Source organism: Xenopus tropicalis, chromosome 9 (assembly GCF_000004195.4).
Source record: "Xenopus tropicalis strain Nigerian chromosome 9, UCB_Xtro_10.0, whole genome shotgun sequence".
Taxonomy (NCBI): domain Eukaryota; kingdom Metazoa; phylum Chordata; class Amphibia; order Anura; family Pipidae; genus Xenopus; species Xenopus tropicalis.
This window is the reverse complement of record NC_030685.2, coordinates 13,974,081-14,042,077: the sequence shown is the minus strand read 5'-3', so window position 1 is coordinate 14,042,077 and position 67,997 is coordinate 13,974,081. Positions and strand designations below refer to the sequence as shown.

The 67,997-nt window shown below is 42.9% G+C and overlaps 2 protein-coding genes and 1 long non-coding RNA gene across 5 annotated transcripts; all 3 read right to left on the bottom strand.

The window, feature by feature from the left end:
* Nucleotides 1-9,924: 9,924 nt before the first annotated feature.
* On the bottom strand, nt 9,925-12,992 carry LOC101731516. The gene is made up of 2 exons (XR_004220476.1): nt 12,565-12,992; nt 9,925-12,462 (listed from the first exon to the last, which is right to left on the bottom strand). It is a non-coding gene; the product is annotated as an uncharacterized LOC101731516 (long non-coding RNA).
* Nucleotides 12,993-30,943: 17,951 nt separating this feature from the next.
* On the bottom strand, nt 30,944-53,253 carry tgfb1i1 (transforming growth factor beta 1 induced transcript 1). Of its 3 annotated transcripts, none has more exons than XM_012969937.3 (11): nt 53,056-53,253; nt 50,317-50,438; nt 50,174-50,238; nt 49,039-49,148; nt 47,932-48,007; nt 43,146-43,224; nt 36,355-36,729; nt 35,252-35,425; nt 34,446-34,527; nt 33,557-33,705; nt 30,944-32,919 (listed from the first exon to the last, which is right to left on the bottom strand). In XM_012969937.3, the coding sequence occupies exons 3-11, from the start codon at nt 50,230-50,232 to the stop codon at nt 32,653-32,655; spliced, it is 1,371 nt and encodes a 456-aa protein (XP_012825391.2). In that variant the 5' UTR covers nt 50,233-50,238; nt 50,317-50,438; nt 53,056-53,253; the 3' UTR covers nt 30,944-32,652.
* A 5,511-nt stretch (nt 53,254-58,764) lies between these two features.
* armc5 (armadillo repeat containing 5) lies at nt 58,765-66,535 on the bottom strand. The gene is made up of 7 exons (XM_002940597.5): nt 66,067-66,535; nt 64,420-64,450; nt 63,932-64,039; nt 62,188-63,007; nt 60,924-61,576; nt 60,032-60,164; nt 58,765-59,893 (listed from the first exon to the last, which is right to left on the bottom strand). The coding sequence occupies exons 1-7, from the start codon at nt 66,340-66,342 to the stop codon at nt 59,110-59,112; spliced, it is 2,805 nt and encodes a 934-aa protein (XP_002940643.2). The 5' UTR covers nt 66,343-66,535; the 3' UTR covers nt 58,765-59,109.
* Nucleotides 66,536-67,997: the final 1,462 nt, after the last annotated feature.

The window sequence follows — 67,997 nt, the reverse complement described above, 5'->3', positions numbered from 1 at the left end:
AGGCAATGTAATGAAGGAAGGAATGGCAGAAAGAAAGAACATAATGAAGGAAGGAAAGAAAGAAGTAAGAAAGGAAGGAATAGAAATAAATGAAAGAGAGAAAAAAAAGATAGGAAGGAAGGCAACAAAGGAAGGTAGAAAAAGAAAATGAAAAGAGGAGCAAAACAAATGTAAGAAAGAACAGAAGAAAAAACAGAAGGAAGGAAGAAAGACAGAATGAAAGAAAGAATGAAAGAAAGAATGAAAGAAAGAAAGAAAGAAAGAAAGAGGAAGGAAGAAAAAAAACAAATTGCAATGGAGAAAGGAAGGAACAAGGAAAGAAAGAAAGGAAGCAATGGCGGAAAGAAAGATAGAAAGAAAGAAAGGCAGACTAGGAAGGAAGAATGGAAGAAATGGCAGAAAAACCAGGGATGGAAGAAAAGAGAAAGAATGGAAATAAAGGAGAGAGAAGAAAAAAGAAGAAAAGGAAGGGAGGAAGGAAGGCAACTGGGGAAGGAAGAAAAAAAGAAGATGGAAATAAGGGCAAAAAAAGGAATGTAATAGAGAAAGGAAGGAAGAAAAAAAAGGAAAGAATGGAAGGAAGAAAGAAAATAAATGAGATAAAGGAAGAAGGAAGGATGAAAAAAAGATGGAAATAATGGTAAAAGAGAATGTAATGGAGAAAGGAAGGAGGGAAGAAAGATATGGCAGAAAAACCAAGGATGGAAGAAAAAAGAAAGAATGGAAAGAAGGAAGGAAGGAAGGAAGAGAGAAATGAAAGAAAAAAAATAAAACAAGGAAGGATAGAAGGAAGTAAGGGCAGATAAAAGGATAGAAATAAATGAGAGAAAAAAAGAAAGAGAAAGAAAAGGAAAGGCGGAAGGAAGGAAGGTAGCAGAGAAATGAAGAACAAAATGCAATGGAGAACGTAAGGAATAAACAAGGAGAGAAAGAAAGGAATGAAAGAAAAAGGAAAGAAAGAAAGAAGGGCAGACAAACCCAGAATGGAAGAAAAACAGAAAGAATGGAAATAAATGAAGAGAAAAAAAGAGAGAAAGAAAAGGAAGGAATGAAGGCAACAGAGGGGGAAAGAAAATGGAAAGAAGGGTAAAAAAAGGGAAAGACAAAGAAAAAAGGAAGAAAGATAGAACAGAAGAAAAAACAGAAAGAATGAAGAAAGAAAGAAAAAGAAAGAAAGAAAGACTGTAATGGCTAAAGGAAAGAAGGAATGGAGAGAGAGAGAGAAAGAAAGGAAGGAAGAATGGAAGAAATGGCAGAAAAACCAAGGATTGAAGAAAAAAGAAAGAATGGAAATAAATGAGAGAAAAGAAAGAGAAAGAAAAAGAAGGGAGAAAGTAAGGAAGGCAACTGAGGAAGGAAGAAAATGGAAGATGGAGAGAGAAAGAAAAAAGGGAAGAAAGAAAGACAGACAACAAGGAAGGATGGAAGTAAGGAATGGCAGATAAAAGGATGGAGAAAAAAAATAATGGAAATAAATGGGAGAAAAAAAAGAAAGATAAGGAAAGGAGGAAGGAAGGAAGGCAAGAGAGGAAGAAAAAACAAAATGCAAAGGGGGGCAAAGAAAGGTAGGATCAAGGAAAGGAAAAATGGAAGGAATGGAAGTAAGAAAGAAAGAATGGAAATAAATGCAAGAGAAAAAGAAAAGGAAGGAAGGCAACAGAGAATGGAACAAAGGAAAAAGGAAGGAAGGAAGGAAGGAAGGAAGGAAGGAAGGAAGGAAGGAAGGAAGGAAGGAAGGAAGGAAGGAAGGAAGGAAGGAAGGAAGGAAGGGAAAGACAACAAGAAAGGATGGACAGAAGGGCAGAAGAGAGAAAGAAAGAAGAGGAGACAAACCAAGGATGGAAGAAAAAAGAAAGAATGAAAATAAATGAAAGAGCAAAAGACAGAGAGAAAGAAAAGGAAGGAATGAAGGCAACAGAGAAAGAAAGAAAATGGAAAGAAGGGCAAAAAGGAATGTAATGGCTAAGAAACAAAGGAAGAAAGTAAGGAAGGAAGGGAGAGAGAAAGAAAAAAGGAAGAAACAAAGAAAGAAAGAATAGAAAAAAAACGTAAGAAAGAAAGGGAAGAAAGAAAGACTGTAAAGGCTAAAGGAAGGAATGGAGAGAGAAAGAAAGAAAAAGAAAGTAAGGAAGAATGGAAGAAGTGGCAGAAAAACCAAGGATGGAAGAAAAGAGAAAGAATGGAAATAAGAGAAAAAAAAGGAAGAAAAGGAAGGGAGGAAGGAAGGCAACTGAGGGAGGAAGAAAAAAAGAAGATGGAAATAATGGCAAAGGGAATGTAATAGAGAAAGGAAGGAAGAAAGAAACAAAAAAAGAAAGAAAGAAAGATATGCAGAAAAACCAAGAATGGGAAAAAAGAAAGAATGGAAGGAAGTAAGGGTAGATAAAAGGATGGAAATAAATGAGAGAAAAAAAGAAAGAGAAAGAAAAGGAAGGGAGGAAGGAAGGAAGGAACAAGGAAAGGAAGAAAGGAATGAATGAATGAAAAAAAGAAAGAAGGGCAGACACACCAAGTATGGAAGAAAAAAAAGAATGAAAATAAATGAAAGAGAAAAAGAGAGAAAAAGAAAAGGAAGGAAGGCAACAGAGGTAGGAAGAAAGTAAGGTAGGAAGGGAGTGAAAGAAAAAAAAGGGGGGAGACAAACCAAGGATGGAAGAAAAAAGAAAGAAAGAAAAACCAAGTATGAAAGAAAAAAGAAAGAATGGAAGGAAGGGCAGATAAAAGATGGAGGAAAAAAGAAAAAATGGAGGAAAAAAGAAAAAAATAGAAACAAATGAGAGAAAAAAAGAAAGAGAAAGAAAAAGAGGGGAGAAAGGATGGCAACAAAGGAAGGAAGAAAAATCTAAATCCAATGGAGAAAGGAATGAAGGAACAAGGAAAGGAAGAGGAAGAAAAAAGAAAGGAGAAAAAAAGAAAGGAGGAAAGAATAGAAGAAATGGCAGAAAAAGCAAGGATGGAAGAAAAGAGAAAGAATGGAAATACATGAGAGAAATGAAAAGGGAAGAAAAGGAAGGAAGAAAAAAAGAAGATGGAAATAAGGGGAAAAAAGGAATGGAATGGAGAAAGGAAGAAGGAGAAAAAGAAAAGAATAGAAGATAGAAAGAAAATAAATGAGAGAAAGGAAGAAGGAAAGAAGAAAAAAGAAGGTGGAAATAATGGTAAATGGGAATGTAATGGAGGAAGAAGGGAAGAAAGAACCAAAAAAAAGAAAGAAATGGCAGAAAAACAAAGAATGGAAGAAAAAAGAAAGAATGAAAGGAAGGAAGAGAGAGAGAGAAATGAAAGAAAGAAAACAAAGAAGGATGGGAGGAAATAAGGGTAGAAAAAAGTATGTAAATAAGAGAGAAAAAAAGAAAGAGAAAGAAAAGGAAGGGAGGAAGGAAGGAAGGCAACAGAGAAAGAGAGAACAAAAAGCAATGGAGAAAGGAAGGAAGGAACAAGGAAAGCAAGAATTAATGGAAAAAAGAAAGAAGGACAGACACACCAAGTATGGAAGAAAAAAGAAAGAATGAAAATAAACAAAAGAGAAAAAGAGAGAAAAAGAAAAGGAAGAAAGGAAGGCAGCAGATGAAGGAAGGAAGGGAGAGAGAGAAAGAAAGAAAGAAAGAAAGAAAGAAAGAAAGAAAGAAAGAAAGAAAGAAAGAAAGAAAGAAAGAAAGAAAGAAAGAAAGAAAGAAAGAAAGAAAGAAAGAAAGAGAAAGAAGAAAGAAAGAAAGAAAGAAAGGGGAGACAAACCAAGGATGCAAGAAAAACGAAAGAAAGGAAATAAATGAGAAAGAGAGGGAGAAAGAAAGAAAAGGAAGTAAGGCAACAGAGGAAGAAAGAAAGAAAGAAAGAAAGAAAGAAAGAAAGAAAGAAAGAAAGAAAGAAAGAAAGAAAGAAAGAAAGAAAGACCAAGTATGGAAGGAAGGAAGGGCTAAAGATAAAAGAATGGAAATAAATGAGAGAAAAAAAGAAAGAGAAAGAAAAGGAAGGGAGAAAGGAAGGCAACAGAGGAAGGAAGAAAATACAAAATCCAATGGAGAAAGGAATGAAGGAACAAGGAAGAAAAGAATGAAAGAAAGAAAGGCAGACAAGAATGGAAGAAAAAAAGAAAGAATGGAAATAAATTAAAGAGAAAAAAGAGAGAGAAAGAAAAGGAAGGAATGAAGGCAAAAGAGGAAGAAAGAAAATGGAAAGAAGGGTAAAAAAAGGGAGAGACAAAGAAAAAAAGGAAGAAAGAAAGTACAAAAGAAAAAACAGAAGGAAGGAAGAAAGATTCTAAAGGAAAGGGAAGGAAGGAATAGAGAGAGAAAGAAAGAAAGAAAGAAAGAAAGAAAGAAAGAAAGAAAGAAAGAAAGGGAGAAGGAAGAACGGAAGAAAAAAGAAAGGAGGGAAATAGATGAGAGAAAAGAAAGAGCAAGAAAAGGAAGGGAGGAAGGAAGGAAGGCAACTGAAGAAGGAAGAAAAAAAGAAGATGGAAATAAGGGCAATAAAGGAATGTAATGGAGAAAGGAAGGAAGAAAAAAAAGGCATGGAAGAAAAAAGAAAGAAAGAAAATAAATAAATGAGAGAAAGGAAGGAGGAAGGAAGAAAAATGAAGATGGAAATAAGGGCATAAAGGGAATGTAATGGAGGAAAGAGGAAAGAAAGACCAAGGATGGAAGTAAAAAAGAAAGAATGGAAGGAAGGAAGGAAGAGAGAGAGAAATGAAAGAAAGAAATCAAGGAAGGATGAAAGGAAGGTAGGAATGACAGATAAAAGGATGGAGGAACAAAAAGGATGGAAATAAATGAGAGAAAAAAAGAAATAAAGAAAAGGAAGGAAGGCAATAGAGGAAGGAAGAAAAAGCAAAATGCAATGGAGAAAGGAAGGAAAGAACAAGGAAAGAAAGAAAGAAAGAAAGAAAGAAAGAAAGAAAGAAAGAAAGAAAGAAAGAAAGAAAGAAAGAAAGAAAGAAAGAAAGAAAGAAAGAAAGAAATGGGAGATAAATCAAGGATGGAAGAGAAAAGAAAGAATGGAAATAAATGAAAGAAGAAAGAAAAATAGAGAAAAAGAAAAGGAAGGAAGGCAACAGAGGAAGGAACAAAAGAAGAAAGAAAGGAAGGACAGGAGAGAGAAAGAAAAAAAAGGAAGAAAGAAAGTGAGGAAGGACAGGCAGACAAACCGAGGATGAGGGAAAAACGAAAGAAAGAAAGAAGGAAAGGAATAGCAGAAAAACCAAAGAATGGAAATAAATGAGAGAAAAAAAGCAAGAGAAAGAGAAGGAAGGAATGCAACAGAGGAAGGTAGAAAAAACAAAACGCAAAGGAGAAAGAAAGGTAGAATCAGGGAAAGGAAGGAAGGACTGGAAAAAAGAAAGAAAAGAAAGAAAGAAAGAAATGAATAGCAGAAAAACCAAGGATGGAAGTAAAACCAAAGAATGGAAATAAATGAGAGAGGAAGAGAGAGAGAAAAAAATTAAGGAAGGAAGGCAACAAAGGGAGGAAGAAAAAAGAAAATGGAAAGAATGGCAAAAAAGGAATGTAATGGGAAAAAAACAAGGAGGAAGGAAGACACAGAGAGAAATTAAAGAAAGAAATGGGAGACAAATCAAGGATGGAAGAGAAAAGAAAGAATGGAAATAAATGAGAGAGGAAGAGAGTGAGAGAAAAAAAATGAAGGAATGAAGGAAAAGAAAATGGAAAGAAAGGTAAAAAAGGAATGTAATGGGTAAAAAAACAAGGAGGAAGAAAGAGAGAGATAAATTAAAGAAAGACTGTAAAGGCTAAAGGAAGGAAGGAAGGAATTGAGTGAGAAAGAAAGAAAAAGAAAGGAAGAATTGAAGAAATGGCAGAAACACCAAGGATGGAAAAAAAAGTATGAATGGAAATAAATAAGTGAAAAGAGATAGGAAGAAAAGGAAGGTAGGAAGGAGGATAAAAGAAGATGGAAATAAGGGCAAAAAAGGAAGGAAGGAATAGAGAGAGAAAGAAAGAATAAGAAAGGAAGGAAGAATGGAAGAAATGACAGAAAAACCAAGGATGGAAAAAAAGAAAAAATGGAAATAAATGAGAGAAAAGAAAGAGGAAGAAAAGGAAGGGAGGAAGGAAGGAAGAAAAAAAGAAGATGAAATTAGGGCAAAAAGGAATGTAATGGAGGAAGGAAGGAAGAAAGAAAGAGACAGAAAAGATGGAAAGGCAGTAGAGAGAAAGAAAGAATGGAAATAAATAAAAACAGATAGATAAAGAGAAAAATAGATAAAAAGAAAGGAAGGAAAAAGGCAACAGAGGAAGGAACAAAGGAAGGAAGGAAAGGAGAGAGAAAGAAAAAAGGAAGAAAGAGAGAAAGAACAGAAGAAAGAAAGAATAAAAGAGGAAGGGTGGGCAGACAAACCAAGGATGGAAGAAAAAAGAAAGAAAGAAAGATATAGCAGAAAAACCAAGATATATGGAAATAAATGAGAGAGGAATAGAGAGAGAATGAAAATGAAGGAAGGAAGACAACAAAGGAAGAAAGAAAAAGAAAATGGAAAGAAGGGCAAAAAAGAAATATAATGGATAAAAAAAACAAGGAGGAAGGAAGAGTGAGAGAGAAATGAAAGAAAGACTTTAAAGGCTAAAGGAAAGAAGGAATGGAGAGAGAAAGAAAGAAAAAAAGAAGAATGGAAGAAATGGCAGGAAAAAAAAAGAAAGAACTGAAATATATGAGAGAAAAGAAAGAGGAAAAAAAAGGAAAAGCAAGGAAGAAAAAAAAGAAGGAATGGAAGAAAGAAAAAAAGAAAGAAATGAGAGAAAGGAAGGAGGAAGAGAAAAGAAGATGGAAATAAGGGCAAAGAGGGAATGTAACGGAGGATGGAATAAAGAAATAAAGAAAAAAGGATGGAAGAAAAAAGAAAGAATGGAAGGATAGAAGAGAGAGAAATGAAAGAAAGAAAACAAGAAAGGATGGGAAGAAGGAATGGCAGATAAAAGGATGGAGGGAAAAAAAAAGAATGGAAATAAATGTGAGAAAAAAAAGATAGAGAAAGAAAAGGAAGGAAAGAAGGAAGGAAATAACAGAGGAATGAAGAAATAACAAAATGCAAAGGAGAAAGGAGAAAGGAAGGTAGGAACAAGGAAAGGAAGGAATGAATGAATGAAAGAAAGAGAGAAAGAAAGAAAGAGAGAAAGAAAGAAAGAAAGAAAGAAAGAAAGAAAGAAAGAAAGAAAGAAAGAAAGAAAGAAAGAAAGAAAGAAAGAAAGAAAGAAAGAAAAAGAAAAAAAGTAGACAAACTGTGGGAGAAAAAAGAAAGAATGGAAATAAATGAAAGAAAAGAAAGAAAGAAAGAAAGAAAAGGACGGAAGGCAACAGAGGAAGGAAGAAAAATTAAAATGTAATTGAGGAAGGAAGGAAGGAACAAGGAAAAGAAGGAATGGCAGAAAGAAGAAGGAAGGAATGGAAACAAATGATAGATAAAAAGAATAGGAAGAAAGGAAAAGAAAATGAAAGAAGGATGGAAGAAAAAAGAAAGAATAGAAATAAATGAGAAAAAAAAAGAAAGAAAAGGAAGGGAGGGTGGAAGGAAGCTAACAGAGGGAGGAAGGGTTTCATAATTGTGACCATCAGAATTAAATACAACATTAAGTAAAAACAGTTTGACCTTTGAGAAATTTGCCCTTAACATTTCACCATTTATTGCCTCCTCTACCCTCCCCCCACCCACAATGCAGTTAGTAGGGCAGTAAATGTGCCCCATTCCTGAAGCATTTACTCCCTCTGCCAGCAGCTTAGCTGAGTAATCCCAATATGGCAGAACCCAGCTTTATAGAAGAAAATAGTGCATGATTGTGCCCGTGCATGATAGCGCCCGTGCATGCTAGTGCCCGTGCATGCTAGTGCCAGTGCATGATTGTGCCCGTGCATGATTGTGCCCGTGCATGCTAGTGCCAGTGCATGATTGTGCCCGTGCATGATAGCGCCCGTGCATGCTAGTGCCAGTGCATGATTGTGCCCGTGCATGATAGTGCCCGTACATGATAGCGCCCGCGCATGATAGCACCAGTGCATGATAGTGCCAGTGCATGATAGCGCCCGCGCATGATAGCGCCAGTGCATGATAGCGCCAGTGCATGATAGCGCCCGTGCATGATAGCGCCAGTGCATGATAGCGCCAGTGCATGATAGCGCCAGTGCATGATAGCGCCCGCGCATGATAGCGCCAGTGCATGATAGCGCCAGTGCATGATAGCGCCCGCGCATGATAGCGCCAGTGCATGATAGCGCCCGCGCATGATAGCGCCCGTGCATGATAGCGCCCGTGCATGGTAGCGCCCGTGCATGATAGCGCCAGTGCATGATATCGCCCGTGCATGATAGCGCTGCGCATGATAGCGTCGGCATCTTTAAATGTATATAACCATGTAGATGACATTACTGGCCATTTCCTTATTCTACATAAATACATTATTGTCCTTTATTTCTGTGTGTGACCTTTGGATAAAATGTGCAGCCCAGAGCACACTGAGCATGTTCAGTGTCATTGACCCTCCCTTAAGATGATATAAGTCTCACTATAAAGCTGTGCTTGTAGCCTCCGTGCGGTGTAACTAAATAGCCACTGGGGGCTGTGTGATGTAAGTGCGAGACACTGCGAGATAACAACAGGCAACAAATAAACATAGAGCACAAATGTGCCCATCGGCCATTTAGGTTCTTTCTGTGCCCAGATGCAAAGTACTGATGTGCACCACTGCAGAGACTCAAATACTTTTTTGGATAAGAATTAAAAAGAAGGATGATCTCATCTTGGGAGCACCCCCATCAACAACTTGGCAGCTTGTATTTTATAGATGAGCCCAGCAGGGGGCAATGTCGCACTATGGTGGCACAGTATTATTAACACAGCACTTTTGCATTTAACCATATATTTTCTGAACTGAAATAATTTGTTCCAGCATAGAAAATAATTGTCATTCTCCCTACGTGTGATTTGTATTGGGGAGCAAGAATTCAGTGGGTGATAGTGCTCAGAGTTGCTAACGTACAGTGCCGAGCGCTATCACCCCATAGCTGATCAGAAAACCCTGCACTACACTGATGAGCCTCAAGAAAGGTGAAACCGGTCTGTAGTTGGGAATCTGATCAGTTATTATCCTGGCTTCAGCTTCAAACCCAGTGGGTGAGCTGAAGCCTATAGGATAAACCCATGTAAATGGGATTTTTTTAAGAATTTGGAATTCATTCCCAGAATTCCTTTTGTTTACCCCATAGAGTAGAATGACTTGTCTCTTGTGATAGTTACTCAGAGCAACCACTAGATGTCACTCTACTATTGGCACTTGAAGAATGGGTGCCAATGGGTTGTAGGTCATGCACTGCCTGATCCTACAGTATCTGACCAATAAGTCAAAGGCAGGTGAATAGCCATTCTTAGTACTGCCACTTTTCCATTGGTCCATTCATTCAGGCTAGGGTTGCCACCTGTCCAGTTATAACCCTGCCAGACCAGGTTTCTGAAGGGCTGTCTGAGGCAAAACTGCCTGCCAGGTTTTCCAATTTAGGATAACTGGACACCACGATCAGCCAATCACTACGTCATAGCCCTGCCCCATGATGTCATCACCCCATAATGTTACCGCCCCGCCCCATGTGACATCACTGCCTGCAGTTAGCAGCAGGGAAAGGTAGCAACCCTCAGGTCAATAGCCCAAATGATTGGAACAGCAATAGTAATATTTTATAACTTGCTAAAGAGGAAATAAATGCATTCTAAACCCTTTTATAAGGAAACAATATATGACCCACAGGAACTTTGGCTCAGAAGCATGATCAGAATACTCTGTGTGCCTTAGCCTACTGGATAGAATGTATTAAACCAAAAGGTTGAGAGGAGAAAGGGCAAAAAGAGTGAAATATCTGAGAGATGCAAGTGCCAGAGAGGGAAATGGGTTTTGCAGGTAGAAAACACAGAATATCAGCCAAGACTTGGTTTACAGAGAGAAATGAAAGATTTAATGGAGAAATAAAGGTTCACAAAGAGAAATATAGTCAGAAAACAGGTGTACACGGAGGAATGCAGAATGGAACAGGTGGGGGGCTTCGAGAGAAACCGAGTGGGAAACGGGATTCCGGAGAGGAATGCAGAATGGCTCAGAGCAGCACAGAGAGCAGTGCAGAATATATAGAGAGAAACGCAGAACATCATAGAGCATTGCAGAGGGACACGCAGAATATATTGTAGCATTACAGAGAGAAATGCAGAATATATCGGGAGTGAGAGAATCTCAGCTGGAAATGGATGAACAGATAGAGAGAGAAGATCCTCAGAGGAGAGCAGACATGAGGAAGGTTAGCGGTGATGATGGTAGGGCAGCGGCATGCTCAACTGGTACTCAGCATAGGGGGGAGTCCCCAATCTATATTTCAGATCATTTATATACAAACAAAATCATCCCCCTCCATTAAAAAGTCATGATAATACAACTAAGCCACAAACAGGGACTTCCTCATGTGTGTGGCACCTCAGCACCCCATTGGTGTGAATAGTTCCAGTAGGCAAACACCAGAGCTAAGGCAAGTGGCCATAACATCCGGTTTTAATCAGTATAGTATGCACTACCCATTTATGACCACCAGGGGTGTTATTAATATCACTGGGTATTGCATGGCTGAGGCAAGCAAAATGGCTGCTTCCAACCATATGAATAAATGCAACTACACAGAGAAATTATGTTGTGTTTCTATACTGTGTCCTCTGATAATGTATTGCCTGGATAAAGGTAAATAAATAAGGTAATACATTTTAAACCCTAGTTCCTTTAATGAGGGGGAGGGCAATTGGAGCTAAGCAATTACACATGTGACCCCTGTATGGTAAGTGACAGTACGTATAGTAATTATAAGGGTTTTATACAGGTAACGGAAATCTGAGGTGACTTCTAATATCATCATATTGTAATTTAGGGTCCCTGTTATGTTTAAAATTATATGTTATTGTAAGTCATTCATGGCCTTTGTGTATTATACTGGGATTCAAGAAAATGTTCTTTTTATAAAGTATATGTGTCTACAAGTAATGTCTTGCCCTACACTGGACCACCAGCTATGGGCTTAACTTTAGCACCTTCCCTCTACAAGGCATCTTGTGCTACACCGTATGATCTGCTATGGGCTGAACCTTAGAACTTTCCTTCTACAAAGCATCTTGTGCTACAATGTATGATCTGCTATGGGCTGAACCTTAGAACCTTCCTTCTACAAGGCATATTGTGCTACACCGTATGATCTTCTATGGGCTGAACCTTAGAACCTTCCTTCTACAAGGCATATTGTGCTACACCGTATGATCTTCTATGGGCTGAACCTTAGAACCTTCCTTCTACAAGGCATCTTGTGCTACACCGTATGATCTTCTATGGGCTGAACCTTAGAACCTTCCTTCTACAAGGCATCTTGTGCTACACTGTATGATCTTCTATGGGCTGAACCTTAGAACCTTCCTTCTACAAGGCATCTTGTGCTACACCGCATGATCTGCTATGGGCTGAACCTTAGCACCTTCCATCTACAAGGCATTCTGTACTACACTGTATGATCTGCTATGGGCTGAACCTTAGAAGCTTCCTTCTATAAGGCATTCTGTGCTACACTGTATGATCTGCTATGGGCTGAACCTTAGAACCTTCCTTCTACAAGGCATTCTGTGCTACACTGTATGATCTGCTATGGGCTGAACCTTAGAACCTTCCTTCTACAAGGCATCTTGTGCTACACCGTATGATCTGCTATGGGCTGAACCTTAGCACCTTCCATCTACAAGGCATTCTGTACTACACTGTATGATCTGCTATGGGCTGAACCTTAGAAGCTTCCTTCTACAAGGCATTCTGTGCTACACTGTATGATCTGCTATGGGCTGAACCTTAGAACCTTCCTTCTACAAGGCATTCTGTGCTACACTGTATGATCTGCTATGGGCTGAACCTTAGAACCTTCCATCTACAAGGCATCTTGTGCTATGTTGTATGATCTGCTATGGGCTGAAACTTAGAACCTTCCATCTACAAGGCATCTTGTGCTACACTGTATGATCTGCTATGGGCTGAACCTTAGCACCTTCCTTCTGCAAGGCATCTTGTGCTACACCATATGATCTGCTATGGGCTGAACCTTAGAACCTTCCTTCTACAAGGCATTCTGTGCTACACTGTATGATCTCCTATGGGCTGAACCTTAGAACCTTCCTTCTACAAGGCATTCTGTGCTACACTGTATGATCTGCTATGGGCTGAACCGTAGAACCTTCCTTCTACAAGGCATTCTGTGCTACACTGTATGATCTGCTATGGGCTGAACCTTAGAACCACAAAGTCTTGCTCTACATCATATGATCTGCTATGGGCTGAACCTTTGCACCTTCCTTAAGCCTTAGGCAAGAGAGTGCTTCTAATTACTGCACTAATTTTTCCCCCAGGAATTACACATTTACCAGAAATAAAATAGGCAAAGGCTTCTTTGCAGTACCTAGAAGAGAACAAAAAACACAAATTGAGCTTTATCTGGAATAACTAATCACCTATACATACAGTAGGATAGCTTATTTAATGCATCAAGCAGTGCCCTTACCAGTTCCCCAGAATCAAACAGCTGCTCACCCTGAGTCCTAGTTTGCAAAAAGAAACATGAAAAAAGGAGAAAATGAAAATCTAATATAACGTCATATAACCTTCATTTAGACTTACCAAGAAAAATGCATGATTAAATTTTCCCAGAATCCCAACCCAGTAACTGCTTCTGTGCCAATGCTTTGTAGACCTTACATGGGAAAGGGATATATTGAGGGTTTACATTGCATCCTCTTATCAGTATAAAGGGGATTAGATAAAGGAAAATGGAGCATTTATATACAACCATGCCTGGAATCTTCTGCCTCTTTCTACAGCTATTACCTACCTCCCTGCAATTGAAACTGATAAGACATTAAGGGTGAAGACACACGGAGCTACTAGTAGCAGCTACTTGTCACAGCTACAGGAATAGACAATGCTGATCATTTACTGATAATTGTCTCTACATGTGTTTTAGAAGAGGCAAATCTTCGTATTGTCTATGGCAGGGAATTTTCTGGCATTTAGTAGCCGTGACGTGAAGACACATGGAGCTACTTAATAGCAGCAACTTGTCACGGCTACTAAATGCTAGAAAATACCCTGCCATAGACAATATTATACATGTGTTTTGATTGCCTCTGCTAAAACACATGTATCAGTAAATACAGAAATCTATTTCTGTAGCTGGAAAAGTAACTTCTAGTAGTAGCTCCATGTGTCTTCACCCTAAAAAAACCTCCAATCTACCCAGCCACACACAGTTCTGCCTTGATCAACCTGAAAACCCGCCCACTTTCTTAAAAATGCCCACCCCTTCTGGAATGAACCATTCAAGGACTGCCTAAATCAAAACAGGACAGTTGAAGGGTACGTTCAGGAGCATTAGTTGAATGGCTTAAGTAGGACTTTGTGGGCCTTGCAGCACCTTTATTTTACAGTCCGATATTTGTAAACAAATGATTGTTCCCCAAATATATATTGAAATTACTTATTAATCAAGGCCCTGCTTAGCCTTTAATACTCCAACACACCTGTTGCTTGGTCCCCATCAACTTAGGCGACAGCTAGAGATTTGAAAGGGATATTGGGAATTGAAGTAAGTATATCAAGAACTGGAGAGCCTCAGGCTAAAATACACCATTTCATTGGAAATAAATAAGTAATACACACACAACTATCCTTTAGGGCAGGGATGGGCCTTGTATGGCCATCCAGATTTTAACTACATCTCCCAGCACTGATCCACATGAGACACATGAAGTGCAATTAGGCCTATTTACAGACAAACTGTCAATTGCAAACAGTTGCAGACGACTGCTAGCTCAATGTCTGGCAATGCTACTAATTTTGGTTATATGGTTTGAATCCAACTACATAACTACTAAACACGTGACCGAACCGTCTACCCTTTAACTTTGCCCCTATGACGGATGGGTTCTTGATTGTTTAGGAAATGAATTGATATAGTAAGGAGCAGTAGTAAGGTGTAAGAATGTACGAAAATAGGAACTAATGCAATCTATACTCTACATTGAGGCAGCCGTGGAGTAGAAAGGGAATTGTGCTCTCTAGCCATGGGATAATCATTGCGCCAGTGTAACAGCAGGCAGCGCTCGCCCCAGCCTTATACTGCCCGTATCTACCAGGGATGTGTCCCCTTTATCAGTGCTTCTCATCATATCTTGTCCCAGGACGCTAGCCTGTCGCTTATCAGCAGCTCAGGATCATGGGATCAGGGCAAGCTCTACTGGGATCTTTTTTTGAGATAAGTGTGATTGTTGCAGAGCATGCTTGCAGAATTCTGGTCCCTCCTTCTCACGCTCCTTCGCTCCCAGGATCTGTCTCCGACGGAATTAGGAGCTCTGAAGCACTGTTCCCCATTAACACCCGTTACATTATTTCGAATGTTGTCACTTGCTTCATATATAAATAAGTGTTACTGTGCTTTTCCGTTGCTTAATGTCCCTTGACCTTGGAGTAAGCTTCACATTCGCCGGCGATTCCAATGTGTGAATTCATTTGTGCTTGGATCCTGAATTTCATTAGCCATACTTGCTATATAGTAGTCCATAATGTCTGAGGGCGTTGGCTCTGACTGAGGCAACCTTTTCTGGTGTACGAAGGATAATCTGAAGGCTAATTTTCCTCCCTGTAGCGGTGGCACTTACTATAGGCGTTACCCTAATTTCTTCTCCTACTATTATTCTGCGCGCTTGTATCCGAAGTCCGCGCCATTTCCATTCTCAGAGCTATTTTATTCCCTGCCACTGCTCTTATAGGTCCATCTCTCCCTATATATGTCCTTGCTATCCCACATGCCCCTAGTCCCTTCCCAGAGGCCCTATAGTCCTCCCCACTGCTCTACTATAAGGCAGCCATTCTCTCCTCTACTCATCATGTTCCTGACGTAGTCTTGATCCGTACTGAGTTCCAGTCCTTCCCTAGAGGGCTATTATCCTTACTCTACTATAGACGCGCCACCCATGTCGTCTCCCTTATCTATTCACACACTGCTTATCTCCCAGTCCCAGTCCATTTCCCAAGGCATTTCCGCCCACTGCTCATACAGATCTCCCGGTTAATATAGGCTGGTTTATCTGTGTGAGTGGCCTATGAGGGTACTAGGAAAAAAAGTTATTTTGATGTTGTTTTTAAGAACTTATATATTTGTGTTGTATATGTTATCTCTAATTTGTGAGATGGTTATTGCTTGTTGGCTTCACTTTTTTTTTTTGGGCCGTATCGTTGTTTCCGTTACGCTTTCGGTTCTTTCTATTAATTTTATATATCTATTTATATTCTTGGCGTAGTTCCTGCTATCCATGCCTCAGTCCTTCCCACGAGGCTTATTCATCTCTCCACTTTGCATACTTGATACAGGCCAGCATCTCTATCCTTCTCTCTACGAATACATTGCTATCTTCTCACAATGCCCCGGAGTCCGTCCCTAGAAGGTCGATCGTTAAATATTATTGAATTTTCCATCTTCTTCTTTTCTGTCTTCAATTGTATTCTTTATTTGGCCCCAGACACTCAGGCTCCAACTGTGTGGCACGCTTTGTTTTCGCCATTACGAGGGGACTCTGGTAAGGGCATTGGACTTTGATGCAATCTAAAATCAGCATATCCTACCTGCTATGTCATAAGGTGAATTAGTTTATGCCCGATACAGCTCATTTCTGTGGTTTTTTTTTGTTATTTCCTTCTGGTAATGCAGGCGCCTTTGGGCTTAATTCTTTATTTCTGGGTAAAATGTGTATTCTGGGGGGCTGTGCGTAAATTTGCACAAGCACTCATCGCCCTCTAGTCTATTCTCTCACGGCAGATGGCATGAGAATTAGTGCACTGCTTTCAAAACCTCCTAAGCAGATTTGATTGATAATGACAAGACTTTTGGAGTTCTGAAGGTTCAGCCATTAAAGCAAGAATCAGAACAAGTTGTAGACAAGAATAGTCTCTTGAGTAGAAAGAGAAGGTTTAACGGTTTCTATGCACCATAGCAGATTATATACAGTTGATAGCCAGATATCGACTTGTAGAAGGAAGGTTAAAATACTACATAAAGGGAGTCAATTACAGTGTAAAGACACAGAATGCCTTAGGTAAGAAGGAAAGTTTCTAAGGTTCCTCGATTCATTAGGGTTCGACCACGCCTTTTAGACCTGTACGGGTCACATTGAGACATACGGTGTAGAAGATCGATGGTATAATGGAAGTTCTAAAGTTAGCTAGAGATAATAACAAAATGTCTAATAACTAGATTAGCGTAATTGGAGGAACGATTGAGTCACCGAGGAGTACTTAGGGAAAGGCCAAGGATTGCTTTGTTAGCAGGCGGCTTAAGGTGTTCAGCCCATAGGCCATATAACGTAGGTGACGCACGACGCTCTTTGTAGAAAGCGAGTAGCTAAGGTTCCCGCAGACATACAGATTAATAACAGGTAGGTAGTACAACGACTGACACTTGTAGATGAAGGTACTCACAAGGTTGGACACCATGAGATCAATACAGTGGCAATTACATTGTAGAAGGCAGGAGTTTAGGTTAAGCCAGAATATGCATAACAGTGGATCGACAGCATGATTATTGGTCGAAGCAAAAAGTTACTAAGAGTAAGCCGACAAATCGCGAGGCCATATCAGTGTACACAGAAAATACTTATGAAGGAGCTTAGAATGAGTCAGGCACAGAGATATAAACAAGTGTAGTACAGTGGGTACTTAGTTAAGGAATTGGAAAGTGCTAAGGTTCAATAGAAATAAGGTGTAGCACAGATGCCTTGTAAGGGAGGTATCTAGGTAGATCAGAGATAAATATTGAGCAACAACGTGCTATGTTAGAGGAAGTTCTAAGGTTGCCATAGAAGATCAATACGTGTTAGGAGCACCATACTTGTATGGAAAAGGAGTTAAGCACTTCCGTCTAGAGATAAGCTACTAGCGTGAGGATATGTTATAAGAGCCCATAGTATGGTTGAGATTTATTCGTAAAGTGAAGGTAGAGTTGCCATACTGTGATTCATACCGTAGACAAAAAGTCTTTAAGATCGGCAGAAAGTTTGCCAAGAAGATATAAACGGGTAGACAATGTTGTAAAGGGACCGAAAATTGCCCATATGTGGCAGGTAGGGCAAGGAAATAATGTAGAACATATTTAACATGAAAATTTATTATATATGTTATATTAACCAGGATATGAAAGTGAACATAGAATAAATTTAAAAATACAGGAACTAAATTAATATAATATTAAATATAGATTTCAGATATGATATTTATAATATATATAATGTACATCACTATCAACGGTATTTGTGTCCTTGTACACTACGGAACATACTCTTCCGATCGGGTTAAAACATGTAATCCTTTTTATTTACCTCTTTTGCGCAATATTCAAGTATGAACAGTTAAGACTATACTAATTAATTGCGCTTGAGTGATTATTCATATGTTTGAAGCCACATTTTTGCTGTAGCATGACACATACCAGTGATATTAATAAAACGCTGGTGGTCATAATGGTAGTGCATACTCCATCACCTGTAAACGATGTTAAGCACTTGCCATTAGCTCTGGGTATGCTACGGATGAATCACCAAAATGGTGCTAGAGAGATGCAACACATATGAGAGAGTCCCTAGTTGTGGACTAAGGTTTAATTATTCAAAGACTTGATTAAATGAGAGTGAAGATGATTTTGGTGTTGAATATGTATATAAATTATATGGAGAAAAATATGATAAGATAGGGATATACAATTATTATTGAAGCAAAGCAAAGTAATTAAAGATAGGAAAGAATGAGGTGGCTTCATCATAACACGCTAACTCTCTTGTCTGATCTTTCATCTGACGGCTCTCATTTTGTTCCATTTCGACGGTTTCAAATCCGACATTTGACATTTTAGTGTAACCCTACTAATGACGTCTCTGCCATGCATTCTACTCAATTATGCGTTTCATCTATTCCTAAATTTCCGCAAATGCTCTCTGTCAAGCCGAGAAAGCTTTGTACACGCCTCACGTTCCCTACAGGTTTACTCAATCGGACTGTATATTCTAGCTTCTACGAGTGTAACAAAGTACGCCCTCTTCTTTTGTGCAATTGAGTTTTATTCCATATATAAATATTTTATTCATCGTGTCACCGTTTCGGACTAGATCATTCAGTGTATTCTCCTGCAACCTTCCTCTCTGCTGCCTTCGATATTACTCTTTGCCTGTTCCCTTCCCTTTTGGTTTCTCTCTCTAGGCCGGCCCCGCGTATTGGCTCAGATTGAAGCCAGTTATCCTGTGGTCATATATGATCCTATTTAGGGAGGATTGCAGCCATTTTTATCCATCTATCGCAGTTCTACATTCCTCTTGCTGTTACCCATCATTGGGACTATTGAGATGAGGAGTTGCTAATTCCACTGATACGCATGGCAGAGACACAAGTATATCACCATGGGGCTGAGGCTGGTAACATTATGGGTCGATGACATCATGGGAGCAGGGCTATGACGTAGTGGCTTGGCTACTCTGGTCAGTTTCTATTGGACTATGGCAGAGGGCAGTATTATGCCATCCGATCAGAACTCGACTACTAGTCTGGCAAGGGTTAAATACTGGCACAAGGCTGGACCAAGCCTACTGAACTGAAAATAGGCAATTATAAGATATAGTGGTCCAAGCCATTGGCATTATAAACCCTATGACTTTGACGTATTGGATCGCCTGTAGAGACAGCCTGCAATACTACCCCTTGGACATTCATTCCAGTACGATAGGCAGAAGATGACCTACATAAGTGGTTGTTCTTGAGTCATTAACGAGCTCATCATTCTATCCGGGGACGGATTCTGGCATGAATTCCAAATTCTATAAAAAACCATTTAACAATAGGGTTATCATTATATACAAAGCTACGCACACTGGTGAGCAGAAAGACAGAATAAATAATGATGATTACACATTCAGGAGGTTTAACGCTTTACTGTATGAGGATAAATGAGAGGGTAGTAGGGAGGTATTCTGAGACCAGTATGGGGTGATATGAGCGGCACTGGAGAACGTATAAGAACTTGAGAGATATCAGGCACTGATATCTTGCTCTAAAATATACACGATGTAAGGAGATTAATTTTTCTAGTGAGAACAAAATATACAGTATAGAAAATATAGGATTACCTGAAAGTGAATGTGTATAATATGTGACAATTATGTGGCGACATGGCCCTACTGGGCTCATCTATAATCAAAGCACAATTGTATGATGGGGGTCCAAGATGAGATCATACCTTCTTTTTAAATTTTATCAAAAAATTTGAGTTGTGAATGTGAGTGCCATCATAAAATAGCGCATCTATGGGCACAGAGATAATAGGCATAGGAAATTTGTCTATGTTAATTATGTGCTAGTGTTATCTCAGCAGTGTTCGCACACTTCCATACAAGCCCAGTGGTAATTTAGTTTCGAGAGACGGAGGATACAACAGCTTTATAGTGAGACTTATATCATTAAAAGGGAGGGTCATGACCTGATTCCATTGACTCTTGGGTGAAGTCTATAAATCTAAATAAATTTGTGGGTACTTATTAAACTTATCAATACAATAAATAAAAAGGTTACAATGAATGGTACAATCTAAATGTAGAATAAGAGAAAATTGGCAGTTAACATATGTTTCATATTTCATAGTGGCTATCCACTAAATCACTTTTAAAAGGAAAATACTCGAGAGATTACGTCGTGACTCATGCGACACGCACGCTATCACTTCCCCCTTATGCATACAGGTGCTGCACTATCACTCCCATTGGCTGAGCTTCCTAAGCCCCCGCCGTTTACTTTCGCCCAACCGGGCAGCTCGCTCAATAAGGCTTCCCCCCCCACCTGTGTCTCCAGAGTCGATGCGTACTATGGCGCCCACCATTCGGCGCTACGTCACTGAGCTACTGATGCGTCCTTTCCTTATATAAGCTGGGATCAATACATCCTTAACAGTCTGCATGCGGCGGCATCGATGCCGCCCGAGAGGGGCGCACGCTAGCCTTCTGTACTCCGCGTCACGGAGCTAGGTCTAGCTATTCTTCCCCTTGGGCCACATGGTCATGTACTGAGCGTATAGGCATCCATCACTCTCGCCATACCGGTATAGCGCTAAATTACCTGTTTGATAGCCCTTCGTCTCACTGCATGGTGGTATCGTAACCATTGCACCGCAGGTTTCATGTAAACTGAACCTCACGATATATCATGTGCACTGGTGCTATGACATTGCTGCTGGATGGCGTCACTGCAGTCCGTGCGAAAATCAATCGGAATTAGATTATTAGGCTACAAGAACAAATATTGGGTGACATCGGTGTCGGCAGTTTGACGTTGTCTGCGCTGCTACCGGGCGTGTGGCGTCACTTGTACCATTTAGATTCGCTGGGTCCATTTGCTAACTTCGACAACCACTTGAGCGGAAAAGCTCCACGATAGTGGGGAGGACTCCACAATCAGTTGCAATGCACGAGGGATGTTGATCTGACAGTGGTATGCAGTCGGGTGCTAAGAACGTGGACATAAACTTTTGGGCCGTCCATCTGCTTTTTAGTGCGTGTTCGTAGGTGACGGGTGATAGAGTTCTGGTCCGCCGTCAGGCACCTAGAAGTGGGCAGGGTCGTTCCTATATTTACTGTTATTTAGTGATCTTTGGGTTGTAGTATCACAAAAGGTGTCTTCTTTAATCCTGCTGTAAATTAGGACCGTCAATGATGGTCGCTGGGGAGGTAGAGGTGAGCTTTAGGGATATAATTGATGGTCTGAGCCCGGAAAATGGCCATTATATTGACTCATCAATACGAGTACAGATTTATGGCTTACATAGTACTAGTTCGTCATAGTCCAAAATTATCTTGTGGACTTGCAATTTACCCATTCATAGACAACTTTATGTATGGTTTGCTTTACATATTCCAATATGTTTCTTGTATGTTTTTATTTCTCTAGCCATTCGAAATTCTGCTTTTTCTATTTTTTTATGATTGTATTCACCTGCAGTGTCGCACACTTTTTCATTTTCTTTTTTTTCCTGTTCTTTTATTAATTGCTTTTTTATATAACATACTTTTGTATTCCTTTGACTTTTCATGGTATCTTATTTGTCTTACTATACTTTTATTTTTTTTCACGCTACTCCCACTATAGCTCGGCTCCTTTGCGTTATGATCATCTCTTTCTTTCTACTCATTGTATGAGTTAATCATCAGTCTTCTCCGCAGTGATTGTTCCTTATTCCATTTTCTTCAATCTTCTCATTTTCATTTACAGGTCCTGTCACAACGGTCACATGTAGATCCTTAGCAAAAGGTATTTATTGTGGAATCTGATTAGTTTCTTTTCTGGAGTCGATTTGCTTTGCAATTATGTCTTATCAGGTATTGTGTATCTCCTTTATTTCTCGATAGGTATTCTCATATTATCTCTATTGTATTCCATGTCTCGACTTATTTTATTCTATATGATTATAGTTCGCTCATTTCTTTCTCTCCATTATTGACCTCCTATTTTTCTAGTAATATCAATCCATCTTCTTACACCTTTTTCTCTTTAGTAAATCTGTTTTCTATCTTTTCTCTCTCTTCTCCCTTCTCGCTAGTTTTATAGTTTATATTATCTATCGTACCTTCGCTTGGCTTTATTTTTTCTTTTTGCCTTCTCGATTCCTTAATCTATATTATGAAACATTACTCCTTTATTTGCGTGTGACAATGAATCAAGCTCCTACTTGGAGCTTTTTTTATCCCTTCACTAGCCTAGTCCTTTTAATACTGCACATTACCTTCTCGCATTCCCTTTCCTTGGTTTTTCTCTCTTTTCATTTCTCTCTCTTCTATCTCTTGCCATTCCTTATATCATTTATATATATAACTTCGCGTCATACCCTTAGTATCTTATCGATTCATATAAGTATATCTATTTTAGAACTCTCGAGCCTACCTTCATCTTGGCGCCTCGTAACCATGCTTCTTCTTCTATTCTTTGGCGTTCTCATTTTAACTAGTTAACTATCATTCGATTTTTCTCTTTGTTCTCTGTAATCACATATATACAGTTCTTACCTTCTTATCTTGCTTGATCTATTTAATTTTTTCCTACTATGTATTATATCTTAGATTACTACTTTCGTTCTTCTTTTTTATCACTTTTCCTCAGACCTTGGTGTGCTATCTTTTATATCCAGGGATGGGCCCTCCATCTTTTTTTTGCTGGTTAGGATTGTCATTGTCTTAATATGTTTGTTTTGCATCTGTCTGTTCCATTTCTGTATTTCTTTCCTTCCTTTGGTTGGGTTTTTTTATTTTCATTCTCACTCTACTTTCTACATCTAATCTTCATATTAGGTGTTTCTCTTTTTTTTTGGATGTATGTCGTGCTGTCTAGGCCTTACTATTTCTTTTTTCTTTTTTTAATCTCTTTCTTTTTTTCTTTTCTCTTTTTTTTCTTTGTTTTCTTGACATTTCCGGAGTTTTTTTCATTCTTATTCTTCTCTACTCTGTTCATTATCATTCTTCTTTTTTCTTACTGGCTTGTCCTCTTTTCTAGTAGCTTTTTACTTTCTTCTTTCTTTTCTTCTTTCTTTCTTTCTTTATTTCTTTTTTATCATACTTTCCTTTTTTTTTTTTTTTTTTCGTTCTTTTTATATTCTTTTCTTATTCTTTTTTTTTTTTTTTGTCTGGCGCGGGAATATAGTTTAGACTGAAACATGTGACGCGACTGGGTACCGCCAGATCGTATATATAATTATGCCCGGGAAGTGGGTGCAGATTATACAGCTCTCGTATGGTTGGTGGTGCTTGCTCACGGGCAGTGGTCGTATTAGGATGGCTCTCGGGTGCTGCGGTAAGTAATTAAAACAGTACCTGGTGTATCTGAGTATGTCTCCATGACTAGAGTATAGATTTAGGAAGCTCGGAGGGGATGTCCAAACATAGCCGATCTCGGGGGGATAGGTATCGGGGGATAGGATAGTTGTGGGGGAGCAGACTGGATAGGGAGGAGAGGCCACACAGTATGGGATTTATATGACTCTCGGTTAGAGGAAATTATTATCCTGCAGGGGTCCGAGCATGTATGTCTTTGGTGTATTATCTCACGGGTCATCATGGTAGCCGTGGGAATCATGTGTTGGCATGGAGTGAGTATTGGTAGTGTGCAGTACCAAGCAGTGTCAAAGAGGATATGCGTATATAGATGGGGGATGTATCGTGGTAGGGTGGTATAGTAGGTGACGATATCGTATGATATATGGAATCGGCGAATATATGCATATAGTTAATGGGTGTGTCTGGAATGTAAACGAGTGTGGCATAGGAGTAAGGTGGGTAGTGTAACGCAAATATGGTGGTATCTATGTTGTTGGATGTTTTTTAGTTTGTTATGATGATTCTTGTGCGTGGCGGTGTAGAGCTCCTGTGGCCAGTTGAGTGAGACAGGGAAGGATGAGTCGAGTCAGTGGGTGCAGACGTGGCAGGTGTTGGTGCACATGCGCAACGCGGACGTGTGTAATTGTAGGTGAGCACTTGCGGGCATCATGAATCTAATAGGAAGTTTACACGTAACTGTTCTGAATGCATTGAAATCAACATTTTCCCCATGCTCTGGACACCTAGTTAAACCTTAAGCAACAGTACACTACATTCTAAAAAATCCAATGGAGTAATAATGTAGAAACAAGATGGCTGCCTGCACTTCCTAGCAGCCCTTTTGACAGTGTAAACAATACAAATCACAGAGAGAAAACAAGCCTTGCAGTAATAAATCATTCTGATTTCTTCATTTGACTTCAGTTACCAAAATTGCTATATCATTAAGCTGAGGTTCTCTTTCAGGAGCTGTGACCTCTGTATCATAAATCAACAAGATGGAGGGACAGTAGTGGCAATGGTGTCACGGTACTTGAAAGTGATAAGATGATACTTTTCCTCTCAGGGTTACAGTGAGTGTGTGGGAACGGATCCTGTGTGCCCAATACAGAGGGCAGCATAGTTATGGCCATGTAGGGTAAGATATCCCACCTCACAGTTACCCACTTATCTCTCTGCTTGACAATAATCAGGCCTCAGTGAGGGATTGTGGGAAACAGCAGTCTTGTGACCACTTACATAGACATACTCAGCTACTTTACTAATGGTGTTTACTTTAGTGTGGCGGGGGAGGTGGGGGTCCATTTGTTACTGTACTACATCTCTTAGCACAGCTGTCAGGACATGCTGGGAGCTGTAGTTGAACAACAGCTGAGGGTTACCTCAGTGAAAACAACGCTGCTTGTTCAGAACCGAGCTGGGGATTTTACAAGGTGACATGTTTCAGTCAGCTGTCGGAAGGTGTGATATTGCAGAAAAGCCGCTGAACCCCCACCCCCCAGCCAGTTTGGATCCATCACAGGCTTGGGGGGGCTTCCCACAAGTTATTAATGGCACATTCCTGCCTGCCACTGCTGCACACAGAGTCAGGGGAAGACTTGACCATAAAGGGAAACAAAATGTTCCAGTTACTATTATCTGGCTGGGCCATGTGTGTGTCATGGGGGAGGAATGGGGGCTCCTTTGTATCGGCCTCACAGACACTATCATATTGGCTAACAATGCAGGAACTCCAAGTGAAATGGGTGATATATAAATATACAAACATACATACCGTGTGTATATATATATATATATATATATATATATATATATATATATATATATATATATATACATATATATATACTAAATAGTAATGTGCAACTGCAAAGGCACCAAGGCACCAAGAAGTAGTTTTATGTAAAGGTTAATCATTACGGGCTCATGTGGGAGTCATAGGGTTCCCCCCCTCCTCACTGCTCCCTCTTATTACGGGAAATTAGTAGGAAAATACCACAGATCTAATTCATTTATTTAACCATAGAAAGCATATACAGGTATGGGACCCGTTATCCAGAATGCTTTGGACCTGGGGTTTTCCGGATGAGGGGTCTTTACGCAATTCAGATCTCCTATCTTAATTCTGCTAATAAAATTATTTAAACAGTAATTAAACCCAATAGGATTGTTTTGGCTCCAATAAGGGGTAATTATATCTTAGTTCGGATCAAGTACAGGTACTGTTTTATTATTACAGAGAAAAGGGAATCATTTAACCATTAAATAAACCCAATAGGGCTGTTCTGCCCCAATAAGGGGTAATTATATCTTAGTTGGGATCAAGTACAGGTACTGTTTTATTATTACAGTGAAAAGGGAATCATTTAACCATTAAACCCAATAGGGCTGTTCTGCCCCCAATAAGGGGTAATTATATCTTAGTTGGGATCAAGTACAGGTACTGTTTTATTATTACAGTGAAAAGGGAATCATTTAACCATTAAACCCAATAGGGCTGTTCTGCCCCCAATAAGGGGTAATTATATCTTAGCTGGGATCAAGTACAGGTACTGTTTTATTATTACAGAGAAAAGGGAATCATTTAACCATTAAACCCAATAGGGCTGTTCTGCCCCAATAAGGGGTAATTATATCTTAGTTGGGATAAAGTACAGGTACTGTTTTATTATTACAGAGAAAAGGGAATCATTTACCATTAAATAAACCCAATAGGGCTGTTCTGCCCCAATAAGGGGTAATTATATCTTAGTTGGGATCAAGTACAGGTACTGTTTTATTATTACAGAGAAAATGGAATCATTTAACCATTAAATAAACCCAATAGGGCTGTTCTGCCCCCAATAAGGGGTAATTATATCTTAGTTGGGATCAAGTACAGGTACTGTTTTATTATTACAGAGAAAAGGGAATCATTTAACCATGAAATAAACCCAATAGGACTGTTCTTCCCCCAATAAGGGGTAATTATATCTTACTTGGGATCAAGTACAGGTACTGTTTTATTATTACAGAGAAAAGGGAATCATTTACCATGAAATAAACCCAATAGGACTGTTCTGCCCCCAATAAGGGGTAATTATATCTTAGTTGGGATAAAGTACAGGTACTGTTTTATTATTACAGAGAAAAGGGAATCATTTAACCATTAAATAAACCCAATAGGGCTGTTCTGCCCCAATAAGGGGTAATTATATCTTAGTTGGGATCAAGTACAGGTACTGTTTTATTATTACAGAGAAAAGGGAATCATTTAACCATGAAATAAACCCAATAGGGCTGTTCTGCCCCCAATAAGGGGTAATTATATCTTAGTTGGGATCAAGTACAGGTACTGTTTTATTATTACAGAGAAAAGGGAATCATTTAAACATTAAATAAACCCAATAGGACTGTTTTATTATTCCAGAGAAAAAGGAAATCATTTTTAAAAATGTGAATTATTTAAGTAAAATGGAGTCTATGGGAGATGGCCTTTCTGTAATTCAGAACTTTCTGGATAATGGGTTTCCGGATAAGGGGTCTGATACCTGTACAGGTATTTTATTTCTCTATAGTATAAAATATATTGGGATGGTGTCTTGAACTGAATGGAATAGCCCCTGTAACTGCCTTTCAAAACTCAGAACTGCTGAATGGAACCATATAGTTACTAGGGGTAGGCAAAAGGGGCGCACAATTGTGCCCTAGGCATTTACCTCTTCTGCCTGCCTACCTGCTCATCACCACCCCCAACCACCTTCTGTTAGTTCTCTAGATATCAACTCAGTAGGGAAAACTGGAGAAATGTATTGCAAAGGATTGGAATAGGAGTGATGTGTGATAAATGGTGGGGGGGGGGGGGGGGGGTGTTATGATTGGGAGTCCTGCCTTGGATGCATTCACTTTTGGGCCTACACTGCTCTATATTTTCTATATTTTGGGGGGGGGTAATTTTTGTGTCATTCTTCCACCAACATCTATTTTCTAATTATCTAATACAGTGTTAAATGTATGGTTTTACCCATAGCCACCAATCAGCTATTAGTGTTCATCAGTTTCCGGCAGGAAGAATGCTGAGTTCAATTCATTCAGAAATGTGTTGCTAAAGGCAGGGTTGCAACAAATAAACAGGTTTTAGTTGGCTGGGTATTTTGCCCTAAACCCCCTTGGTCCTGGTTAAAATATATTTTACATTGTATTATAAGTACAATATACAGTACTTACTGTCTTTCATTGAACTAAAACTCCCAGCACCCCTAAATGACCAAGGGAGCGCCCACTGTTTCCCTATTTAATTTCTAGACAGTGTACACATTTGTCTGGCTAATCTGTTGCCTGTCACTCAAACACACCCCGTGGGGTCTCGTCTTCTCAAGACAGGTGGTCTGGCACATGTTGTGTTTATTGTCGCTGCTTAACATTGATTGATGGAGAGTTCTGGGGCCATAGCTGAACAGTAAAAGTGTTTACCAGCAAGATCAGTAACACTCCGGTAGCCCAACATCATGTGCCACTTTATCCGAGATGCAGATAACAGATGGCAGGAGTCTGATCCTCATCAGAACTGTCACATAAAATTATTACTGTAACCTGGGCTATTTACATGCCTGTAGTCTAAATGAAGGTTTCTTTTTAAAGGGGAATCTCACCCAAACCCAAACTTTTGACTAATAAATGCAGGTGTCCTTTTAAGCAACTCTCCCATATACGTTAATTACAGTTTTTCTATGGATTTACTTGTAAATGGAATTGCTGTGAAAAGGATGGATGTTTATATTTTTTTGCACTGCTAGTTCTGACTCATGAAAAAATGTAGCAGAAGCTGACACATACAAGAAAAAAAACAGTTGTTGGTTGGAGATCCCCTTTACCATGCCATTTGCTACTGGCCCATCGAACGTGTCTGTGGGCAAAACACATGGGCCAACAGCTGTGATTTTACATAAAGAATACTCACCACAACCATATAAATGCCTTGCTATAAAGATATAGACCTGTGTTAGCAATCAGGAAATCAGGCCTAGAAGCAATGAACATCATTTAGTCACAATTATGTAATGATATCAGAAAGCCAAGTTTACCAATAAAACACCTTTAAAGGACACCAAAAATGATTATTATGTAGCACCGACCATATAATAACATCATTGGACTTGGGGCAGGAACCACTGCTATCACATATATATAGATATACTGTATATTCTCTGCAGAATAACCTATGTGAATCAGAACATAAAGTACATATCTTAGCAGTATTTTGCGACAATTTGCAGTTGGTCTTCATTTGTTATATTTTTTTGTCATTAATAATTGTCCCGCAGCTCCCCTGTTTCTAATTTGGACAGCTATCTGGTTGCTAGGATCTCCTATTTACCCTAGCAACTAGGCAACTGTTCGGTAGTCAGAACTAAATAGGACTATAGATGGGTCTGAAAAGAAATATAAGCAATAATAATAACAACAAAGCTGAAACCTCATAGTTCATCTATTTCATTTTGCCAGGGTGAGTGACATTGCAGGTTGGAAATTGGGAAAATAGGCCAATCATGTAAAAATCATGCAAAATATATAATGAAGACCAATTGAAAATTTGCTTAGAATGGGGCTTAAACTTAAAGTTTATTTAAAAATGTGATAGAGGGGCTTGAAGCAGACACAACAATAATGTTTTAAAAATATAATTTTAGCTATCTCACATGCCTGCTCAGTACTTTCCAGTACTTGTGCTTATCAGAGCTTATGCCCAAAGCATTCTGGGTAGAAATCAGATTTTGGTGACAATCTTTAGCTTTTCTATAAATAGACTGCGTCGCAGCCAGATCCCAATAATAATCTTGTCTCAGTCTGGGAGAAGGATAAAGTGTTTTTATTAGGGATTTTCTAAAAGAGCAAACCTATTGAGTAAGATAAGGATTGTGCGCAATAGACTGGCACCATTCCCCAGAGAGGGGGGCTCAGCGGGAGTTACCCTACTACATAAATGTTTTATTGCCTCTCCCACCCACAGTGATGTGAGTAAATCCTCAGTTATTTACATGGCAGCTCCAGTATAGCCATTTATGGTAGGAAGCCTGACCTCTGCACATTTCTGCATTTCTAAGGAATTTCCCCTGTGCTTGAATGAAAGCTGCAATGTTTGGGAATTTTTATTTCTTTTTTTTTCTTCCACGGTAAGAATCACTGGAACAGCGGATGGTAAAAGGGACTTAGGTAATGAACTGAAGGGGGACTTGGGCAATTCTGCCTCACAAGACAGGAGAACTATGCTGCCCCCTACCTGCCATACCTACCTATTCCCCATTGTGGACTGGGGCAGGGGGTGATCGCTATGGCAGAGAAACCTATTGTGCTCTTCTCTAGTTAGGGCAATGACACACGGGGCATATAGTAAAGCTGCCCGGTAGGTGTGAAAACATCTAAAAACACCTTAGTGCTACCGCCAACGTGACAGCAATACTTAGGTATCTTCAGGGTCGGACTGGGGGGTGCAGGGCCCACCGGGCCTGCTGCCCCAGGGGCGCCGCACCCCCCAAGGTGCCTCCTCCGGCCGTGTCCCCCGTAGGGGCCCCTGCCGCGCACCCCTAAACCCCCCCCGCAGGGGCCCCTGTCCGACGTCCTCCCCTGAACGCGTATGTGAAACGCGTCAGGGGAGGACATCAGAGACCAGAGGATGCAGCAATTGGGTTGGGTCATGGCTGCTGGGGCCCACCATATTTTCCCGGTGTCCCGGCGGCCCAGTCCGACCCTGGGTATCTTTGTCCTGTCGACCATGGTAAATCAGCCCTGCAGATGACATAAAGCTGGCCATATACGTTCAGATTTTAGTTTGCTTGTTACGAACACGCAGATATCGATCGTCAGGGGTGGGCTAAGCCAACCAGGCACCCCTGCAACCTCCCTACCCCCCCATGTGTGTGCCCCCCACCCTCACAGGGGGAGTCACAATGGAGCACAGACTAGGGGTAGGCAGGAGAGGTACCTACCCGGTGCCCCTTCATTGTTGCGCCTCTTCTGCCTACCCCTAATTGTAGGATAAAGCCCTAAAAATACCAAATGGGAGGATGTTCCGAATATGAAACAGTTGGCAGCACCAATCGTATGAAAGTGACTTCCTGGGAATGCACTGTAGGTCCCCCAAGGATATCGGCAGATACACAATACATGCACAGATTTTATCCTTATCCAACTAAAATTTTCTAACCTGTCCCATCGACTAAGCAACCAATCTCCATGGTTCGGGGGGTAGCTAGGAAACTGATGTCAGAGTAGGACAAGATGGCGGCCGCCAACCCCACTGCACTATGTTGCATTTTCTATAAACGGGTGGGGGAAGGGGTGGCCCTGTAGGGGGCCTAGGGTTTTTAAATGAATTTTGTTTAAAAGGAATCTGTTTAAAAGGAAACATCTGGTTACCTCAGAAGTGAAAATGTGATATCCCTGAACACTGAAGGTCTCTATAAAACTTTGATCACATAATACAGTTCATTTATAAAACACTGATTTCCATTACTGATATAGATACAGTATATTTAGATAGACATAGATATTTATGTAAAATATGTTTCTATTAGTAAGTGCCCTCAGAAACACTGCCATTTTAAGTACTCAATAGTAATGAGCGAATCTGTCCCGTTTGGACCGTCATAAAATTGTCGAAACGGCAAGAAAATTTGCGTAAAAGGTAAAAAATTCACGAAACGCATTTGTTGCCCGCATCTTTTTTTGTCACCCGTGTCTTTTTTTTTTTTGTTGTTGTCGCCCACACCCTTTTTTTATGCGACCACTAGTACTCAAGCCATCCCCCGACTCATGTGAGGCACTCTGCTCACACATACATGCTAGGGTACTTCAGCCAATGGTAACACAACAGGAGGTGCACACTTCCTGTTATAGTTAGAACCTGTGTTATTTCCTGTCAGGTGATCAGTGAGTGACACAGAGCATCAGAAGATGGCGGCTTTAGTTTAAATGTGAAAAGATCTGTTATGTCTACAAATTACGGGAGAACGCACAGACAGTGAACATTTTATTGCATATATATATGGATGTGAATAGTGATAATGTGTACAGAGATTAAATTTGGATGTGTCCTTCCTCTGCTGTTTTTTGTCAGCCCATACAGCCTGCGACAAAGCAGGTAAATGGCCGTCCCATATACGTGTATATGGTGTATTAAGACCCCACAATGTATATGGGACCTCATGGACCTCCAACAGCTTTTATGGTTACCCCCACGTCTACCTGAAAAACCAAGCCCTGGTATTAGGACAGGTTACCTAACTGGAGGTGGTGGTTACTAGGAATGGACAGCCAGTAGAGGTAGCGGAAGCTTGAGCAATAGCAAAGAATAGCAAATGCGTTCAATAAAAGTACTGTCTTGCCAATAAATTAAAATCAAATAGGTAAAGCAGAACAAATGGGCCAATATGGATGGGTTATGGGCCGATATGGATTGGCCATCATTGGATTAACTGGGACAGTGTAGCAGAGCAAGCAATTGCACTCTCTTGTCAGATAATGGATGCAGCTAAATATATGGTAATGTAATAACAGATACAAAGCCCAGTGCTAGTAAGCCACAGCAGCCAATCACAGGGCAGCTTTTCGGTTCAATAGTTGCTATGGGTTACTAGACCTGAAGAAACCTTAAAACTGAAATTACAATGCCCAGGTGTGTGAAATACTCTCAGGCTTATGCAGAAACGTGGCGACCAATCAGATGCTTGCTTTCAGAACGTAGACCAGTGAATGCATAGCGGCTCTCTTTGTGCAGTCTCAGACGTTTTGCGGAGCAGCTGGCTCCTCCCTTGCAGAACTCTGCGCCTTGGAAGCCTTACAGAGCAGCTGTTTCCCTTGCAGAACTTTGCACTCAGCCTCAGAAGCCTTGCAGAGCAGCTGTGTCCCTTGCAGAGCATTACCCTTTAGGCTCAGAAGGTTTGCAGAGCAGCTGTCTCCTTCCTTGCAGAGGTTTGCCTGTAGTCTCAAAGGTCTTGCAGAGCAGCTGTTTCCCTTGCAGAACTTTGCACTCAGCCTCGGAAGCCTTGCAGAGCAGCTGTGTCCCTTGCAGAGCATTACCCTTTAGGCTCAGAAGGTTTGCAGAGCAGCTGTCTCCTTCCTTGCAGAGGTTTGCGTGTAGTCTCAAAGGTCTTGCAGGGCAGCTGTCTCCTTTCTGGCAGAACCTTGAAGCTTTGTGGAGCGCCTGGTTCCTATAGTGGGCAGCTGGCCCCTTCCTTGCAGAACTCTGCCCATAGTCTCAGAAGGCTTGCAGAGCCGCTGGCTACTTGCCCGATGTGGTAGCCAACAGGTTTGGAGCAGCAGGCTCCTTCTCCAGTTGACCAGTGCATGGGACTACTGGGTTTCCTACAAACCCTCCAAATGCCCAGCTACAGTAGCCTATGGCAGAGCATTTTATGTGGTCACTGACAGTCCTCCATGGCCTACACAGCTTTGGATGTGGCTAGATCCCTGCCATGCATGTGGTCCCATACAACACCGAAAGCATTTATCCCATTCTCCCCGCAGAACACTGCATGGGGGTTCTGCCAGTCGTACAGAGCTGGATGAGCAGTGCAGATTGTGTGCCCTGCAGAGCAGCCCTTTCCCCTGCAGAGCCTTGCCTGTGTATCTTTATAGTCTGGTGCCTCGCACAGCATCCTTAGTATAGTCTTTGTGAAGCTGCATATTTCAGATGGACCCTCCTTTCCTGAAACCATGGAACCCCTCTACCCATACAGCCGGGCGTAGCAGGCCTGGCAGTAAGGTTTCCCATCATGCTCCCGGAAGGTGCCCTTGTTCAGCTGTCGGAGGCAAAAGGTGCAATTCAAGTGTTGGGGGTGGAACTTCTTGCCCATTGCAGTCACACAGCGCCCTGTTATTGGCTGCTCGCACCCAGCACACAGCGACCCACGGCGGGAGTGGTAATGAGTCTCACATAGAGGTAAGCCTTCGTGCTCAAAGAAACTTCCATTGATGAATGGTGTGTGGCACACCTACAGTATAAAGCGGTAAAGAAAGAGTTAAACATGATACATACATACATATAATACCAAAAATTATGTCACATGACATACTGACTTTATATAGTCACAGTGACTTCTAATATCCTTATCATTTACAGTAGGGGGTACATTATCCTTTATAATACATGAGTGATACCCAGAGTTCCCTGTATAACTCAGCCTGCAGCCTTGTGCCTTTATATGGGCACAGAACCCCTCAGTGACAGCTAATATCCTTATCATTTACAGTAGGGGGTACAGTATCCCTTATAATACATGAGTGATACTCAGAGTTCCCTGTATAACTCAGCCTGCAGCCTTGTGCCTTTATATGGGCACAGAACCCCTCAGTGACTGCTAATATCCTTATCATTTACAGTAGGGGGTACATTATCCCTTATAATACATGAGTGATACTCAGAGCTCCCTGTATGACTGCAGTTGCATTTATACACACAGGGGGGAGCTGACATACTGTTTGTCAGACACAGTACAATGAATATATCAGCAGGACTGCACATGTATTTGTCCCCTCACTGGGGGGTAGTTTAGCACTGATGACTATAGATAATGGGAGAGCCAAAGCTCTGTGCAAGGAAACATGAGCACCCATAAGCGCGTTACTCACATGGCACACAAAGCATTGTGGGTGCCACAAGCCACCCAGGGCAGAGATATAACTCTCCTTCACCGCCTCAGAGCAGCCTGCGCAGACGGCCCCAAACAGTCGGAAATAGTCATCTGAGCAGTACTGTTCCCCATCCTTCTCATGGAAACCTGCAAGAGAGACCAAGCAAGGGGAAAGTTACTTATGGGGACACATTTACAAAGAGAGGTGCTACAGCTAGGGGCCAAAGCATTGCACTGTGGGTAATGTTATAGAGCAGGATACCCCCGAAAGATCAGGTACCCCAACCCGTTGGGGCAGATTTGAGGGCACACAGCTGCTGTGTATTGCATAGCATACAGCATTTCAAAAATGCCAAAAATGTGCCTGAAGGCAAGAATGTACATATACTGGGCAAGTTGTCTCTGGGGCATGAAAGGCACCGTCATGGCGAGAGCTCAATCAATCACCTTTGGGCTAATGAGCCTGTTGTACAAAGTTGGCTACATGCCAGCTGTACTGACACGCCAGTTACACGCCAAGGATACATTAGAATGAGGGACCAACATTTAAGGCTAGTCACCTCAGAGCTCCATGACCTCGGCCTTCAGCCTCGTGCTTTTATATGGTCATAGGACTCCTTATAATATCCTTATATTTTACAATGGGGGTACTTTATTCACTATTTATTGCACAAAAAGTAAAGCCTTACAGCATCACAAGAGGTAGATCATGCACTATGTGGCAATAGGATATATGGTGACACCATTATAGGCAATGCATTATATCACAATAATAGGTATTATAGTGCAAAACATGCCTTGAGGGTGTATTGGTATTGGATATAATGGAATGCCTGGCTGGGGAATGCACTGTGACAATCAGGGGGCACTGGAATGGGAATACTCACCCTCTTCCCCTATTGGTTTTTTGCAGACTTTACAACAAAAATGCTCCGGATGCCAAGTGCACCCAAGTGCCGTAACCATGTTCTGAAGGGAAAGAGAAAATAGTATTAGAAACAGGAAATCTGGGTCAATATAGCAGTAATAAATGTACCAGTATAAAGGTGGCCATACACAGTCAGATTTAAGCAGCCAATTTGATTCCTTTAGACTGATTTGAAAGCTTACGTGCCCATGTATGGTGCCCCCCCAATGGGCTTCCCCTGATATCTGACTAGGTGTCAATTGGGCAGGTTTGCTTTTCCCATCAGATTGGGGACTGCATTGACTCACTGGTGCAGTCCTCGGCCCGACGATGCCTTTGGCCGCCATACGATCAAATTAGCTCAATATCACCCACCTTAGATGGGAATATTGGGAGAAGATCCGCTTGTTTTGCAACCTCACCAAATGAGCAGATCTCAAAGTGTATGGCCACCTTTAGGGTAAAGTCCAGTTTGATATGATTGCTTTGGAACCCCCACTAGTAAGCTCTTGTGGTCTTCCAGAGTCCAGAGTCCAGCCTTACCCCCAGGTTGTCAATGAGACAAAAGGACCACGGGGTGGAACAGTCAACATTCTTGCCTGCGCCTTATGTATATTCCAAGAGGCTAGAGCCCTGTAACTACTGTTTGATCCAGGGCTAACTCAGTGGCTCACAGCAGCAAATTACTAAATGCCACCAATCAGCAACCTATACCCCTATATTAAATCACTACCAAGCCTAGTACATATGTTGTAACTTTTATAACATTCCCCACAGGTACGTTACCTGCACTATGGGCAGTTCACATAGAGCACAGCGTGGGGCGTAGAGCATAAAGTAGTCTTTCTCACAATATGGTCGACCGTCCTTCTCGAAAAAGTTGGTTGTGCCAATCAGAGCGTGGCAGTGGGCACACACAAAATGCTCTGGGTGCCAGGTATGTCCGAGAGCGGTAACCACCTGAAGAAGACAATGGGTCACAATTTAACAAAATCCAACAAGAACCCCTTCATTACCACAGCACAACCCCAGGACAAGAAGCTGTTGTTTCAGCAGCAGGAATGGCTTAGTCTGGGGCACTGGGGCACTGGGGTAAATGCAACCAAGACAACATACAGGCACTTACAGACTCTATACAAGGTCAAAATGTACAGTTTTGTTCGTTTAACTGGACTAACCCAGTAAAAACCAGTTGCTATGGGTTACTAGACCTTTCACAGTATAATTACATAGTACATACAGTTGTCATACTTCAATTAAACTATCACTATGAAGATAAGGTGCCTTGTCTGCAGAACTTGTTATCTCCCACCGCCTGCTGTCTGGCCGTCTTCAGCTTCATGGTTGGATGACTCTTGTTTGTATTTCCTGCTTGTAGAACTGGAAAACCGTGTTCTTGGGCAAATTTGAACAAGAAAAGTATCAAAACATCATACACGGTTGTGATTTTTACACACACGGTGGGAGGGGAAATGTTACGGTAGAAAGAACTTTGATTTTGGGACTATGGGCACCGAATTACTGACCTTCAGAAAAGACTTTGTCATCAAGGCCAACTCTTCATCAACATCACTTCATCATTACTTCATTTAAAAGGAATGAAACTTCACACAAATTTCCACCAAAATGTTTCCGGGGGTGCAAGAATAAATGATGGACTATGGATCCATAAATCAGCATATTCTGCACTAATGTAATAATAGTCCTAAGCTTTGCTCTTGGTCTAGTAACCCATAGTAACCAATCAAATGTTTGCTTTCAAACAGGTGACAAGCAAATGTTACCTGCTGGTTGGTTTCTATTCTGCTGATAGATTCTACTTGACCGAGAGCATATATTGTGACATTGCCCCCTAGAGGTGAGGCAGGGGTATACATAGTGTATATTACCTGCCCAGCTATGGGACGCTGACAGCTCTCACACAGACCCTTGCTTTGCGTTTCAATGCCTTGTAGTTTCAGCCCAGACTGTAGCTTCACCAGCATTGAGTCCAAATCACTCCTTGGACCACTTGTGGCTTCTGGAACTTTGCAACCAGACACAGAATCAGGAACCCGGGAAGCAGAAATGACTTGGTCTGTTTTGACGTCCAAATGCACAGGAGCGGACACCACCTCAAAACTTTTAGGACTTGGTGCGTCCTCTGAAGCTTTAGGAACCCCATCTTCTATGCTTCTAGGGCTTGATAGGTCTTCTGTATCTCCTGGTCTGGAAACTGCCTCAGAGCCTTTAAAAGTGCCAGGAGCTTCCACTTCTTGTGATACCTACAATAACGGCATAACGTTTACATTAAGCAGCTCAGAGGATGGTGCAGAAATAACAAAGTACCCCATACCAATATATATATCATTGGAATTTACGTACAGTAAAGCTGGCCCATGTGCGGTCAGGCAGTTTGGAATGATTTCGACCTGTCAGACTATCTAGGCATGTAAGCAATGTTGGGGCAGGGTTACATTCCAACAGATAATCCTATTCAATTGCAGATCATCCAACATGTTTAAAAATGTGACCTCCCAATGCACAACTGACAAGCGTAAGGCGCATCAGCTTCTCCTCACTCCCTGCGGATATGATCATTTGGGCTGTCGTATCAGCGGCCATACTGTGTACAGTATCTGTCCAATCAGCCCAGAGGCCCAAGCAACCCCATAACAGCCACCTGAGGTGACTGTCTATGGCATCTTACAGCAGCCCCTCTGTCATTTGCCAGAATTCACAGATTGCCAGTCCAGGCCTGATGACCAGGGGTGGGCCAAGCTGACCCTAGGCAACCCAGTTGGCTATAGCGTCTTCTGCTCTGCCACCCCCCCCCATCCTTTTATGAGTGCACGCATGGGGGTCGAGCACACCATGTGAGGAACTGGGAGGTGCTCTTCTGCCTACCCCTAGTTCCAGCCCTGCTGATGACCAACTAAATAATAATTAAGTAGCAGTGCAGAGGACCCACACCAGACTTAAGGTGGCCATACACATTAAAATCCACTCGCTTGGAGAGGTCGCCTAACGAGCAGATCTTCAGGCAGGCCGCTGTTTTGCCCCTACACTGGCCGATAATCTGCTGAATTGATCCGATATCGGCAGCTACAATCGGCCACCTTTACTTTGCCTGTTGGCAACCAGGCTGGTTTATGGGCACAGACGCAAGGGTGCTTGCCACCTCAGGTGGGCCTCTCCCTTTACTCCCTAGTGTACCAGCTTAGTGTTCCCCATACAGTAAGGTCCTACATAATGTTGATCTATTTCAATATAGCAGGACAATTATACATTATAATAAATGGCAGTGGGTTAGATTATATTAAAATTCATGTCAGAGAGAGAGAGAGGTCTATGGAGCAGATATGCATATGCGTCCTGCGTGGGTTTATCTAATGCCGCAGAGCCTCTGCCTGGATGTTCCACTATAAGCGGATCTGGGGGGAGGTTTCCGTTACCCTATCTGCTATAGGGCAGGCCACTCTGGCTTCAGAGATGTTGTAAAGTAAATGTCATTTCTGCACTTCTGCATTTGCTAAGGCACAGAGGTATGGCAATAAGTGCTCATTGGCTACCACACTGGATTCTAGATTGTAAGCTCTTCAGATCGTGATTCTTCAGCCATTTGTTACAGCTCTCTCTTTCCTTCTTATTGCTTCATGTATAGTACAAACTGACATAGTAATGACCAGTAAAATATAGCCTTATAATTGGTGCCTTCCTAATATGCCAAACCTGTATTCTATAATTATGTCTACATTAAAGGAACAGTATCACCAAAATGGTTTAAAGTAATTAAAATATAATGTACTGTGGCCCTGCACTGGTAACACTGGTCTGTTTACTTTACAAACTCTACTATAGTTTACATAAATACCATACTGTGTAACCATAGGGGGAGCCATTAAATCTGGAAAAGGAGAAAATGCACAGGTTACATTTGAGATAACAGATAAGTATCTTTTCTCCTTTTTCCCCAGCTTTAATGGCTGCCCCCGGGGCTACACAGCAGGGTATTTATATAAACTATAGTAGGGTTTCTGTAGCAAACACCCCAGCTGTACCAGTGCAGGAATGGCTGCCCCCGGGGCTACACAGCAGGGTATTTATACAAACTATAGTAGGGTTTCTGTAGCAAACACCCCAACTGTACCAATGCAGGAATGGCTGCCCCCGGGGCTACACAGCGGGGTATTTATATAAACTATAGTAGGGTTTCTGTAGCAAACACCCCAACTGTACCAGTGCAGGAATGGCTGCCCCGGGGCTACACAGCGGGGTATTTATATAAACTATAGTAGGGTTTCTGTAGCAAACACCCCAGCTGTACCAGTGCAGGACTGGCTGCCCCCGGGGCTACACAGCAGGGTATTTATATAAACTATAGTAGGGTTTCTGTAGCAAACACCCCAGCTGTACCAGTGCAGGAATGGCTGCCCCCGGGGCTACACAGTGGGGTATTTATATAAACTATAGTAGGGTTTCTGTAGCAAACACCCCAGCTGTACCAGTGCAGGAATGGCTGCCCCCGGGGCTACACAGCGGGGTATTTATATAAACTATAGTAGGGTTTCTGTAGCAAACACCCCAGCTGTACCAGTGCAGGAATGGCTGCCCCCGGGGCTACACAGCGGGGTATTTATATAAACTATAGTAGGGTTTCTGTAGCAAACACCCCAGCTGTACCAGTGCAGGAACGGCTGCCCCCGGGGCTACACAGCGGGGTATTTATATAAACTATAGTAGGGTTTCTGTAGCAAACACCCCAGCTGTACCAGTGCAGGAACGGCTGCCCCCGGGGCTACACAGCGGGGTATTTATATAAACTATAGTAGGGTTTCTGTAGCAAACACCCCAGCTGTACCAGTGCAGGAATGGCTGCCCCCGGGGCTACACAGCAGGGTATTTATATAAACTATAGTAGGGTTTCTGTAGCAAACACCCCAGCTGTACCAGTGCAGGAATGGCTGCCCCCGGGGCTACACAGCAGGGTATTTATACAAACTATAGTAGGGTTTCTGTAGCAAACACCCCAACTGTACCAGTGCAGGAATGGCTGCCCCCGGGGCTACACAGCGGGGTATTTATATAAACTATAGTAGGGTTTCTGTAGCAAACACCCCAGCTGTACCAGTGCAGGAATGGCTGCCCCCGGGGCTACACAGCAGGGTATTTATATAAACTATAGTAGGGTTTCTGTAGCAAACACCCCAGCTGTACCAGTGCAGGAATGGCTGCCCCCCGGGGCTACACAGCGGGGTATTTATATAAACTATAGTAGGGTTTCTGTAGCAAACACCCCAGCTGTACCAGTGCAGGAATGGCTGCCCCCGGGGCTACACAGCGGGGTATTTATATAAACTATAGTAGGGTTTCTGTAGCAAACACCCCAGCTGTACCAGTGCAGGAATGGCTGCCCCCGGGGCTACACAGCGGGATATTTATATAAACTATAGTAGGGTTTCTGTAGCAAACACCCCAGCTGTACCAGTGCAGGAATGGCTGCCCCCGGGGCTACACAGCGGGATATTTATATAAACTATAGTAGGGTTTCTGTAGCAAACACCCCAGCTGTACCAGTGCAGGAATGGCTGCCCCCGGGGCTACACAGCGGGGTATTTATATAAACTATAGTAGGGTTTCTGTAGCAAACACCCCAGCTGTACCAGTGCAGGAATGGCTGCCCCCGGGGCTACACAGCGGGATATTTATATAAACTATAGTAGGGTTTCTGTAGCAAACACCCCAGCTGTACCAGTGCAGGAATGGCTGCCCCGGGGCTACACAGCGGGATATTTATATAAACTATAGTAGGGTTTCTGTAGCAAACACCCCAGCTGTACCAGTGCAGGAATGGCTGCCCCCGGGGCTACACAGCGGGGTATTTATATAAACATTTATATATGTTTTTCTAAAATTGTTTTTAGAATTATTTAGGTCAAGTTCCCCTTTAAAGCATACATTCCATGTTCTGGGTATTTGGTTCAGTCGCTGGATCATGTCAGGAAGCTGCTTGCACTGTAAATCCCATGAAACTGGATTCTGAAACAGCGCCAACATAAACACCGAGCCTCTTAGTGAATTTTGGTCTTGAGCTATTCCTGGTATTTGTGTGATGCCGTTCCCTCCTCCTGTATTAGAGCCTAGTCCCTAGGTCTGAACCAATGCAATCTCAGTTTAATCCATTAAATTCTCATAACAAAGGGCCACATAAATCCCCCAAAAATCCCAAAATGCTGCAAAATAATCTCATAATAATGGGAGCAAAGTTTGCCCAGACTTAGTAACCCATAGCAACCAATCAGATGCTTGCTTTTTAAACAGGAGGCCAGTAAATGCTACCTGTTGACCGGTTGGTATGGGTTACTAGACACGCACTTCTGTCATTGCCTGTTACAGGTATAGGACCTGTTATCAAGAATTCTCGTGACCAAGGGTATTCCGGATAAGGGGTCTTTCCGTAATTTGAATCTCGATACCTTAAGTCTATTAAAAAATCAATAAAACATTAAATAAACCCAGTAGGGCTGTTCTGCCCCAATAAGGGGTAATTATATCTTAGTTGGGATCAAGTACAGGTACTGTTTTATTATTACAGAGAAAAGGGAATCATTTAACCATTAATTAAACCCAATAGGGCTGTCCTGCCCCAATAAGGGGTAATTATATCTTAGTTGGGATCAAGTACAGGTACTGTTTTATTATTACAGAGAAAAGGGAATCATTTAACCATTAAATAAACCCAATAGGGCTGTTCTGCCCCCAATAAGGGGTAATTATATCTTAGTTGGGATCAAGTACAGGTACTGTTTTATTATTACAGAGAAAAGGGAATCATTTAACCATTAATTAAACCCAATAGGGCTGTCCTGCCCCAATAAGGGGTAATTATATCTTAGTTGGGATCAAGTACAGGTACTGTTTTATTATTACAGAGAAAAGGGAATCATTTAACCATGAAATAAACCCAATAGGGCTGTTCTGCCCCCAATAAGGGGTAATTATATCTTAGTTGGGATCAAGTACAGGTACTGTTTTATTATTACAGAGAAAAGGGAATCATTTAACCATTAAATAAACCTCAATAGGGCTGTTCTGCCCCCAATAAGGGGTAATTATATCTTAGTTGGGATCAAGTACAGGTACTGTTTTATTATTACAGAGAAAAGGGAATCATTTAACCATGAAATAAACCCAATAGGGCTGTTCTGCCCCCAATAAGGGGTAATTATATCTTAGTTGGGATCAAGTACAGGTACTGTTTTATTATTACAGAGAAAAGGGAATCATTTAACCATTAAATAAACCCAATAGGGCTGTTCTGCCCCCAATAAGGGGTAATTATATCTTAGTTGGGATCAAGTACAGGTACTGTTTTATTATTACAGAGAAAAGGGAATCATTTAACCATTAAATAAACCCAATAGGGCTGTTCTGCCCCAATAAGGGGTAATTATATCTTAGTTGGGATCAAGTACAGGTACTGTTTTATTATTACAGAGAAAAGGGAATCATTTAACCATTAAATAAACCCAATAGGGCTGTTCTGCCCCCAATAAGGGGTAATTATATCTTAGTTGGGATCAAGTACAGGTACTGTTTTCGGATAAGGGATCCCAAACCGTATTATATAACAACTTAAGCTCCTCTGCCAATGTATTGGCACCAACAGACTGGGGAGTTGGTTGCCTGATGGAATAAGTGGCCCAGTCTCTCATATGATCCCAGGGGAATTATTTGGACTTCAAAGATGATCTGCTTCTCTTATCTAGATTAACCACTGTCATACATTTGTTTCACAGTGTTTGGCTCTACCCACCATTGGTGATATTAAAACCTAGATACATTTACCTGTTAGATACGCGTTGGAATTATCATTTATCACCTATTCTCCAATGCCCTACATCTACCGGAGCAGTATCTTCTATGTTCCGTTTACAGGTCTATTTAACTGTAGGCTCCCATGTAGCAGCGTGATTATCCTTTTGCACTGCTCATTCGAGCAGTGTGGGCGGCACTGACAAGTGACCTACCAGATTATTAAATCTGTATTTTGCCATGGAGGAAGATATTCAGGGTCAGACTGGGGGGTGCAGGGCCTACCGGGGCCCTGCAGGTGCCCCCGCCAGCCGCATCCCCTAACCCCCCCAGGGGCCCCCCCTAACACCCCGCAGGGTCCCCCAACCAACATCCTCCCCGAGCGCACATAAATTTAACGCGCCAGGGAAGGAACAGTCGGGCAGGGGGAGCGCCGGCAAGGGTTGGGTCTGGGCCGCCGGGGCCCACTGGGATTTTACCCGGTGTCTGGCGGGCTAGTCCGACCCGGAAGATATTCTAAACTAATGTGTTTTACTTTTCACTGCTAAATAGATATTTGTCCCTCCAGGGGCATAAATATGAAGGGAACAGACCCTGTGGCTGTTGGGGAGATTGGGGGGGGTTGTAAGGAGTATAGGGGCACTGAGACCCAAATTGATTTTTTCTGTCAGACCCAGTAACTTCCAGTTACTCCATTGTTACTCCAAGGTGCCAACAGATGATCCATGCTTTATTTCCCAACCCTACATAGTTCTTTCACTGTATACATATTTTTTAACCTCGGTATCAGAATTATATAAACTTTTTCCCTCACAGGGCTGACCAGGCTGGAAAGATTTGTTTAGTGAACTGAGTGTGTTTAGGAGGAACATTCCTTGGCACTTACTGTGTTCTGCTTGTGGAAATCAGACAGCGAAGCCATCAGGCGATCCAGCTCGAGAGTGGCCGAGGAGGCCGACAGGGCCCTAAGCAAGAGGAACATGTGTCAGTAGAGTAGACAAGTAGAGTTACATGGCGCCTAGAGGAGCAATTAATGTCATTGCATTGAATTGTCATTCATTCTGCTCATCCCACCAGATCAACATTTTTTAAACTTTACTCATCAGGCCAAACCTCAACAATCATCTCATTCTTATGTGCCCATAGACTCATTTCCCATCAATTCTGTAGAAAAGGTTTAACCATCATTTTGACAGCAACATTAACACAACTATTCAACAACCCCATCATTAATGTTCCACCCACTCAACCTACTGTGAGAAGGCCTTAACCTTACTCAGTTTCAATAACATGTCATAGTCCTTCATCAAAGCATGTCCTGATGAGCGAATCAGTCCAGTACCTGCAGCTCTACCAAACTGGAAGGCCCCCAGTCTGGCTAAGGGATCCATTGGGTTATTTCTATTGAATCATAGTTTTATTATGCACTATAAGTACATCCCTTCATCACCTTTCCACAAAGTGGTAGCATAAAGTTACCCTACAGAGATTGTTCTTTACATCAATCTCTGCTCTATAGGAGCTTACAATCCAAAGCCCCTATTCCCACACCTTGTGTCTCAACCCTTTCTCCTTGTAGATTGTAAGCTCTTTTGGGCAGGCCTCTCTTCACCTCTTGTATCGGTTATTGATTGCTTTATATGTTACTCTGTATGTCCAATGTATGAAACCCACTTATTGTACAGCGCTGCGGAATGTGTTGGCGCTTTATAAATAAATGTTAATAATAATAATAATACACACTAGGTTCAGATTCACCAGGAATTAAATAAAATGTCTGTATGGACTTGGACTGTGGATGGAAGCTGAAGCAAGCCAACAGAGAACATTCAGTACAACTTCCCTGCATATACGGCTCTGATCAGAATTGAACCCAGGATCTCCGTGCTGCAGAGCAATAACCTCTACCATTGCACCCAGCACCCATTTTGAATGTGTTGTTGCCAGTTGTTATGAACTATACAACATTGTATTTGTTCTACATTTGGACATCCTGTGCCTGCACCACACCCTGGCCAACCAGTTTAAGACAAGCATGATTCCAATATCCCAAAGTTTTGGAAACAAAGGGTCAGTTACCCACTTTAAAATTTACCGTATATACTAGAGCAGTGCTGTCCAACTTCTGCGGTGCTGAGGGCCGGAATTTCTCTAGCATACATGGTGGAGGGCCGCTAATGGAAGCCAGTTTTGGCCACTCCCCAATTTTAAACCACACCCACTTCAAACCACACCCATTGTATCACAATGGTCGCTGCAGGGATATCAACCATCATTCATATGTTAAAGAATTATATTATGTCATATTAAGACACACCCTTAAATCCATATGCCTCCTCCTCCCCTGTGGATAGCACAGCAACCCCCAGCATATAATTACACACCTTAGGGACCATTTAACGGCTATTTCCAACTGCTAACAAACTCCCAGAACAAACCCCTGCCAGGTTCACCTCCCACAGGCAGCATAGGGTAGGCAGAGTATGGCACACACAGGCAGCACTCTGCCTGTCCTATCCTGCCTCTGTGTGCCATACTCTGCCTGTCCTATGCTGCCTTTGGTGCTATACTCTGCCTGTCCTATGCTGCCTGTGGGTGCCATATTCTGCCTGTCCTACCCTGCCTGTGGGTGCCATATCCTCCCTGCCCTATGCAGCCTATGTGCCATACTCTGCCTACCCTATGCTGCCTATACACAGGCAGCATAGGTCAGGCATTACATACAATGAGGTGTGAACAGGGGAACAATGTGGGTGATTACAGCCTGAGCCTGAGGTGTGAACACTGCAGGGGGTGAACAATGCAGAGATTAAAAGGTGTGAACAACACAGGGGATTACATTTTTAAACAATACAGAGGGATTACAGCATGAATCTGAGGTGAGAACCATGCAGGGGGGCAGTTAATCTCAGTACTGATACCATTTAAAGCTAACACAAAGTTAAGCCATCAAAGCAGCCAGATAGGTGGGGGGCCACACAGAGGGGGGTCGAGGGCCGCATGCGGCCCGCGGGCCGCCAGTTGGACAGCACTGTACTAGAGTATAAGCCGATCCGAATATAAGCTGAGGTACCTGATTTTACCTAAGAAAACTGGAAAAACATATTGACTCGAGTATAAGCCTAGGGTGGGAAATGCAGCAGCTACTGCTAAGTTTTAATAATCAAAATAAATACCAATAAAATTACATTAATTGAGGCATCAGTGGGGTATATGTTTTTCAATATTTATTTCAAAGAAAAACAGTAAACTAGCTCTGTAAGCGGAGAAGAGGGTCAACAAAAACAATATGAGTACTACCCCACGCTCATTGCACATTGGCAAACTGGCAGGAGACCCAGTCCCGGAGGAGATGTAAGGGGAAATAAGTATTGCTAGTGGGAGCCTAGGCCAGGGCACTGTAGGGTCTGGTTGCGGGTGGCCTAATTTGCACACAAAGGAGAGAGGGTGCTAGTCTTGAGGGACCCATGGCACCCGACTCAACTTTTTCAGCACATTTTGGGTGCTGAAAAACTAGGCTTATACTCGAGTATATAAAGTATATCCATGAGGTAGGGATACACAAAGCAGCTATGAGCAAATGTCTTAATAGTTACTAGTAGTTTAGCAACATTCTATAGAAGACATAGGCAGCGTTAATCCCAAGTCAAAATGGATTCTACCCCAAAACGTATTTGCTTTCAGTAGCAGTTACGCTTAACTTGAAAACCACTGAATATGTTGACTTTACATTTATTGGAAATTTGCTTAGAGTTACATTTTCTTTCATGAGATGAAAACATGTTTTTGGGTGGAGGTCACCTTTATTTATTCATCTTCCCGCTGGTAACTCCCTCCTATGTCCCCATTTCTTCAAACCACAATATGAGGAACATGTTTCTCCGTGACGCCTACATGGCTTGTATGTATCAGTACAACACATGCGCCTCCTTGACCTTTTATCCTTCCTCTCCTCTCCATCCTTATATCTGTGGTTTGAAGTGGCGAAACTATGAGAAATGTTTATCTCATAAAGCAGTGCTCACCAATTAGTGTGAAGACACACTGAGCTACTAGTAAACTCCAGAAAATCCCCTGCCATAGACAGTAATGAGTATCGCCTCTACTAAAAAATATGTAGAGACAATTATCAGCATTGTCTGTTTTAGTAGCCACATCAAGTAGCTGCTACTAGTAGCTCTGTGTGTCTTCACCCTTAAGATTACAAGATACCAGAACAGACCCTGATGTTGTTTATAATTCACATCTTTTACATGCTTCAATGAAGCTTATAATCTAAGGTCCCTTAAGGTGGCCGTACACATTAAGATCTTCTCTCGATATCCTCACCTACGGGTGGGTGATATCGGGTGGATTTAGGCTAATTCAGTAAATAGGCGCAGTCGATTTGGGGACCGCATCAACCAACCAATGCAGTCCCCGATCCTGGGGCCAAACGATCAAATTAGAATGCCAGTAATAGGCGCAGTTGATTTGGGGACCGCATCAACTAGCCGATGGGGTCCCCGATCCGACTAAATTTTTTAACCTGCCCAATCAATATCTGCCCGATTTCAGGCAAGATATGGGTCGGGCAGGCCCGTCGTTTGACCCCATACACGGGCCGATAAGCTGCCGAATCAGTCTAAGGGACAGATATCCAATGTATGAAACCCACTTATTGTACAGCGCTGCGGAATATGTTGGCGCTTTATAAATAAATGTTTATAATAATTATAATAATATCGGCAGCTAGAATCGGGCCATGTATGGGGACCTTAAGGGACCAATATCGGCAGCTACAATCGGCCTGTGTATGGCCACCTTTACTTTAGTCATCAATGTATCGCTCTCTATCTATGCAAACTGCATTAAACTCATCTCATGGGCTTTGGGTTTGAAAAAATGCACTAATAATTGGTGAATATTGTAAGTTCCTTATAACCACAGATGTGAGGATCTAGTGGACATTAAGGTGGAAAGTCCATCGATGAATATGTCTTTGTACTGAGGTATATAATGCAAATACTACTGACGGTGAAACATGTAAAGCATGGAGAACCATAAGAGGAAAGAGTATTATTACTAGATGGTGGGGCACACAGGCTGTGTGAGACACCATTATTTATACATAGTAAGACTGTCCGGCCTATGGACCTTTACTGCTACTACTGAACCCCCACAACCATTGAAATTAGGCGAGTACTTAAGGGACAGAAGTTGGGCAACCATCTCATATAAAATGTCACTGTTATCATATGATCCTACTAACACCATCAGTATGACCCATGTTTGTGGGTGGAGACCCTCCTTTATTTGTTCATCTTCTTGCTGGTAACTCCCTCTTATGTCTCCATTTCTTAAACTACAATTTGAGGAACGTGTTTTGCTCATTCATACCCTTATAATTCTCCAAACGTGATGAAATTTGGACCTATATTTATTACCTCCACCCTCTTGGGCAAACAAAGTATGTTTTTGGGCTGCTCTCTTTGCCATAGTCAGTTAGAAGGTGGGACCGGAACCTAATGGAAAGAGCAGAGTGGGATGTTCTTTGTTTCCATTCTAGGGACCAAAGTTCTACCAGCCTGAGATCAACACAATAATACCCCCTACATTCTCCCATGGTTGTTCGGTTGGGTCCATTCTATGGAAATAGCCTTAGTAATGACAGTTTCCCTACTCTTCCTTACCTTTTCTCTGCTTCTTTCTGTGCTTCAGCTTTCTGTTCATTGCGATCCCGAGTGGGGAACTGAGACATTATCTCATCTGTAGGGACAAGATGGGGCGGTATAGATAGACAAATAACAATCAGTATAACGATAATGGCTGAGGAAAGGGCAGTGGGACAATGTGAGACAGAGAATGATATCTAGAAATATTAGATATTATTCAATTATTTTATAACTACATGCTATCTTCTGAGTTACCCTTTACATTGCCTAAAAAAAATATAAGCGGGAAAGATGGAGACAGAATGAAGAGTAAAACACAATACAGTAACATAATGTAACACTAAGGGGCTGATTTACTAACCCACGAACGGGCCGAATGCGTCCGATTGAGTTTTTTTCGCAATGATCGGTAATTTTGCGATTTTTTTTCGTATTTTTTGCGACTTTTTCGTATTTTTCGTATTTTTCGCGATTTTTTCGTAGCGTTAAAACTTGCACGAAACGTCACGCCTTTTAAGTTTTAACGCTACGAAAAAGGCGCGACTTTGCGCGCAAGTGTTAACGCTACGAAAAAATCGCGACTTTGCACAACTTTCGTAATGGCTACGAAAAACTCGCGTTTTTTCGCAAAAATCGTAAAGACGCCGAAAAAATCGCAAAAAATACGAAAAAGTCGCAAAAAATACGAAAAAGTCGCAAAATGTTCGTTTCCAATCGGAATTTTTCCAATTCGGATTCGAAATCGTGTCTTAGTAAATCAGCCCCTAAGGGTAAATAAAAGTTAAAAAAGGTAAAAGTTTAATGAAAATGACAAATGTGAATCATTTAACAGGAATGGTATTATTAGGACTGTTGGTGGGGCAAACAGGCTGAGACACCATTATCTATAAGCAGTAAAGCTGCCTGGCCTGTAGACCGGTAGCACTACAACTGGACCACCACAACCCAAGTTGGCAACTACTAAAGGGCCAGAGGTTGTCCAATACCATCTCATATAAAAACTTCCCTGTTATCCTACAGACACTATCATGTCCTCCTGTTACATGTACAGGGCCCAGGCCAATCACCCCCTTCCAACCCACCCATAACCAAAAAATGACAGCTGTACATTCTTCCACCTCCTACCAGTGATGTTGAATTGTGTGGCATTGAGTTCATTGAGCAATCGATCCAATTCACACAGCCCACCACCCAAGGCTGGCGAGACCGAAGGCAAAGGATATTTCTGTACGGTGCTGTGGGAGCAAGAGAAAATGAGCTATGCCATTGGAAGTCCATCAGACAGCAGAAAGGAATGATTAAAGGTGGCCATACACGTTAAGATTCGCTCGCTTGGCGATGTCGCCAAGCGAGCGGATCCGCTCCTGATATCCCTACCTACGGGTGGGCGATATCGAGCCAATCCAGGCTAATTCGGTCATTTGGCCCTGGGGCCAAATGATCAAATTAGAACAATGGGTATAGGCCCAGTTGGTTCGAGGGCCGCCCCAATGAGCCAATGCAGTCCCTGATCTGACTAAAGGTGGCCATATACAAGCCGATTGTAGCTGCTGATATCGGTCCCTTAGACCGATTTGGCAGCTTATCGGCCCTTGTAGGGACAGCAACGAGGGCATGCCCGACCAATATCTGGCCTGAAATCAGGCAGATATTGATCGGGCAGGTTAAAAAATTTAGTCGGATCAGGGACCGCATTGGCTCGTTGATGCGGTTCCCGAACCAACTGCGCCCATTTCCAACGTTATTATTCGATCATTTGGCCCCAGGGCCAAACTACCAAATTAGCCTAAATTCGCCCGATATCGCCCACCCGTAAGTGGGGGATTTCAGGAGAAGATCCGCTCGCTTGGTGTATGGCCACCTTAAATTGTTTAACCTGCCGATCAATATCTGGGCGATTTCAGGCAGGCCCATCATCAGTGCCCCTACACGGGCCGCTGCTGAATTGGTCTAAGGGACCGATAGCGGCAGCTAGAATCAGCCCGTGTATGGCAGCCTTAAGAATAGAAAATCAATGAGTATAAACAAGTGGGAAAGCTTGAGGGAGATATTGGAGGCCTCACAAAAAGAGAAAGAATGATGAGATACTTAGGGAGGACATTTGGAGCAGAGGCAAAGACATAAGAAGACAACAGAAGTTGACACACAGATACAATGAAAAGTAAATACAGAGATGAATATAGGTACTAAAAGTAAGAAGGGAATGTCATTAGTAAAATTTTTGAAAGGAGAGAAAAACAACCTAGACTGTTTGCCTCACCTGTATAGGTGGTCCTTGTCCACTGGAATGGTCTCATGGTCAGAGGTCTTATTCGACATTGCAGTCTGCCAAAGAACAACAAGAGTTAAATGGATGGTTGGTTTAGAGATCATCAGTCATGTCACTGAGTGGGAAATCATTACCCTGGGATCATAGGGAGGTGGAGGAGGCCGGGTCTCAGTAGGCTGAGGTTTCTCAGGAGAGTCTGTTAGTAAAACTGGACAACGAGGAGGCGTTGTGATCTGGAGGTCAGCGAGCAGTGCATCTGAAAGATACATCACATTGCTGCAATAGGGCACACGTATAGCACAACAGGGGTTTTAAGACAGATGGTGGGATCTTGGAATTCAAACAGAATTATACAGAATTATACAATGCAAACGTTCTCGATTTGTGGAACCCAAAGTAGTGATTAGATGAACAGTGGAACCTTACATTTCTGTAAACTTATAACACAAACGCAGGCGAAATATAATATAATTTAGGGAGGCTTCATCTCCCCATAAAGACACCAACTTCTACGTATTCATATATCATTATAAGTTGCTAGCCTCTATAAAAAAATAATTTTCAAAATTCACCCTCCTCTCCTGACACAAAAAAGGTGAGTTGAACCCAGCTAAAACGTGAAATCTAAGGTAAAGAAAGTTTATCTAATGTTTATAGCAGGGGAAGATGCACAAAGATGCTGAAATGGAACATTCTGGCACACAATTAGAAATGCTGTAGAGTTAATTGGTGGGATAGCCTCAAGTTTGATACAAAATTTCAAGGTGGGTTTGTATATAGCAAACCAAATGGGCATTCTACAGATATATTACGCTAACAGGCATTTAGGCTGAGCCAACCTGCCAAGCCCCTCCAGCAGAGTAATCCTTAAGGTTGCCATACAAGCACCAATATTATTGTATGAAAATTTGATCCGGCTGGTTGAAGGGTTTAAGGCACCCTAGCACCGGCATATGTTTAGTACTGAATCATCAGATAGGGGTAGAATTCTTTAGTTTTTTTGTCTACCTGCATATCTGACAACCAGAATAAGATAATAATAATAATGTGTATGGCCACCATTACAGTTTAGAACCCAGCTAAAGTGCGCTTACAGCTTCCCCAATACAAGTTCCCAGCCATTCATAACAAAGTAACAAGATAACATGAAAACGTGAGAAAACATGTATGTAATTCATTGGAAGGATGAAGGTCACATGTCACAACCCTCCTTGAAGGTCCAGTCTCTAATCAAAGCCCCCTAAGCTGATTACATGGTGTCAGCTATAGAACAATGTTGATGTATCAGTCATTCACACATAAGTCTAAAAAATCTAGGACAGCTTATAGGTTTTTGCCCCAAATCTTTACCTTATTGACTTTCAACCCTGATAGGCACTGAGGCTGAGCCCCACTGCCACTGCCCCAAGCCTCTCCATGGGGGTAAGCCCCACGGTTTGGGGCCAGTGTCACCAGAGAACTTGCAGCCTCCCAATACAAACTCCCAGCCCTAGGCAAAGTAACAAGAGAATATGAAAGCATGAGAAGCCATCTATGTATTTGAATGAATGGATGAAGGTTCTAAACACCACAAAATCCATGGAGGTCCGGCCTTGGGGCAGCCCCCTTAGCTCATAACATGATTACAGATATGAAAAAATATTGGTTTATCTGTTATTTAGTCATAGGTCCAAAAATATCTAGGACGGCAATTATGTTTTTACCACAAATCTCACCCTAACTGACCTTATAGCTGGATATAGGAAAATAAATAAGCATTCTCCACATATCATACTTTAACAGGCACTCAAGTTCCCCGCCATTACATCAAGCTCCTCCAGAGGGTAAGCCTCACAAACTGGGAACCAGCACCGCCACATTAAAGAGAAATTCCAGCCTCCCAGCATGAAAGCATAAGAAAACCAGCAAAGTATTTGAGTGGGTAGATAAAGCCAGAGCTCCAGCCTTTGGTCAGAGCCTCCTTACCTCATAGCATGGTTACAGAGCCAAACGGTGCCAAAATATCTACGTTTCTACCCCAAATCTCACCCTTGATAACCTTCAAGCTAGGTGAATATAGAAAAGTGAATAGACATTTTTTTTACCCTAACAGTCATTCAGGCTGAGCCCCTTGTCCAAACCCTTCTTGGGACAACTTGGGACCAGAGCTGAAGAGAACATAGAGACTCCCAATGCAAACTCCCAGCCAGACAACATGAAAGCACAAGAAACCTATGCCTATGTTGGGATGAAGGTTCTACACATCTGATGAACTTACCTAAGTCTTCCATGTTTCATGTAGGCAGACCACAGAATGATAAAAGGAGCTAGGACTGGGGGAAGACTGGATAATCAGAGAAGGCAGTAGTAATATAAAGAGTAATGTGTATGAAAAGCAGGATTAACATGACATAAGGAGAAGCTGTTGGTGGAGAGTTTGGTGGAGACTCCAGCAGAAGAGAAATAAAGGATGAAAGTGGTCTGATTAAATGGAAAGAATGTGTTTGGATAAGAACAAAAATTAGAGCACAGACTGGGAAACAGACAGGGAGCGGAGGGTGAGAGGATGAGAGGGCTGATGTGAGAGAGGGAAAGAGCATAGAGATGAGAGCAAGAGATGAGGATGTGAGTACGGGGCTGGAATGAGAGAGAGGCGCACGATTGGGAGGAGTCCCTGACTTTTCTTTTTTTTTTCCTTTTATGGGAAACAGAAGTCTGTTAAAATGGGGGAGATATAAACAGATAGGGAGAGAGAGGGAGAAGTAAAGCCCACATGTGTGACAGAGACGGATAGGAACCAAGGCTGAGTTACCAGTCAGCGCAAAATGAATTGGGGAGGGGGGGAAAGTCTGATTTGGGGGGCACCACTAGGCAGCAGCATGAACAATACTCACTCAGTACTCAGTCTTGCCTCAGTACTCTCTCCCTCAGTACTCTCTCCCTCAGTGTGTGAGTCACATTCAGTCTCTCAGTGTCTCCATCTCTCCCTCTCTTTGTCTGCTCCTTCTTACCAGCCTGTGGCGCTCTCTATGTGTTTAGCCCCCTTCTACTCTGTTTGCGTGTGTCTCTCTCCCCCTCGGCCACTGGGTGCCTGTCTCTCCCTCTCTCTCTCTCTTTTTTTCCCTCTCTCTCTCTGTTTCACATCTCTGGAAACAATTTAGAGAAAACCATTTCCTGTCTAAGAGGTTCAGCTCAGAAAAAGAAGGGGAGGAAAGGATAGCGAGGGAGAAGGGAAGGGAGGAAATGCCGGAAAATAGTGTGAGAAAAAGGAGAGGGAAATAGGGGGACAGGGGGGCAGAGGGAATGGAGCACTGCAACAGGACAGCCATGGTTAAAACAGAATTTACAGGTATGGGACCTGTTATCCAGAATTCTCGGGACCTGGGGTTTTCCGGATAAGGGTTCTTTCCATAATTTGGATCTCCAGATCTAAAGTCTGCTAAAAAATCATTTAAATATTGAATAAACCCAATAGGAGTGTTCTGCCCCCAATAAGGGGTAATTATATCTTAGTTGGGATCAAGTACAGGTACTGTTTTATTATTACAGAGAAAAGGGAATCATTTAACCATTAAATAAACCCAATAGGGCTGTTCTGCCCCAATAAGGGGTAATTATATCTTAGTTGGGATCAAGTACAGGTACTGTTTTATTATTACAGAGAAAAGGGAATCATTTAACCATTAAATAAACCCAATAGTGCTGTTCTGCCCCAATAAGGGGTAATTATATCTTAGTTGGGATCAAGTACAGGTACTGTTTTATTATTACAGAGAAAAGGGAATCATTTAACCATGAAATAAACCCAATAGGGCTGTTCTGCCCCCAATAAGGGGTAATTATATCTTAGTTGGGATCAAGTACAGGTACTGTTTTATTATTACAGAGAAAAGGGAATCATTTAACCATTAAATAAACCCAATAGGGCTGTTCTGCCCCAATAAGGGGTAATTATATCTTAGTTGGGATCAAGTACAGGTACTGTTTTATTATTACAGAGAAAAGGGAATCATTTAACCATGAAATAAACCCAATAGTGCTGTTCTGCCCCAATAAGGGGTAATTATATCTTAGTTGGGATCAAGTACAGGTACTGTTTTATTATTACAGAGAAAAGGGAATCATTTAACCATTAAATAAACCCAATAGGGCTGTTCTGCCCCCAATAAGGGGTAATTATATCTTAGTTGGGATCAAGTACAGGTACTGTTTTATTATTACAGAGAAAAGGGAATCATTTAACCATGAAATAAACCCAATAGGGCTGTTCTGCCCCAATAAGGGGTAATTATATCTTAGTTGGGATCAAGTACAGGTACTGTTTTATTAATACAGAGAAAAGGGAATCATTTAACCATTAAATAAACCCAATAGGGCTGTTCTGCCCCCAATAAGGGGTAATTATATCTTAGTTGGGATCAAGTACAGGTACTGTTTTATTATTACAGAGAAAAGGGAATCATTTAACCATTAAATAAACCCAATAGGACTGTTCTGCCCCAATAAGGGGTAATTATATCTTAGTTGGGATCAAGTACAGGTACTGTTTTATTATTACAGAGAGAAGGGAATCATTTAACCATTAAATAAACCCAATAGGGCTGTTCTGCCCCAATAACGGGTAATTATATCTTAGTTGGGATCAAGTACAGGTACTGTTTTATTATTACAGAGAAAAGGGAATCATTTAACCATTAAATAAACCCAATAGGGCTGTTCTGCCCCAATAAGGGGTAATTATATCTTAGTTGGGATCAAGTACATGTACTGTTTTATTATTACAGAGAGAAGGGAATCATTTAACCATTAAATAAACCCAATAGGGCTGTTCTGCCCCAATAAGGGGTAATTATATCTTAGTTGGGATCAAGTACAGGTACTGTTTTATTATTATAGATAAAAAGAAAATCTTTTTAAAAATTAGAATTATTTGCTTATAATGGAGTCAATGGGAGATGGCCTTTCCGTAATTCAGAACCTTCTTGGATAACAAGTTTACGGATACGGGATCCCATACCTGTATAACGCAAAAAGGGCTCTGGATAGGGTTGGCAGCTGGCCGGTAAAAATGAGGATATTAATAGGGTAAAAAGACCAACAAATTGGTCCCTAGGCACCACCCTGCCTAGGGACCTATTTGTTATAATCTGTTTATTGGTAGGAGGTGCCTTCAACAGTTGGCTTCCAGCCTGACACCCACATCTTGATTGAAAGCAGCTTTAATAGACTGTAGCTGTACAGCAATGTATGTATGCATTACCACAGTGTACAATCATTAAAGGGGCGGTTTCCCTTTAAGTTAACATTTAGTATGTTATAGAATGGCCAATTCTAAGCAACTTTTCAATTGGTCTTCATTTTTTTTATTGCTTTAGAATTGTTTGCTTTGCTATTTGTAGTTTTTTAACCTGCACAAGGGCTTCTGTTCATCTTTTATTTTGATGTACAGAGTGATATTCTGAGGCAATTTGCAATTGGTCTTCATTTTTTATTATTTGTAGCTTTTTTAATTATATCATTTTCAGTTCAGGAGCTCACCAGTCTGGAGTTTCAGCAGTTATTTGGTTGCTAGGGTCTGCGTTACCTTAGCAACCAGAAAGTGGTTTGGATGAGAGATCGTTATATGAATAGGAGAGGGACTGAATAGAAAAGCAAGGAATAAAAAGTAACATTAACAATAAAATTATAAGCTCACAGGGTAATTTTTTTGACTGCCGGGGATCAGCGACCCCCATTTAAAAGTTGGAGAGATGAGAAAAGAAAGGTAAATAATTCAAAAACTATGAAAAATAATCAAGACTCCCTTGATGGTGAGCTCTGCCCCACTCTTAATATATGTTATTGTGTAAATAAAATATTTACCTCTCCCCTCTATACACAAGGACCCCAGGGCAAGAACTGACTCCACCTCCTTCAGCTTTAACCCCTCCCAGGCATCACCAATCAGCCCTTAATGCCGTCTCAGGAACAGGTGGCCATATTGTATCCAGGGTCGGACTGGGGGGTGAAGGGCCCACCGGGGCTCCTGTGCCAGGTGCCCCCAGCCAGGGGCATCCCCTAACCGCCCCCCCCCCCGCACATAAATTTGACGCGTCAGGGGAGGAGCAGTCGGGAAGGGGAGCACCGGCAAGGGTCGGGTCTGGGCCGCCGGGGCCCACCGGGATTTTTCCCAGTCCGACCCTGACTGTATCCGTCAATCACATACCGGGTCAGCCAGTGTACCCTAATACATGAGAAATATCTGGGTGACTTCTAATGGGCTTATATTTCCCAGTTGGGGGTATTTCATTCCCTATATGATGGTATAAGGGTGAGTGCTAGGGGAGTAGGGACCTACCAAGTAGGCAGGGGTGGCCACGACAGCAGTGCAGGCTCAAGTTTTCCTTTCGCTTTGAGCAAACCCATCTATTTTTGGAAAAACTACATCAAAGTTGACTCACCAGAGCATTTTACTTTCATCCGCCGCCCTAGGCAGGCTGGGCATTCATTATACCGGGGTCATAAAGCTCTCCCATAACTTAAATACAGTTAAAGTAGTTGATGAGTAATGCTGGGCTGGCACAGGCCAACATGGGAAAGCACCTAAATGGCCAACCTGCCCAGCCAAGATCTTATTGAGGCTCAGGCACATAGGAACCAGGAATGCAGGCTATGGATGAAGGAGAAGGAAAGGTAAAAACTAAGTAAGCTTTATCAGAAAGGTCTGTGTAAATACAGCCATAAGCACTCACAGAAATGCATTGAGTCCTCTATCAAAAGAAACACAGGATTTCTTGTTTCTTTTTTTGTAAAAATGTTCTTCAGTATCAGACTCTCTCAGAAATAGCCTTAATTCCCTGGGCCAGAGTCTGCACAGTTCTCTCCTCTCTCCCCCCTCCCACCAGAATACTAAGAACTCCCTCCCCCCTCCCTTAGGAATGTGTGATCTCGGCTATAACGGCTAGAGACTGCAGGCAGGAAGCTACCTAAAATGGCAGCTTAAGCAAAGGGAGACAGCGTCTAAAGCTGTTTACTCAGGTATGGTAATGGTTTCTGCAGAATAAATATAGTGCTCTAGGTGGCACTTATGTGGCAAATCTGTTGGCAGTAAAATGCTAAAATAACTTTCCTTCTCCTTTAATGCACTTATTTGATGGCCCGTCTTTCCCCAACCAGTGGATGTTAGCTTGTACAAGCACTTTGACCATTCAAAGAAAAAAAGCCGACATATATTCGTGAATTCATTGTATGGTTTATTTACATTTAGTGACAAGACCTCTCCCCGCTGGTCTTTAGCCAATCAGAACACAGTTCATATAAAGTCTACAACCCATGGCTTGTCCAGGGGGATGGTATCCAATCAGCATCATGCACAGATGATAAATACCAGGGTGAAATGGTTACTCGTCATTATTGTATTTAGGACCAATTCATTGGCTTGTGTGCCAGGGTGCGGGTACAACCAGGAAGCAAAAGTCCAACTAGGGAGAGTTCCGCTGGATCCTTTGCCCAATCATGCATACAGATATAAGGCACTAGGTGGCTATGCCCACCATGCAGTATGGGCGTTCTGACATCTGGCACGGGTTGGAAGCAGTAACAGGGAGAGGTGAGTGCAAGCACCGGGGTACAAATGTTGTCGTTGTAACATACACCCAAATAACATAATTTATTCCATACCCAATATGGGTTTTATATATATATATATAATTTATACAACAATTGTGGCAGGCAGATTATACTGGGAGCTACTACTACCAAATTGATTGGAGGAAGATAGACGGAAATACAAAGAAGAGGAGGTGACACTGTGTAGCTTAGACAACAGGTAAGTAGTTGTGATTAAGAGGTGAACAGGCAAGGGGAGGGGACCGTATGGCGGCGACCAAGGTAGAATGGCCACTGTCAAAGCCAAGATATAGAGTGCCGCAGCAAACTTTAGGAGAACAATAATAGGTTAAAGAGGTTGTTCACCTTTGAGTTAACTCTTAGTATGATGTAGAGCAGGGATCCCCAACCTTTCTTACTCGGGAGCCACAGTCAAATGTAAAAAGACTTGGAGAGCAACACAAGCACCATAAAAGTTCATGGAGGAACCAAATAAGGGCTGTGATTGGCTATTAGGCAGCCTCTATGCACCCTATCAGCTTACAGGGGCTTTATTTGGTAGGAAATCTTGTTTTTATTCAACCAAAACTTGCCCCCAAGTCAGGAATTCAAAACTAACTACCTGGTTTGGGGGCACTGAGAGCAACATCCAAGGGGTTGGTCAGGGCTGCCATTAGGGGGGCACAGGGGGGGGCAGTTGTCCCGGGCCCGGACGCTTTAAAGGACTATGGGCCCTGTCATTGGTGGCCAGCAGGAAATTTGATTGGTTGCACCCCGTGCGTCCGGCCCTAGGGTTGGTGAGCAACATGTTGCTCACGAGCTACTGGTTGGGGATCACCCAGAGAGTTATATTCTGAGACAATTATTTCAGTAATTGTTCAGCAACTCTTCAGCTTGGAGTTAAAACTGCATCTGGGAACAGCATGGGGGTTATGTAATAAAAGGCACTCATTTTGCCCAGGGGCAGTAACTCATAACAACCAATCGGAAGGTAGCATTTACTGGTCACCTGTTTAAAAGCAAACACCTTTTTGGTTGCTATGGGTTACTGCTCATGGGCAAACTTAATGCCTTCTATTACATATGGGGGTTGTGCATTATTATATAATTGATACTTGGCAAGCATTTAATATACAGCCAATGCAGGAGCTGTACTTTATAGAGTGGGCTTGACCATAGAGCAGGGGGTATGTTGGCACCCCCAAGGGTAGCAGTGCTCGTGCTCTCCTTCCAGCCACACTGCGCGGCACCGACATGGCCGCTCATAGTAAGGCGCCACTGCCTGACTGTACCCATTAATGCCTGAGCTCTTTGGACACTGAGGGTGAAGGAGAAGCTCACAGCTTGCTCTCTTGTGCCGTTTACTTTGTGCGACTTCCATCTTGCACTATGACTTCAAGCAGTTCAAACAGTCTTTTCTTGTCTTGCACTCTTTGGCACAGCTGGAAGAGGCAGAGTGCTCTCTGGCGAGGCGGATGAGGTCTCTTAAGCAAATAGAGGCAACAGTCTCTTCTGAGATTTGCACTCTCGTGCATTTCTGCAAAGCAGTACATGGATGGAAGGCTGTCCAAGCTAAGCAGATAATTCCGTGCTATGTCTTCAAGAATGTCCCCTAAACCGGGCAGGAGGAAGCGTCCGGCTGCAGCCAGTGTAGATCCCAGGGGGGACTGGGACAAATCGTTGCCGGAACTAGGTCGCTGCAAACCTTGAAAGGTAGGGCAAAGGGTCTCCTCTGTGCAGCCATGGAGATAATGGAGAAGCGGAATGAAAGCACAAGAGGGGATCTGACGTACGCGCACCTCTCGCTGACGGGATTCTGCGTATCCACCTTCCAGCATAGCCCTGAACACTTCACATCCCCCTGTGACCTCCTTTCTGCTCCCTTCTATCTTCTCCCCTCCGTCCAGCACAAAGACCACATCCCCCTCCCCTCGAGCCACAAGTTCTGTGTAACAGCAGCGCTGGGAGGAGCCAAGAGTGGCGGGCAACGTTGCCGGAAGTGTCTGCGCCGGCAGAAAAGTGGAAAGACACTCGGAAGCGTGGAAGAAAATAGCTGGAAATTCAGAATCTGTGCAGTGCAACAGGGCTTCCAACACCAGTCGCAGGGCCACATCAAGTAGCTGCTCGCGGTGAGGCGAGTCCTTCCTGTGGGAAAGACAATATGTTTAAAGGTGAAGCTTTATAAAAAGCTTCTGAAGTAGAACCTGAAAAGGAAAGGTGTAAACTTGTCCTAGTACAGTAGAGGTACTAAGGGTGGGGGTTATATAGGGTATAAAGAATTACCTGTATATATATGGCAAGGTAAGCGCGCACTGAAGCCTGTCGCTCTGTGGCCCCGACAGCAGCATGTGGGTCACTGCACCCACCCCAAAGGGCGACTCGGCCTGAATGCCCAGATTTCGCAGCAGTACATGGCCTGAAAGAGAACATGCAAGATCTGAGTATGGCTGCTCCGGCACGGGGTGCAAAGGGTTAATAAAAAAAGGAATCAGAGTGGCATGCAAAGGGCACAACCAGCAGAAGGGCATCTGTTCATCTTTGAGTTAACTTTTATTATGATGCAGAGAGTGATATTCTGAGACAATATGCAATTGGTCTTCATTTTTTATTATTTTAGTTTTTTAGTTATATCATTTTCAGTTCAGGAGCTCTCCAGTCTGGAGTTTCAGCAGTTATTTGGTTGCTAGGGTCCGAGTTACCTTAGCAACCAGGGAGGGGTTCGTGCGAGAGATCGTTATATGAATAGGGGAGGGGCTGAATAGAAAAGAAAGATACAAAGAGAAACAATAACAATAAAACTGCAGCCTCACAGAGCAATAGTTTTTTTCACTGCCTAACTAGCAGTTAGGCAGGTTATATATTGGCATTATGGTTGAACGTGATGGACGTAAGTCTTATTTCAACCTAACTTACTATGTTACTATGGTCAGTGACCCCCATTTAAAAACTGCAAAGAGTTGGGAGAAGGCGGCAAATAATTTAAAAACTATAACAAATAAATAATGAAGACCAATTGAAAAGTTGCTTAGACTATGTCATACTATAACGGTGAACTACACATTTAAAAACAACATATATTGAATTTGATGGCGTACCCCTTGCCTATTACCCTGCACCCCATTCAGATATGTTTCAGTTGCCTCTTGATTTCTTTTGACATTCCTGTGGTTCTTACCCAGTTCTTTTGCCAGTTCAGGATGCCGGTTGTTGCTCTCATTTTGGCTTCCTGGTATCTCACTGAGGAGTAGCCTGGCTCTGAGGGTACAAATGCCCCCCGTCCGGATGAGCGCTTCGAGACATGCTGGATCACAAGTGAGACGCTGGAGGAGACGAGCGGCACGTGGGCAAGGATGCGGATGGCTGGTCACATAGGTCAGCAAGCCACCAAGGACTGTGGGAGACACCAGGCAGGAACTGGATTCTGGGAGCTGAGATAAACACGACAGGAGCAAGAGACCTGGGAACTCGGGGCGCCAAAAATCTGAAGGAGGAGGAGTGCGGGGCCCAAGGGGCCACGGAGAACCCAGAATCTCCTGCATGGGAGAAGAGCAGGGGTTAGAAGATGTAGGGGAGGACAACACCTTGGAAGTATTAGGAGAGGAAGGTGCTCTTGGCTCCCGTCGGGAAGGTCCATTGAGCCTCATCCGTTTGATCCTTGGCGATAGAAAATGGTCCCCGTCGGTACAGGAAGAAGAAGTGGTTGGAAGCAAAGCAAGGTCTGAGGGTCTGGGTGCAGATGAATCGTCCGATCGGTTCTCACTGTCCAAACACCACTCGGGGGCAAGATCATCCAGGCTACAGATGTATCCCTCGGAAAGTAGCCAAGACCTGGCAAACAGACACACAAGGCTATTAGACAACCAACCCTTACTGGTTACCTCTTTAAAAGGAACAGTTCAGTGTATAAATGAAACTGGGTAAAACAGATAAACTGCACAAACTAAAATATTTCTAATAGAGTAAGTTAGCCAAAAATGTTACCTATAAAAGCTGGAGTGAGCAGATGTCTATCATAATAGCCAGAACACTACTTCCTGCTTTCAGCTCTCTAACCTCTTAGTCAGTGACTTCAGGGGGGGGGGCACATGGGATAAACTGTTCAGTTAGTTTGTGAGCACTCAGGTCAATTGCAAAGTAACTGAACAGTTATGTCCCATATGGACCCCCTCAAGTCACAGACTGCTAACAGCCTAGAGAGCTGAAAGGTGGAAGTAGTGTTCTGGCTATTATGTTAGACAACTGCCCACTCCAGCCTTTATAGATTATTTTTTATTTTTACAGTTCTATCTATTTTACACTAACCTGTTCCTTTAAAAGCAAACTGATCCTGATCCTAGGTGGCATCTTTGGTTGGAGAAATACTCACAGGTATTGTTATACTGCAATAGCAGTAATATAAAGGCACTTCCCACCACCACACCTTTTGTCCATGCCCTCACCTTAAGCTGTCCTCTGATGTGCCTTCTGACCCCTGACGCTTCCTCTTGGGCTCCGGTGGGAAATCAAAGGAAACAGACGATATATCCTCTACTTCGGCCCCGGCGCTGTGCGATTCCTGCAGCTCACCCCTATCTTCAGTGGCCAGAGCCAGCTCATCCAGTCTTTCTGCCAGCAAAGGAGCCAGGCCTCTGGCGCTCAGCAAGATGAGGGAAGCGGTGTCGTGGCAGAAGTGCAGGAAGGCGGCAGTGATTCGGTAATGTGCGGCGCGATACTGAGAGTCTCTCAAGAAGTCCATGAGAAGGTCAAGTCCACCCTGTTCTTTCACGCGGACTCGGTTGACAGCTTCCCGGCAGAAGAGACAGAGGGCTCTCACGAGGATAAGGCAGCGAGACGGTGATTTACATTGGGAACGGGCTTCTGTGATGAGGAGCTGAATCGCACCGGCGCTGCCCAGCATAGGCCTCATTGCCCCCTGCCCACACAGATTGCACAGAGTAGTGATGGCTGCCTGCCTCATTTTGGGTTTGGCATCTTCCTTCCCTGTCAAGGCTACCAACACTGGCACGGCTGAACTGAGCCGCTCCGCACAGTCCAGAGAGCTGCCTCGGCTCAGCTCACACACCGAGCGAACCGCGGCTTCCGCCAGCGCCGGGCATGGAGATGACAGCAAAGCCACACAGGGAGCAAGGCCGCCCTGCTCGCAGATAGACAGACGGTGCACCGGGGAGTCTCCCAAGATGCGCAGGGCGCGTAGGCAGCTCTGCAGGCAGAATGAATCCTTGGAATTCTCCAGGACGTTTATCAGTGGGGAAATAGCACCTAAATAAAGGGCAAATAAACAGAGGTCAGTTTGTTTATTCCAGGCTCGCTATCAGCCCTTATATCTCATGTCCATTCACGCCCCTCCCCATAATTTTTAGCAATTTTAATGCCCCCGTGTAGTCCTTTCCTTTCCAAGTCAGACATTGCCAAATGCCAGGACTCAATGTAGAATCCTGCATTGGGTCTGGTACCAGCAGAACAAGCAGAAGCCAGTCAGGACTGTGCAGGCTGTCCCTGGGCACCCTGTGCTGTTACCCAGACACACTGCAGGACTCAAATCGAAGGACCTGGTTGATCTATTGCCAGAGTAACGTCACTTCCAGGTTACTGCTTTGACAGGAAGTGATGTTGTTTCTAGGGCTGCGTGCTGGGGGGGGAGGGATAGGTCAGGTTTGGCCAAATGGACAACTTCTTAAAGGGGTGGGTTCACCTTTCCATTAACGTTTAGTAAGTTATAGAATGTCTTATTCATAGCAATTTTGCAAATGGTCTTCGTTATTTATTTTTTTATAGTTTTTAAACTATTTGCCTTCCGCTTCTACATTATTCCAGCTTTAAACTGGGGGGGACACTGACCCCGACAGCCAAAAACGATTGCTCTGTACACTTACAAATGTATTAATATTGTTAATCTTTATTACTTATCTTACTATTCAGCCCCTCTTCTATTCCAGTCTTTCATTTAATCCACTACCTGGTTGCTAAGGTACACAAGACCCTAGCAACCAGATAGATACTGAAACTCCAAACAGGAATAAAGTTAATTTATAGGCGAATAACCCTTTTAACTATTGTGGACTGGTGGTAGGTGGTTTGGGTCTCGGTGCCAATGCCGAGGCAGTCGAGGTGCCCCCCATGTGGTGGTGCCTAGCTCCGTAACCTTACGCCACTGTATACTGGGGGCCCCAAGTTACCGCTCACCTGATTCATGAATTATAGAACTGTTTTCCGCATCCAATGCCAGGTTGCCCAGGGCGCGAGCTACTCGGTTCCATATGGAGTCGACACACACCGACTTGAGAATAGACACTGTAACACAAGGATACGGAGATTAGAGCGGGTCACTGAGTCAGTAACACTTGGTAACAAGGCAAATGGAAACCACTTATCCAGTGCTTATGGGGGACCCAGTCACTTTGAAGAGATATATACGGGGGACGTGCAAGTCTCTAATACATTCAGGGCCGGCCTGTGGGGTGCGGGACCCACCGGGGCTCCCACCCCAGGAGCCCTGCAGGTGCCCCTGCCGGACATGTCACCTATCCCCCCCCCCCACAAGGGCCCCCCTAACCGCCCGCAGGGTCCCCCACCCAATGTCCTCCCCTGAGTGAGTCAAAAGCCAAATCCCAGCACTCTGTGGCCCCTACACAAATGATCCTCTGAGCACTTTACAAGAGATGGAGCCTTACCCAGCACTGGGATTCCTCCAAGTTCCCTCACCTGGAAATAAAACATATACACATAAATAGATGCAATCCAAACATAATATAGGGATGATCACAGTCTATCCATGTATGTAATAAATCTTACCTGTAATACGGATGGGTCCGGGTGCTCATGCCCCAGACCGTTCAGCTTAGGGAGCCATCATGGGAAAATCAAAAAATAAAGCAGGCAGGCACTCTGGATTTTCAAGAAATTGTAGAAAAAGGCAGCCAAAAAAGGTTATAGTAAAAAGGTATACATTTTATTTAATCCATATGTAAAAACAGGGAAAGCCTTACGTGTTTCGTACCAAAGGTACGTGCCTGCCTGCTTTATTTTTTGATTTTCCCATATAGACATAAATATTCAGCTATAAAGGAGCTACAATGGGGTTCCGTGTCAGACTGGGTCTCCTAGGGACCCACACAGAACCACACAAGGTATCATAGAGAGTTATGGTGGGGCCAGTGTTGGGGGCCCACTAGGGCCCATTGCAAAATCTTTCTGGTACTCTGCCAGCTGCTTAGGGCGCACTATAGGGCATGGGTAATGTGGGGGGGGGAGCAACCCAATAGGGTAGATAAGGAGCTGAGATACCCCTTCATAGGGCTAAACCACAGGAGGCATTATAGGGTTTACTGGCAATGAAGAAAGCCTATGGGGGGCTATTTGGAGGGGGTGGGGGTATATATATATATATATAAACAGATATAGTTTGCTGGCTGATGGTGTAACAGCTGTAGGGCCACGCTCCAAAAATTCCCCACTAGTCCGGCCCATCTATTCCATTTCCTTTCCCAGGATGTGCAGGGGGGGCGGCGGCTCTCAGCACACTGTACTGTAGGAGAGGAACCAATCAGCAGCTAGTCTGACCTGATAGGGAACTACAGCCTGTCTTTGCTTGTGTGAGTGCAGGGCTGTGATTGGCTCTCCCCCTCCTACTGTACTTCTGGTAGGGACCGTTAGGACACGCCCACCCCACATTTGAAACCCAGAGCTCCAATCAAGATTTTACAGATAGGGTTAATGTTTAGCCCAAAGGGAAACCAGCACCGGATATGATTCATAATTGCCTACAGGGTTAGAGGTTTTTACATTTATCCAATATGTTTTTAAATGTTCTATTATGCCCTTTAAAAGGGAGGTTCACCTTTACATTAACTTTTAGTATGTTACAGAATGTCCCATGTCTTTGCAAGTAATTATTTTTTATAGTTTTCGAATGATTTACCCTTCACTTGTACACTTTTCGGCTTTCAATGGGGGGGGGGGGGGGGGTCACTGACCCCGGCAGCCAAAAAACAACTGCTCTGTGAGGCTGCCATTTTATTGTTACTATTTATTGCATATTTCCATTCAGGCCTATTCCTATTCCAGTGTCTCATTTAAACCACCCCCCGGTTGCTACGGTAAAAAAAAGCTTAATAACGTAAAATACACACAAAAAAAATAAAAACCAATTGCAAATTGTGTTAAAATAAAAAAAAAAAGAAGTCACTCCTTTACTCCTATAGCAGTGGGCGTGGCTTGTACAGCAGAACGTTCTTGCAGAGTGGGCGTGTCCTAGTAGCTTGCACAGAGGGTCCCCGGTTGGGGGCGTTCCCGGCGCTTGTGTGGGCGTGGTCTCTCACCTGTAGCCGACAGGCCGGTTCCAGGCAGCAATTGGCCAGCAGGCTGAGCGCTAAATCGAGATTGCGGCGGGAAGCTCCTACTACGGCTGCGTTCTGCGGCTCGGTAAATAGTAACATGAGCAGCCTGAGCCCCCCGCTCTCCCGGAACTGCCCGGCCCCGCCTGCCCGGGACACATGGCGGCTTCGGAGGCAGCAGAGAGCCCGACTCAGTCCCTCCGGGTCCTGCACCGCCGCTTCCAGGCGCGACAGGCAGTCGGGGAGCGAGTCCCCCGCCATTGGTAACTCGGTTATGGGGGAACTCTAGGGGCCCCGGCCTGAAGATCCTGTCAGAACTTCCAATATCCGGCCCCGCGTTGCACGCTGGGAGCTGTAGTGTTAACGCTGCGGGGACGCGACCCCTGCTGGCCGAAAATGAAAAGCGCAGTTGTACTTATAATAAAAACTGCTGTCTGGCGATAGCGGCCCCTGCTGGCCGAAAATGAAAAGAGCAGTTGTACTTATAATAAAGGCCTGCTGTTTGGTGATAGCGGCCCCTGCTGGCCGAAAATGAAAAGCGCAGTTGTACTTATAATAAAGGCCTGCTGTTTGGTGATAGCGACCCCTGCTGGCCGAAAATGAAAAGCGCAGTTGTACTTATAATAAAGGCCTGCTGTTTGGTGATAGCGGCCCCTGCTGGCCGAAAATGAAAAGCGCAGTTGTACTTATAATAAAGGCCTGCTGTTTGGTGATAGCGGCCCCTGCTGGCCAAAAATGAAAAGTGCAGTTGCACTTATAATAAAGCCTGCTGTTTGGTGATAGCGGCCCCTGCTGGCCAAAAATGAAAAGCGCAGTTGTACTTATAGTAAAGCCTGCTGTTTGGTGATAGCGACACCTGCTGGCCTAAAATGAAAAGCGCAGTTGCACTTATAATAAAGGCCTGCTGTTTGGTGATAGCGGCCCCTGCTGGCCGAAAATGAAAAGCGCAGTTGTACTTATAATAAAGGCCTGCTGTTTGGTGATAGCGACACCTGCTGGCCGGAAAATGAAATACATGCTGCTGTACCTGGCCTAGGTGCGCACTAGGCCAGTGGTTCTCAACCTTCCTAATGCCGTCGCCTTTTAATACAGATCCTCATGTTGTGATGGCCCCCAGCCATAAAATTATTCCTAAAACCATCGGGAATATGTGTTTTCATGGTCTTAGGGCGACCCACAGGTTGAGAACCGCTGCACTAGAGATTCTTGCTGGGAAGCGTTGCAGTTCCAGCCAACAAAGTTGCAGAAAAAGTGTCCAAACTAAATAGCTGCCAGTATCATTATCCAGAGGCTTCATTGGGCAATCAGTTATCCATGGGACTTCCCCGGAATTGTCATTTGTTTTTGACATTTAGCCACATTCGTATTGTTACTACGTTATGGTTACTCATAGGTTACAGCCAGGGCTGCCATCAGAAATCATGGGGCCCCTCACAACAAAATTTTCTTGGCCCCCCCCCATTTTCACCCCCCTCAGCCCCTCCCTCATCCATTAGTACAAAGAGCAAACAGACATGAGAAGCATTGGCTCGCCAGGGCCCCCCAAAATCATTGTTGGCCAGGGGGTAGTATTGGGGTGCAGTGGAACTTAGCTTTAAAGTTTGTTGGGGACGACTTCTTCCTTCGGCTCCACAGGTGACTTCTTCCTCCTGTGACTCCTCCGGAATCTTCTTCATTCTGTGACTCCTCCGGAATCTTCTTCCTCCTGTGACTCCTCCGGAATCTTCTTCATTCTGTGACTCCTCCGGAATCTTCTTCCTCCTGTGACTCCTCCGGAATCTTCTTCATTCTGTGACTCCTCCGGAATCTTCTTCCTCCTGTGACTCCTCCGGAATCTTCTTCATTCTGTGACTCCTCCGGAATCTTCTTCCTCCTGTGACTCCTCCGGAATCTTCTTCATTCTGTGACTCTTAACG

Coding starts and splice junctions, on each gene's coding strand:
- tgfb1i1 (XM_012969936.3), bottom strand. Junction 50,239..50,316: donor CACCTCCCTATGATCCCAGG/GTAATGATTTCC, acceptor GTTCTTTGGCAG/ACTGCAATGTCGAATAAGAC. Junction 34,528..35,251: donor GTGAACTGCCCATAGTGCAG/GTAACGTACCTG, acceptor CTTTCCCTTCAG/AACATGGTTACGGCACTTGG.
- armc5 (XM_002940597.5), bottom strand. CDS start 66,342: ATGGCGGGGGACTCGCTCCCCGACTGCCTGTCGCGCCTGGAAGCGGCG. Junction 64,040..64,419: donor TGGAGGAATCCCAGTGCTGG/GTAAGGCTCCAT, acceptor CTTGTGTTACAG/TGTCTATTCTCAAGTCGGTG. Junction 59,894..60,031: donor ACCTTGCCATATATATACAG/GTAATTCTTTAT, acceptor TCTTTCCCACAG/GAAGGACTCGCCTCACCGCG.